The 71,356-nt window shown below is 42.0% G+C and overlaps 4 protein-coding genes across 5 annotated transcripts in view; 2 read left to right on the top strand and 2 right to left on the bottom strand.

The window, feature by feature from the left end:
* ica1 (islet cell autoantigen 1) overlaps nt 1–5,555 on the top strand; it is a 13,958-nt gene extending 8,403 nt beyond the window's left edge. The window contains exons 9-14 of the mRNA XM_018740551.2: nt 120–232; nt 770–819; nt 1,004–1,078; nt 2,130–2,399; nt 3,550–3,639; nt 4,079–5,555. Coding sequence (XP_018596067.2) covers nt 120–232; nt 770–819; nt 1,004–1,078; nt 2,130–2,399; nt 3,550–3,639; nt 4,079–4,200 — 720 coding nt within the window. The 3' untranslated portion in view covers nt 4,201–5,555. The remainder of the gene's footprint in view (nt 1–119; nt 233–769; nt 820–1,003; nt 1,079–2,129; nt 2,400–3,549; nt 3,640–4,078) is intronic.
* Nucleotides 5,556–7,103: 1,548 nt separating this feature from the next.
* glcci1b (glucocorticoid induced 1b) lies at nt 7,104–30,121 on the bottom strand. Of its 2 annotated transcripts, none has more exons than XM_029245993.1 (8): nt 29,340–30,121; nt 20,078–20,229; nt 17,066–17,152; nt 11,711–11,827; nt 10,255–10,401; nt 9,941–10,133; nt 9,295–9,415; nt 7,104–8,985 (listed from the first exon to the last, which is right to left on the bottom strand). In XM_029245993.1, the coding sequence occupies exons 1-8, from the start codon at nt 29,704–29,706 to the stop codon at nt 8,691–8,693; spliced, it is 1,479 nt and encodes a 492-aa protein (XP_029101826.1). In that variant the 5' UTR covers nt 29,707–30,121; the 3' UTR covers nt 7,104–8,690. The 2 variants fall into 2 exon arrangements, with proteins under 2 accessions (XP_029101826.1, XP_029101827.1); XM_029245994.1 differs by having other exon boundaries at nt 11,711–11,824.
* An 8,920-nt stretch (nt 30,122–39,041) lies between these two features.
* Nucleotides 39,042–48,164, bottom strand: mios (missing oocyte, meiosis regulator, homolog (Drosophila)). Its single transcript, XM_018740635.1, has 11 exons — nt 48,144–48,164; nt 46,160–47,520; nt 45,839–45,937; nt 45,230–45,484; nt 42,924–43,093; nt 42,375–42,440; nt 42,099–42,257; nt 41,808–41,960; nt 41,401–41,605; nt 40,925–41,054; nt 39,042–39,880 (listed from the first exon to the last, which is right to left on the bottom strand). The coding sequence occupies exons 2-11, from the start codon at nt 47,460–47,462 to the stop codon at nt 39,790–39,792; spliced, it is 2,631 nt and encodes an 876-aa protein (XP_018596151.1). The 5' UTR covers nt 47,463–47,520; nt 48,144–48,164; the 3' UTR covers nt 39,042–39,789.
* Nucleotides 48,165–52,309: 4,145 nt separating this feature from the next.
* col28a1b (collagen, type XXVIII, alpha 1b) lies at nt 52,310–70,824 on the top strand. Its single transcript, XM_018740616.2, has 34 exons — nt 52,310–52,430; nt 52,751–53,316; nt 54,145–54,165; nt 54,502–54,561; nt 55,390–55,443; nt 55,533–55,577; nt 56,345–56,371; nt 57,068–57,112; nt 57,224–57,268; nt 58,347–58,400; nt 58,946–59,014; nt 59,902–59,970; nt 60,404–60,472; nt 60,590–60,658; nt 61,015–61,083; nt 61,225–61,293; nt 62,163–62,231; nt 63,435–63,506; nt 63,691–63,759; nt 64,223–64,294; nt 64,395–64,463; nt 64,775–64,843; nt 64,943–65,011; nt 65,346–65,414; nt 65,575–65,643; nt 65,803–65,871; nt 66,020–66,088; nt 66,850–66,930; nt 67,228–67,263; nt 67,375–67,411; nt 67,550–68,104; nt 68,521–68,696; nt 69,338–69,452; nt 70,652–70,824. The coding sequence occupies exons 1-34, from the start codon at nt 52,310–52,312 to the stop codon at nt 70,822–70,824; spliced, it is 3,390 nt and encodes a 1,129-aa protein (XP_018596132.2).
* The last annotated feature ends 532 nt before the right edge of the window (nt 70,825–71,356 follow it).

Below are 71,356 nucleotides of genomic sequence, written 5' to 3'. Positions count from 1 at the left end.
TACTTCCTTGTTATTCTTTGAACCACTAATACATACAGGACACAGTTAATATGCTTTTATGTTGAAACTGGAAAGAGAAACAAATGCAGGAATGATAAGTTCATTGCTGTGGTTTTCAGACCTTACAAGACCCCATAAATAAACTTCTGGATCAAGACACAAAGAAAAAGGGTAAGAAGAAAGTAAAGGGGAAGCAGGAAGATGAAACAAAACTAGCAGAGATGAATGATGAGTAAGTTCAGCTGCTTGTCCCTGTGTCTTGACTAGAATGTTCATGAATTTTCAGACTGGAAACTGAGCTAAGTTAGTGAAGTAAGGATAAAACACAAACTGACTAAACTGGACACTTGTCTGCTTGCGTGCCTACTTGCTTGCTTAGTTACTTATCTGGTATCTTACTTTTGTCATTATGGTGATTAACAGTGTTAGAAATGACCTTTTCAAAGACGAATATAGTGTGTTGAAGAAAATGTCTGATCTCCAGATGAAGAATGAAATGGTTCTTTTTTTGGTGCTTTTGTCACCCATGGTATGTTGTGTATTATGGAAATGTGTCATGATAGAGCAAAATGTACAGATAGGTGAAGAGATGGGCAGTTTTAACAGGCTGGGAAAGGAGATTTTGACCTTTCATGTTCCATGAATTGTGGCTCTATCATGTGACTAGCTATTGGTCACTAATTTATTCAGTTTCACATTATGTAAATTTTAATGTATGCATCAAGTGTTCCATATAATAGTGCTGTTGTTACATGCGTCTAACTCACAGGCTTGTTTCAATCGATGATCAGAATCGCAACAGAGATTCGAGTCAGACAGGTAATGGACTTTTTTCTTCAGTTATTATTCTTAAATTAATGTACGGCTTAATCACCTTACAATCCCCTTTGTCAGTTTTTTAACTATGATCCTCTTTTTTGAAGTTTTTTTTTTTTTTTTTTTTTTTTTTTAAAAAAAATCATGTCATCCGATGAATAAGATGGGTAATCTTTCCTCCCCCCAGATGAATCTCCTGCTCAGGACACTATGGATCGTGGCTTCTTTAAGGATGAAAGCCCCAGTGAAAAGCAAAGCGAAGGTACTGTTACAGTATCTTTCCTGTGTTTTCTGTCTCGGGGCACTAAACCTTTCTGTGAGGAAGGGGTGGAGTCGCAACAGCAGAGCGGTTCACGGTTTGGCGTAGCATCAGTAGCTGCTGACAAATAGAGCAAGGACTGCAGAATGCATACTGGCTAAGGGCACTGACTTTTAACCTGAAGGTTAGCTGTTTGAGCCCCTGTAGGTACCCTGTTGCTGCATTGTTGAGAAATGTGTGTAAAGAGAAATTGTACGGTCAATATGCAAAGCTATTCAAATGGGTAAAAAGTGTTGCCTGTGAAACATAAAATAAGTATGAGAAGCATGAGCAATTTGTTAACTTTGTGAATGAAAACGATGTTTGTGCATCTCAAGTGTGTGGAAAGATGTGCAGAGCGCTGTGATCCGCGGTGTTGCGTCAGCCCCACTAGCCCACAAACAAGACCATCTGTCTCCTGGAGAGCCTGGTGTTTTATGTTACCGTCGCATTGTTCAATTTGCACAGACTGCTTCTGGTCCTGTACGGGATGCGTCATGGCAACCGCAGTTGAATTGAACCCCTTGGTTTTGATGTTGCTTTTGTTTCCATTAATTGCTGTGTAATTAAAGAACACGTCTGTCTAATTGTTGTTGGGAGCTGTAATCAGGAGGATAATTTGAGCTTGGGTTACAGGAACTCGGCTAATCACAGAGTCTTCGGAGGCAGAGAGAAACACATATGGAGCTGTTGGTGCCAAAAGAATATGGGGATTAGAATTAAATATGTAATCCCGAAAATTAGAAATGTTCTTCTTATGAACTCGGACATAAAATTCAGTTTTGGTATTTCTCAATGAGATGTATCATAACTTATTCAAGTATTTATATATGTGTGTTTTTGAATGCATGATTTATTGAAAGGAACGCTTGCATTACTTTTCATTAGTAAGCGCTTCACAAAGAATTTGATCTGCACCCCTAAGGCGCTGTACAGTTTTCTATCCACAACTCTGCACTCTGTGGGTTTAAAGAGTTTGGTCACCTTTAAACCAAGGGTTCATTGTTGTTTCCAGGGAACACGGAACTGCTCTCACTCTTCCTGGAGCAGGACAGCGGGGAGAGGGATGAGACAGCACTTCTCAATGAGATCCTGAGCAGCTCCTCTCTAGATGAAAGCGACTTCTCCAAGGAATGGAGAGAGGTGTTCGGGGAGGAAGAGTCTCCATGCAACACTAGTAAAATGGGCCAGGTGGGAGCACCACAGGAGGAGGAGTCCACTTCCTGCTTCCTGCCCTCCCAGCTCCTGGACCAGAACATGAATAGTCTCCAGTCCTCTTTCAACGGTAGGTTCTTTCTGGTATGTAACAGACTAGAACTAAATGCATTTGTTGTGGGGTCCTACAGCAATAGCATTCATATTTTCACTAGATATTATTTTCTCAGACAAGATACACCTCAGATACATTCCATTCCATTCCTATTTTGCAGATGGATTCTAGCTTTCGGGGTCCATTGACCTGGTAATTTTCTCAAAAAGGACTTACATTGTTATGTTTTATGTACCTAACAAGTTACTAAGAATTGTTTACAAATTTCTACATGTGGGTAGTTTTTACTGGACAAATTCAGGTAAAGTTCATTTCTCAAGGGTGGCAACTTGAACCCAAGTCCTTTGATTGCAAAGTGGCTCTAAGTACTCTGCTGCCCTCCCACAAACTCCCAGTCACAGGAGATACATGGATCCATTTAAAATGATAGTGCAGCTGTACTAATTCATATAGTGAGTCATTTCTTCTCATTGTCTTCATAAACATGCACTATCGTTCAGGAAACCAAGAATCATGACAGGAAGTCTAGCCATGTGGGAAAAGAGACGCCACATCCCGTCACACTAGGGAAATGGTATATTTCATGTTCTGCACAAAGTAAACATGGTGATTGCTCGTGTTTGAATGCTGAACCACACTGCCACATCTGGTCAGTTCAGTTTACCCCAGTGAAAGGGACCTCATGCAGATGCTGGTTTTAACTTGGCTCTTAATTACATCTGATTGAGCCGTTTCATAAGTAGTGCTCTTATTTTGACATCATTTCACAGCTGTTAGCTGTTTGCGGGCTGCATAAGAAATGTGTTTTTGACGGCGTGATTGCAAAACAACGAAAAAATATCAGTCTGTTCAAAGTTAATGATCTGTAAGTCATTTCGCTACCTCATAACAGGCTTTGTTATCAGTGTATTTTATCCCAAAGTGCCAGTGTTCTAGAATGGAAAATATTAAAACCTTTCTTCAATTTCAGCTTCTCCCTAATAAAAACTGTAAGTCAAATTTTTTAGGTTGGGAAACAAAAATTGACATTGCATATTAAATATGCAAATAATTATTTCAAGGTATAAGGAACAGGAGTATTTTTGTTTGTGGGAATGCAAATAATGAAATGGTTACATTACTGTATGTATGAAAGTAGACATCTTGATGTTGGTCTCAATTCCAGACTGGGCCTTGAGTATTCCTCAGGCGAGCCCTCAAGGAGCTGAGCAGTCAGCAGAAGCTTGTCCTAGTGCCAATCAACCGTCATCCAAAGGTAAACTTGGCTCTAACAGCGGTCTGGTGGATGGACTTGAGCTCTGAGGACAGTTATCCCCTAAATGTTCCTACTTAATTCTGATAGACTATAATGTGGAAGATGTGGTTCTCATGCTTTCTGAGTCTTGTTGTCTGCTTCACACCTATGGATTGGCTTGTTAGTCATTAGTTATGTCCTCATTGCTTATCACTGTAGAAAGTTCTGGTACATTCGGTGTCAGGTCACTTCTAGCTACAAATAACTCTTCTAACTTCTTCACATGAGCAGACTAGCCTGTGTTTGAGAGGCTTTAAATTTGGTGCACTGATACCACGGAACACTGAGCTTGTTGAGATAGTTGTAGCCATCGCTGATACAGTGCTGTAGAGCCATAGAAAGGTCAAAGGAGCCAAACAGAACTCAAATGATAAGCTTGCCTCTGTTCCAAATTACCCAGCAACCCTGGAGTCATCCAAAGACCTCTCCACCTGGTACAACCTGTTTGCCGACCTGGACCCGCTCTCTAACCCAGATGCCATTGGAAAGACAGACAAGGAGCACGAGCTTCTGAACGCATGACCAGTCTGAAAGTTCCACAGTTGTGCTGCAGAGTTCTGCATTGTGACGTTTCCTACCAACTGAAGGCATCGAATGCAGACGCTTTAAACGCTGTTCGTGTTAAGTACTGCCAGAGAAAGAAAGGTATGGATAAGTCCAAAGGCAATTAAGCAGTTTCCAAATACAGTGTTGCCTTGTTTCACCCAAAGTAATGGTTTACTGTATTTTACAACCATGTGAATGCCATTCATTTACATAAATATGTACACCAGTTGTCACAGGTCACCTTTTCTACTTTAACAGCAATGTCACAGCAATGGTTTTCTTGGCACAACTAAAAGATCAAACCAAGGCTTCATGTTTGTATTTTTATCTATAATTAATATATTTCTGTTGTGCAATATGTACAGTACAAAGGAGACAGTTGCTGTTTTCAGACAGCCTATTAGTAATATTTGAGTCTAGTCAGGGAAGAAATCAGAAAAATCAGAATATTAACCCTTTGTGAAATACCTTAAATCAAAAAGGCAAATGATTTAACACAATGATATAGTTAACAATTTAGAAGATGGATCTTACTCTTTGTTCTGTGCAGCTGCAATAATATTGCTTTTATTACATTTAATGTTTTCCATGGTGTGTGATTTGAAACTAAAGCCACTGCAAACGGTTTCTGTTTGTGTTTATTCTGTCCTGTAGAGTTTAGTTCTACACAGTTTAATTCAAAATTACAAGGGAGATGGTGCCTGATATTTATACCAGTAACGCATATTTGTTTCTGCCTCAGAGTACATGCATGCTAAATGTTTCAATATAATTTCTAATATTTGTAAGACTTGTAAAAAGCTTCAGAATAGTTGTGCCAGATATATCCATAACAGGTGTTTAGATTTTACTGCACAAATTGCCCACTCAGCTCACTCTGATTACAAGTGAACTCATGAATAATCTCCAACTGTTTTTTCTTTCTTTTTAATTTTTAAATTTGACATGCAGCTGTTGAATGTTGATACCGTACTTAAAGGACAGTCAGTACAAAGTATACCACATTTCTAAAAAAAAAAAAAAAAAGACTATATTGAAATTGTATTTGTATGATAAGACTTTTTCCCTGATGCCAGAACATTGTTGGTCTTGATAGTCCAGTATGTCCTAGTGTGAAAAAGCAGATGAAATGAGGAGGTTTATCGGAGCTTAGTTTCTACAAATTCTCAAGTCAGGTCAGGGTGTTCAGTGAATAAATTTTCTGTCTAGTTGATCAACAATCACTAGACTGACAAATGTTATTAATTCAACATACATGTTCCCTACAAAAATTGTTGTGTAGAACAGTAATTGATCTGTAGTTTGTTTATATTAAAACGGTTATAAAAGCATTCAATACTGTGTGTGTGTGTGTGTGTGTGTGTGTGTGTGTGTGTATGTATATATATATATATATATATATATATATATATATATATATATATATATATATATAATTGTTTTTTTTGGGGGGGGATGCCTGATTATTCTGCCTTTGAATTAGATCGTAACTTAAAACAGACACTTTGTAGCACTGTTTAATATTCACTTGATTTTACAAATTACTTTGTTCTTGGTCAGCTGTACCACAATGTTTTAATAGCAGTATAGTAAAGTTCCATTAATTTACGCAAACATTTGCCATGACTGTATTAATGTTATTTGACTGAACTTTAAAACATTCTTTTGGGGTGATTGGTAGTGTGGTGGGGGGCATGGTGACACGGTGGCACAACGGGTTGGAGTCCCGCTTGGGGGTGCCTTATGATGGACTGGTGTCCTGCCCTGGGTATGTCTCCTCCCCCTCCAGCCTTGCGCCATGTGTTGCTGGGTCGGACTCCAGTTTACCATGACCCCACTCGAGACAAGCAGTTTGACTGTGTGTGTGGTAGTGTAGTACAGTACACTTGCTCCTCATACCAACAAAACTGGTACCAGAAGGTTGTTCATTTGTTTTGTCTATAACTCCTAATGCAAGAACTTTTATCGCAAAGTCAAAAATGTTTAACTGTATTTCCTTTATTAATAATCTAGGAAATGTATTGTTGCAGATCCATAACCTAATCCTTCATAAGATGGGGAGCCAGTGTATATGGCCTGTATAAATCTGTATGTATGGCTTTGTGAAGAACTGGCGGTCTAAAACATTACTTATATGACTCTATAGCTTCTTTGTTTTTTTCCCAAAATTGGTATCACTGTTTGGTAAATTTTTTCCATGTTTCTCAGAGACCACATTTACAAGGCATATTAAACTAAATCCCTCCACTTGGTTCATCTTCAGTTAGATAGATATATAAAAGTGGTTCCCAAAATTATTTTCCAGATGCTTGTATTTGCAAGTATAAAAACTGTTGAAAACACTGCTCTTCATGGCCACTGCATCAATATCTTTGCCAGTAAAAGGAAAATATTCTTGTTCTGCTGAATCTTTATTTAAATGAAGACACAAAGCTATACATTAAAATATACAAAACAAAATGAATATGTGGCAACTGTTCAAACACCTCTGTATAAGATGTCTGAACATTACAATGAATGCACAAAATGAAGACAAGCGCCTTTTATTATGCATTTAAAACAAAATTAAGGAAAAATAACTTATGTCAACATTATACAAACTATTTTAACAATGCCGTATCTTGCTACATTCATTTCTTCAAAATACTAGGCTGAGACACTAGCATGTTCTAACCTCAGCTGATGATGGACAGTGATTTAAAAAATTGTGCAAGTTTGTTTGATACTTTCTCAAAAATGGATATTGTGTGTCATAGTCCAATTAAAGTGGTATGAACACATGCCACTGCTCAGACTCTTTACACCTGTCTGTATCTTACAGTAAACCTATTAAGTGTATGAAAGTGGGCAGTTTGAAAAGTTTTTTTTTTTTCCCCCCCCCCCATTTACTTGTCACTTTATGGAAGCCATCTGTCCCTTTCAGCAGTGTGCTTTTTTTTTTTTTTTTAATTCAGCCCAAATGGTGACCTTTTTAAGGATTTCAAACAAATTGCACTTATGTATATATGTGTATTTACTAAAATATATTTTACATATTTAGAGTAACATTTCAGATTACTTTTAAATAGACACCAACTTAGTCAGTGGAGATAAAGTGGGGGCTACAAAAAATTGCATCTGTTTAAGGCCATATCTACCATTTTTACCTCAAAGAATGCACATAAGTCACTAATTCCTCCAGGTCTGGCTGACAGAAGCAGGACATATGTGTGATATTCTGGCTGTCAAAAAAAAAAATTCTATTCAACAGTTTTTCTCAGTAAGTCAGATTGAAATAAAATAATTTGGTCTCTTGCTTACACTTCTATGAAGTTTTCACTGATTATGGCATTGTCATATGACAACTGTGGAAGTTTGGACACCTCTGCTTACAGCCCAAAAGGTTTTCCTTTCAGTTCTAAGCTGAGAATATAATGCAAAGGAATGTTTTTTAGGTACTGTCTGGCACTACACACATTCATTCATATCTTAACAGTCATGGGACAAGCAACACCTGAATAATTCATGCTGTTTGGAAATTTTTTTTTTTTTTTTCTTCTTTAAATCTTTGTTTCGGTCTTTGCTGGAATGACGGAATAGCGACGGCGACCGTCAGCGCTGCTGGTCGGCTGGTTTGCTCTGCTCCAGGCTATAGCCCCCAGAGCAGAAAGCACTGATTCCAGCGGCACGGAATGTCATGAGGAAAAAAGATCAATGTATAAAAATGGAAAGGCAATAGTGACGCTTATTGTCTAATTTTCTTCTCCTCCCAAAAAAGTTGCAGATTGGGATCAATCCACAAATGGATACATTCCAAATCACCTGAGTTTCGACTGGAGTGAAATACCTGAAGCGTGGCCGTAAGCAGCCGTTGTGCAACAGATGAGGCCTTGTGTCTGGTTTCTTTTCCTTCTTTTTTGCATTATATATAGTGTATGCACCTAACCTGGATCGACTGTAAACATAATCCTGAAAACTACATCTGTTTTCCCTTTCTATTACATACATGACAGAAATTCAGTTTACCATTTTGACAGGCATTTTCTTTTCTTTTGATATTGAGCTTATTCATACTGTAGATACTGAAACAATACAGCACATCAAAATGTATCCAATTAAATAATCCAGCTTTAAGTGCATGCCCCCTCCCTTTCTTTTCCCCATTCCAAAGCCCCATCCTTTAACACTTAAGGAAGCGTGAACTTTTACATTTTTCCCCCCAAACACACAAGCATCTGCTTATTACAGTGTAAACGTATGAGAATATTCCTATCCCTGGCCAAGAGACATTGTTTAAGAATATGCTAGAAACACTCAATTTTTGTTCTAGAAAGTCTTGCTACGCCATGCAAAAAATAGGGTTCATCAGAGAAGCTGAGCTCCTCCTAAAGGCAAGGGACCTTGCTGCTAGATAGGAAAGGGACAGAGTGGAGGTGGCTTTGTGGCTGGGGTATATGGGCTGGGGCAGGTGCCAGCTCTGCTAGAGACTAGCTAATGAAAAAGCTCTGAGGCCAAGGGACTGGGTCAAGGGGCTCCCCCTGGAGGCGAGATGAGGGTGTTGCAGAGGCCTCCAGTGGGTCCTCTGTGCTGGTTCTTGTGGAGACCTGAGATAGGGATGGGGCAGGTGGCTCCACAGCCACGGCATACAGTGAAGCATAGCCTCGGCCAGAGGGGGAGGAGCCTGGGAGTTTGACAGGACAGAAGGCGGAGCCAGTAGGGATAAAGTTCACCTTGTTTTTGTCAGGGCACGAGAAGAGCGGGACAGAGCCACCCTGGCGAGACCTGAAGGGGGGAGAGATGTCAACAATGGTAAAACACAAATATATGAAAATGTACAGCTATCCTTAACGCCTTGGAGACATGAGTTTGAAACTGTACAGGAAATACTGAAAAACAGATTTTATATATATTACATTACATTACACACACACACACGTCACTTGAGCTGGTTTGTAGTGTTTGACTTAAGCCGCTTTTCTGCTTGTATACGAGTTACCACGTGCATGCAAAGATTGGACTCAGCCGTGTAAAAAGGCTCCAAAACAAGTAAAAAAAAAAAAAAAAAAAGAGGTTGCTAGATGAGCCACTTACGTCAGTTCCTCAAAAACCTTGACCCTCTCGCAGCCTTCAGGGGGCTCTCGCTTGAACATATAGCTGTTGTTTGGTTTTGGAGAGGATGCAAACTTGGGCAAAGGGGAACTGCTGCCGCTGTCTGCGAAAAGAGCCCAGTAAAAGTGGTATGATCACTTTTGGGATTTTACCTTTCAGCACACACCCATATAGTTAGGATACTACAAATGAACACATTTACTTCCAAAAATTTTAATTTTCAGTTTTTGTTTTTCAGGGGGCTTTCTAGGGTATGTGCCCCCCCCCCCCCCCCCCAACACTTTTGTGACTCAAATGTGACAAAGCCAAATTCCACCCTGACAAAAAACAGCAATGCATTAAAAGCAATAACAGTAATTAGCATTGTCATAACTGCAGCCTTCCAGATTCTGGATCTCATGATATGTCATCCCCATACCTAAAATGGCCTACCCTTTTTTTAAATCTTCACAATGGGAGCACAATTCCCTGATGTAAAGTATTAATGTAGAAGGTGGGTGTAGGTTAGCTCATCGGTCCTGACAACACAGGGCACTGAAGTACCCTGTAGAGAAAGTCAGACTTGCTGACAGGGCCAAAGTGTAACAAGGTGCCAGTGTCCTCAAAGATGGGGTGGGCTGGCACATACCTTTCTCACGGTCATACAGCAAGTCCTCAGCGGAGCCTAGGTGGCCAGGAGGTGAAGGGCAGGGTGAATGGCTAGAGCAACTGCTAGAGCGCCCCAGCACTGATGGTGTCTGGGTATCGACACTTCGTGTACTGCTGCTGCGCTGCTGCTGCGAGGGGTACGGGGCACGCCGACCATCTGGGATCTCCAGAGCCTGGGGGGAGAGGGGTCACATGAGTTTGTGTGCCGAAAAACTGATTACAGTTGAAGAATAAGACTGTTAGAGTACCTAAGAATCTGGACACTGGTGGGTGTGTGTATCTGTCCATACATACCTTCAGTTCCTCTTTTTCCCCACTGTCTTTGATGAATACCCCCTCCAGCTCATGGTTGATGCCATCCATACTGCTGGGGACTCGGAAGATGGAGGACTTTGACACTGAGGTGCTGGATGTCGGCACCGAGACTGACTTTGACGCTGGCTGAGGAACACAGACGCATAAGAAAACTGCTACAATGAGGCTGAACCAAATGATGAAAGAGCTTGGTCTAAATTTAACTATTTACCAACACCAACATGCCTTTAAGAAATCACAAAAATGCATTATGCATGCACTGTATTTCTACTATTCTCTGCACATGCAGTTCTCACTTGTAAAACTGAAAGCAAAATATTTGGCATTTCTAACTAAACTATGTATGCATTGTGCTTTTCCTTATGGCCTCCTACAGAAAGACTGTCATCTTGCTTATCCGCAAACATCCTACAATGACGCCAACACAGGATGTGGAGTCTATGGCAGCACCAGCTAAACACCACAGAAAACAATAGGGTGTGTACAGACATGTTTCCCTGCCTCGCTCTGTCACTTTGGCCTTACATCTTTGCACAGGACATGTAGGAGGAAAAACAGCACGTGGTACATTAGACCTGCACCTATTTGGTAAAAAAGGTCCTCCATTGGAAACTTATATTTCCAAAGTTTTTAATGTATTTTATTTATATTTATGGCAGAAATTTATGTATGGGCAGCACAGTGGTGCAGCAGGTAGAGCTGGTGCCTCACAGCGCTTCAAGGTGCATTTGGACGTGGGTTCGAAGTCTGTGTGGAGGTTGCATGTTCTCCCTGTGTTTTACTCAGCTTCCTTCGAAAGTCCAAAGACTTCTTCTAGGTGTATTTGTGACTAAATTGCCCACTGTGTGTGCATGTGAGAATGTGTGACGTGTAGCCACCTTGGAATGGACTGGCATCCCATCCAAGGTGTACCCTGACTAGCATACTGCACTGTGTTGAGAACCTGCTAAAAATCCACCACGACTCATTCTTAGGATTAGTAATCATGGATGTTTGTGGAACTGGTGACTAAGTTGCCAGTAGTGTATGTATGAGTGAATTAATAAAAGTGTGACTGAGTGTCTGTGTCAATGATCTGCAAGGCTGGCAACGGGCCACTGCAACCCTGCATTCAACATGCAGTTACTGCCAATTAATAAAATTAAGCATGTATTCAATCAAAAATTCTGTCATTAAACAAAATAATATTCTGGAAAATAAATTAGTGGTGGCAGGTAGGTAGCACGGTGGTTAATGGTACTTGTCAAAAATTCCAGTTTAAGTCCCAAGAAGGGACTTTCTATAACAAACCTTAAGCAAGATTCTGGCAAAATATATATCCAGTTGTACAAAATGGGATAAAATTTGACTGCAAAATTACCAAAGTAGTGTGTTAAAACTGTAGAGGGGAAAACAGTGGAACCCATTCCCTTGTGTCTCAAGAATCATGCCCCACCTGGGCTGAGCTGGATACAGTGTGTGTGCCCTGCAGGGGTGAGTGGCGCTCCTTCTCCTTGCCCTGTCGGCCAGAAGCCTTGCTGCGCTGCAGCTGCTGTCGGAGCTTTGCTATCTGCTGAGGAGGTGGAGAGAAGGCACACAGGTTTCAAACCATTGAACAGTATATGCTTCACAGACCACAAGCAGTTCTACACAAGGATTTGTAACCAGTAGCTTATATAAGTCCTGAGAGAGCCTGTTGCACTACCTTGGCGATCAGTACCTAAAAGAGACTTCTTCAGGAAAACATACAAATACGTGAATGACTGAAAAATTGTAAGTCAGTCTAAATAAAATTACTGTCTAAGCAACTAGTTAATAATAAGGCATAGATCTTCCACCACATGAGTGGAAATTGAAAGTGACAAAGTATGCATTTTCTCCACTAGCATCCAAACAAAACAGCAATTTGTGCCAAAAAAATCCCTCAGCACACTCAAAGCCAAACATAGCTTGTTACTCCATATAAACATTACCAACGGCAGCCTTTCGGCAGTGAGTACAGAGATTTTCTTCCCCCTTCTGCATTTTTGTGCAGATGCATAATTAACAGTCCTGAACCACTTTCACAGTTCAGTCAAGTTTCACAGTTTCACAGTTACACACAAACAAGGTTCCTGCACAGTCAGTTTAGTTTTTCTTTGATTGGCAGATATGCTGATATGAGTAAGAAATAACATTTAGATGCAGGAGTTTTGCAGGCTGGTCCAACATATTTGATCACCGCAAAACCTTTAAAGATGACACCCAACCCAAAAACATGCTATACAACATCTGAAGGGAATGAACATCAAGGTTGTACATTACATGAACAGACATTAAATCATCAAAACAGAAAGAAAAACAATCAACTAAGCACAAACTTTGGAGTAAAATCTTAACTGTAACCCCAAAAACACACTGGATGCAGATCACTTCTCTGATGAACACTGTGGGGACACCTTGATACAGATGTATAATCACCCCCCGCAAAAATCAGTACTGTTTCCATTTGCTTGCACTTAGAAGGGCTCTTAGCAGTCCAATCTGCAGTATCACTTTACATACATTATAATATGCTCATTTTTGTAGTTTTGTATGAGGCTACATATATGTTTAACAATTGTTTTTTTCTGTGTCTAACTATACTTGCAATCCAGATGTTTTGCTTCATCACTTCCTTGTCAGAATTTTGGGAAATCATTACTGGCTTTAGGATTGCTTGCAGTTGTGAAAAAGTCAGACTATGCGCTTCAGTGCATGGTGTGTAGCTTCACCTGTACCATAAACAAAGACGTATATCGTATCAGCACTATACAGCTCCCTCTGGCTAAAATACACAGGTGTAGAGTTGCAGAGTTTGTTTGAATTCCTCTGCCTTCAGACTACATGTCAAGATCAATAACTGCAAGTTCTGACATGTTCCATTGATAAAAATGCAGCACAGGATGAGGGTGTTTGATAACAAATGAATATTGCCCATTGGCCAAATCAGAATATTTTAATTTAAACTGACACCCACCTATACGACATTGGCTCTAACTGCAACCCTCCTGTATGACACAGTTAAAATCTTTATAATCAAGCCAGGACAAGAGCACAATATCTAAAATCAAGCTGGTGACTTGAGGCGCAAGATTACATATAACACAGATCTATGTGGATGTTATTCTGCCTTTAGTTGTACCCGGATACGGGCTCCCTTTTCACACAGACTGTTCCGTTTGCATTTTTTTGCTGGAGAAAAAAAAAAAAAAAAAAAAAAAGTGAACACATGAACTACATTGTACATTCGAACAGGCCTGCGAAATACTTCTTAAACTGAATTACCTTGAAAAAAAAAAAAAAAAAAATGCTGTGGAGCATCAGAGAAGCACCGAAAAAAACATACCAAGTATTATAAATTTCTGCACCCACTAAACATTGTTTCATACATTTCTGAGTCAATTGTTAACAAATCATGAATCATGAGGTTAACATATTAATGTTTCACAGTTAAACGGAAATCACAAATTTACATGGTAAATATTGAGACTACAGGAAGTACTGGGTGATTTAAAATTAGCCACATATGTATTATTAATCTCACTGTCAATGTGGCTGGGTGCTACCACTTGCCAGGCAGTTGCAAAGACACTGTGGTAAAAGAGGATGTTGGGGCAGGAAGCCGGCTGATCCACACCTGTTGGCCAGCTTCAGGGAGACGTGCCGGAGTGTGGGCTTCTTAAAGTTAAACCAGGTCACAGCTTCTCACAGACATCATGCAAGTCCTCAAGAGCAGCTAGCACACAAATTACCTGTAGGGTTTTTACTCTTTAGACTGAACTTCCGTTTGTAGTTTCATGGTTCACGTCAATTAAACTTTAAGTGGAATAGAAGTTTCCCATTTATTCATAATTCAGAATAAATGGGAACAAAGTGGACACACCTTCATATTCAAAATGAGAACAGAAGCTGGTGGGACAATTTTTGGTTACATCAGTGGTCTGTATGCTTGATGTGCAAATGCTCAAAGGCGCAGGCCCAGCTTTACTTTTTCTGGGAACAAGTGTACCATACAGTATGAGAAATCAGTTAAATTATTATTATTTTAAAAGGCCACTCAAGAACTCACATTGAGGAACTGAGTTTGTTCCTGCCTAATCTACTCTAGTTTCACCTGGTCCAGGGTGGTCTGACCACCCCTGAAAGCTGTTCCCCAAATTAAAAGGGAGCGGATGTCCTTACCTCCTGATGTTTTCACCCCAAATGAACCTGCCATAACAAGCAGGAGTAAGCAGTTCCTTGGCCATCTATAATTTTGGTCACCAAATTATAAGACAAATTTTAATGGTTTGCAAATTTGGAGTTGGTTCACACAGAAGTGGGCCTGCTTATTATTTTTTAAAAAAAAAAAAAAAAAATCTAATTCACTTACAATTCTACAAAGAAATGCATAGGCTAAAAATTAAATTTACATGGGGGGGTTGCTTATTAGATCATTTTCTGCAAAATTCCCTTTACCCATAATTTAATTCCATTTTCAAAGATTGTTTAGGACTCTGTGACTAAAATGTGCTTCCTCTGTTTTTAAGGTACTTAAAGGTACTGGGGAACATAAAAACACTCATGACCATTATCACATCACATCACCTGAAACCACTTGCACCCTATGGGGTCGCGGGGAGCCGGAGCCTGACCCGGCAACACAGGGCATAAGGCTGGAGGGGGAGGGGACACACCCAGGATGGGATGCCAGTCCGTCACAAGGCACCTCAAGCAGGACTCGAACCCCAGACCCACAAGAAGGCAGGACCTGGTCCAACCCACTGCACCCCCCCCCCCCTCCCCCCTCATGACCATTATGAAAATTTAAAATGCTTGCAAAAAGAATCCTCATTATGGATTAAGCCAAAACTCACAACTTCAGTTAAGTACATGACAGTAAAATTAAGCAAACAAGAAAGAGATCATTTAAAAACCTCATCTCCAAACATCCAATCCGAAGTGAAATTATGCAGTAGTAATGTGGACCATGTTCCCACTGAACACGGTGAGTAACTATGGAAGAAATAGTAACTGAGGCCGTATCTACTTTGAGGACACCATTCTTATCATATTTAAATTTTCCCCATTCAGCCACTCTGAAGTCAGGGATGCACTAAGCAACTGTACTTACAGTGAGAGTGTTTATTGGTATTACATCCCAAATGCGTCACTGTCATTGGAGGGAGCTCAGGCAAACCTATTACAAAGAGGGAGGGACCTGAATGGACTGGCTATCCAGGAATAGGGCAGTAGGTAGGTGTGTGCTGGAGACTTATCTTACAAGAATGGACCTGGCAACTACAACCTTGAAGAGGGTGATAACCCTGTATTTTTTCAGTTAAAATATCCCGCTTTACAATGGGTAAAATTTTAAGCAGCAAAAAAACTGCACCAAGAGAAGGCATGTATTTGAGCAGTTTTACATTTAAAATGTAACAAGGTGCATGTTCAATCACACTCAAACTGGACAATTCATTTTCAGAACTGCCAAGGATCTCTGTGCAATAAGCAAAACAGCGTCCCACGTTCCCCTTCACGGTCAGTGTTTATCAACTACAAGTCCTGCCTGTTGCGCTGGGTGGTGGGCGGTGGTGACGCAGATAATGTAATCACTATTTGCCCTGCTGCCGGAGTGTTAGCTGCATGAAGCCGAAGAGGGCCGATAAAGCCACAGCTTGCTACAGATGCATCCCCACTCAGTCTCTTAAATAAAACAGCAGCCCACAAAGACATCTGCGGTACAGCAGGAAGTTATAAATAGCAAGCAGTGAAAAGTACTAGAGAACTAACAGCCTAGTGAAGCTGACAGCTCCTGAAAATTGTGTGTCCTGGAGTGAAAAATCCAGAACTGCTGCTGTAACCACAGTTCAAATCCACAAACCATACTGGACTCATCTGATGTGGAGTTTGCTAAATTTCCAGAGGTGGGAATGATGTTACAAAGGTGGTGGGTTTTTCTGAAATCACAAGAAAGACATGAGTAACAACCAATAAAGTTCAAGACACAGGTAATGGCCTACAAAGATGATCAAAGGATTACAACCTCGATCACTCCCTACACCCCAGCAAGAGCACTGCATTCCTTCACCTCTGCCAGCTTGGTGGTCCCACTCACAAGGGCTCCGACATCTTAGAATGTCCTCTGCCCTCAAAACTGCTAAATCCCTTTCAAGAAGAGTCCCATCTCATCTTTTTCAGACCCACTTCTCTTCTATCTCCTAATAGCTGCACACATTTGTATCACACCAGCTGTCATGATCATCGTTTTATTTCCTAACTCCATATGATGCAAGCAGTTACATAAATATGTTATAGCAAAGTAGTGGTATCAGACAAACCAGCTGTGCTTTGATACCCGTGTCTGTACTTAAAGCTCTTTATCTATTGTAAAATGCACTTTCGTTTACTTTGTGTTGTACGTCACTGTGGAGAAAAGCATCTGCTGAATGAACCTAAATGTAAAATGTTAATGTTTTCACTGTACACATTTAAAATAAAATAAAATGTCATATTATTCAGTTTTGGCACATTAGTTTAAAATAATGTGAAATATCAATAAATGTAAACCATTATGATGGAATATAACAGGATAATACAAAGATTAGTAATAATAAATTGCCTACACAGGTCAGGTTCCTGGTTCAGAATAACAAAGGAGGAGTTAGTCCCTTGCGGGTATTTTGAGATTAAACAGATCATCAGTCATTCTCAGAAAAACTGAGGAGCAACAACCAGCATGTATTTCCACAGACAACACTGTATTGTTAGGGCTGAAATGATGTGATGCCAGAAATGCGGCTTCTTGTACCTCTTTCAGCTGATCAGCACTACCCCAGGACGCAGAGCGCTGGTGGATACTCCCCTCCCCGACCTCCTCAGTCCAGCCTCCAGGAGTCTGAGGAAGAAGCAAGCTACAGGTCAGTACACGAACACACACCTACAGGACTGCTTCTGCATTCTCGTGTTTTGTAGAGAGCGCAAGCAGAAAAACAAGACAGGAGACAAGACTGGAATTTGCACCAAGGAAAAGATAAGAGGGTAATAAAACTTTACAGAGGGTGTCCCACTGAAATCTCCTTCAAAACTGTTTTTTTTTTCCCACATCATGAAAACTGAAAAATCCACATAAACATCATTGCACAGTGGCTCTCAAATCTTATTGTCTCTGGTGTTTTCATCATAAACGGCAATGGTGGCACTTGAAGAGACGGTTAAATTCAAGGATCAACCAATTTGGTTAAACCCTTAATTAGCAAATCAAGTAGAAAGAAAAGTCATACAGAGCAGCCCACCATGGTTAAGGTTTGGTGATGACATTCATGTCACTAGGATGGCTCATCTAAATAAATTATTCAAAGAAAGTATGTAGCTGTGGACATGGGTTAGAGCTCAGCACAGTTATGTTCTCTGCAATCCAATTTCAAAGTCCAAATCAAACTACTTTCCATTCTCCAGTCAACTTGTGTTTTATTTATAATTTTCAACATTAATATGAACGGCCTAGTATTTATCCAAAAGTCCTTGTCCAGTAAAATTAAACTGTTATACTATTACGTTACCTATTGTGACAACTGCTTACATGAGACATACATATATTTATATACATGTTCAGTGGAAAATAAGCACCAACTACTTGCTGGTTCAGCTGACCACAAAACTGCAACGTATTGTTCAAGTGAACACAGCAACTGAAGAACCCATAAACCAATAAATACTGCCTTTGAACATATGGCTTTCTGGTGCGCTGCCTAAACCATTTTGTGTCTAGCCTGTTCAACAGAAGGACATTTTTCAGATGAGGAGACACCCTAATTCCAAACAATAAGAGAGCAAAGCCAGTGCATTCCACGTACTCCTTATCTGCTCTGTCATAAATTAAACTCTGAGAATCACATATACCTATCGTCTACTGTGTTTCAAGGTTGGATTAAATGTCACAGCATTGACAGAGAAAGCTGTGTCTGTTTCCACTTGACTTAGTTCACTGAGAAAGTAAAACTCAACCTTTCAGAGTAAACAGAGTAATAACCCAGAGGCAAAGGGGGCTTGTCAGTGTAAAGCACAGTAAAAACAGGATGCTTGTGGTTGTGTAAAGCAGTTTTTCCACCTGACTTTGTTGTGCCTCAACACACACATCACTCAAGACTGGTGAGCTAGTGCTAATAAATAGTAGTCTCTTTTTAGACTCCAGAACTAGCACCTTTCAGTAAAACAAATTTTTTGTTATACTAGAACTTCAGCAGTAGACTGCAGCTGATATAGCAAATTATGAAACACCTGTTGCTCCTAAAAACGGGACCCAGTTTAAAAGAAAAAGGCACAGGTGACAATGCCACAGCATAGCTGAATATGGGTAGGGGTGCCCACAAACAAATTCTGCTCCAGTAGAGTATGCCCAACAAATAATTTTCTCAATTTCTCAAACCCATCTACTAGTCAAGCAATGTGGAGTTGAAGCACATAACACAATCCAGATCACTAGCTGCTGTTTTATGTAACTTAAGCTCCTAGGTTCCAGAGGAAGCATACACACAAGAGCTAATAGCAGGCTTCCCTTCATCAGAATCTAACACCGCCTTTTTTTTTTTTTAAAAAAAAAAAAAAAAAAAAAAAAAAAAAAACCAACACATAAACAGACACACAAGACCCTTCACAACCTTTGAGTATGGGTGAAAACAGGACTAACAAACAAAAAAAAAAAAAAGAAAAACAAAGTTTGTACTTCCTTTTTACTTATCTCAAGCCTGTGGAAACGCTCTGGAAAACACAAATGCCCCGAGAACAGCAAACAGCTGTTTTGGAAGGACAAGAGGACCTCCTTTTATGCCCACATTAATTTTCCTTTCATTCGCAACAATGAAGAAACCCTGATAATGTTCATCCACCTTTCAGAAGGTTAAACACCTTCTCTGGTTTAACCCCTGTTCCCATGCAAGTGGGAAAAAAATGTCCTTTCAAATCGCAAGACACTGGGCCCATACAAAACAGCGGAGACCCCCGTTTACATAGGCCTCACTGAGCTATAGCACCGTTCTGTGCAGATCAACACGCTGCAGGCTGCTCACCCACAGCAAAAGCAGCAGATGCAGAGCAGGTGGCAAGGCAAAGTGTGTGTCCTCACCAGGGGGATGGGGAAGCTGCAGGCTAGGGGTTTCCCCATCAATAAACACAGAAAACCAACACACCTGCTGAAAGCAGTTCAGAGGCTGGTTTTTTTTTTTTTTTTTAAAAAAAAAAAAAAAAAAAAGCTTTAATGCCCTATACCATTTGCTACTGTACAACTGCAAATGCGACCTGACCTTGCAACAGCCCCACTCCGTTGACATATTTAAGCTCGACCATAAAAAGATGTGTCATTTAGGCTGACGTAGTGAACTTTTGGTGGTACAGGCGGCCCCGATTTATGATGGTTCGACTAACGATTTTTTTCAACTTTACGATGGTGAGCTGGCGATAGACATTCAGTAGAAACCGTATTTTGAATTTGAATTTTGATTTTTCCCCCCCAGGCAAGCAATATGCGGTGCGACACTCTCTCACAATGCTGGGCAGCAGCTGCGATCTGCATCACCCAGTCTGTCTGTGGATGACTTGTGTCTTAGGTGTATTAAATGCATTTTCGACTTACGATATTTTCGACTTACAATGGGTTTTGCAGAACGTAACCCCTATCATGAGCCGGGGACCACCTGTATATTATGTATACTTTTCAGATGATGCTCAGAAGTCAGTTCAACCTTAAATCAGACAGGAAGCAGTTAAAAACATGACAGGTGAGTTGGGCTGTGGGGGCAGACTCTGGAGAGAGAGATTGTTCTACCTGAGTAGCTTTGTCTTTCATACAGGAGGGGTAGTGCACATGGGGATCACGAGGCCACTGTCCGGTGAGGTAGGGTGCCGTGATGGTGTCCAGCGACGAGGTCCTACGGATCGAACCGGTGCCACGTGCCTGCTGTGACTTGGATCTCTCCACTGTAAGACAACAGCCATATGAAAATGGACATAGTCTTTATGTATTCACACCTTATGCAAGCTGTGGGCTAAATAGAGCAAAAAAAAAGTCTTGATGCCTTTAGAGCTGCATGTGATTTTTTTAAATGACGTTTGGTCTAACAAATCTTATCACGATGAATCAACCACTCAAAAAGCTGGCAAATCAACACTGTCAATTTTTAAACCAAACAACTGGCACAAGAGAAAGGGAAAACCCTACTTTATCCCAGGAACATATGATAGATGCAGACTGATACAACTTTTAATCTGAAGTTTATACAGCAGCACACCTAAAGAGTGATTTTATAATCCTCTTTAACATTTTAAAAACAAACACTACAGGGTCTTTTCAGAGTTCCCAACTATACATGGCACTTTTATAAACTACAGGGTTTTTCTGAAAACATTTACATTTATTCATTCAGCAGACACTTCTCCAACGTGACATACAACTCCAGTTAATTTTTTACAAATGTGGATGATCAAGATGGTGGGAAGGCATCAGTTTAGGAGTTTCAACAGTTTAAAACCACTTCTACACATTATACATCATAGAGTACCTGTATTTCAAAAAAAAAAAATGTAACAAAGCAGTAAGTTTAAACAGAGAAGTAACCCACTTAAAATCTAAATTCAAAAATCTAGTTTTTGTATGACACATTCAAAACAGATAACTTATTATACATTTACATGCATAAAGACTGAACATACTGCCATATACAGTTTACCTTGTTAAGCAGAACATACACATTTAAAAAAATGACTAAAATACAACATTTTTCCATTTAAAAGCTTGAAACCTCTGACGCTGTGCAGAAGCATTAAGTGACAGTGACAGGATTTTTAGAGGTTAAGAACAAGTTTAATGAGGATAAAGCCTCATCTCAGTTGAAATTGTAACTGTTCTGATTAACACTATTAGTAGTCGTCACCATTCATAATATCTGAAACTGCACATAGATTATCAGCTTTCAAAATGATTTCATGAGAAACAGTACAGACCTAGAATAATGGCTTTAAATTATTGTTGTGTACTGCAAAGCTATGAGGCAAAGTAAGTCAACAATAAAAATTCATTGTGCTAATATTACACTCAAAGTAAGAGTCTCAGGCACAGCTGTGCTAAGGGATTCTGTGACCAAATAGTCCTTTGTTTGCTTTTATCACAATCTATCGCCATTCCTCACGTGATATGGTAAGGTTGGGGAAAAAAAAAATACGTTACTGTATTTGCATACATACTGTTCAGCTCAGACAGAAATTCTGACTTTTCCTCTATCTTTTATCTCAGATGCAAAGTTAAAATCTGGGCACAGAGTAGACAGGAAGCATGTGAAATCTAAAGTATAATGGTGATTCTTTGTACTTGAATCTCATTGGAATGGGTTTAATTTCTTATTATAGTAATCTTATTGATATTATTCTTTATGGGTACTACAGAAGTAGAGAATGGGATGAACCAGCATCCTTCGTGTAATAAGTCCATGGCCTTAAGCACTAGGCTGCCTGCTGCTCAAATTTTAAGTACTCTTCCGCTGCCAAAACTTGGAATGCAACATTGTTAAATTAAAAAGGTAAAACTTAAAATCACACACATTTTCTGAACCGCTTGTCCCATACGGGATCGCGGGGAACCGGAGCCTACCCGGCAACACAGGGCGTAAGGCCGGAGTGGGAGGGGACACACCCAGGACGGGACGCCAGTCCGTCGCAAGGCACCCCAAGCGGGACTCGAACCCCAGACTCACTGGAGAGCAGGGCCCAGTCCAATCCACCACGCCACCCTAACTTAAAATCAACATCAAATAAAATATACAAAGACCACACAAAACACATGGAGATGGACTTCTTCCACTGTATCAATATATTAACTGTAAGTACACAATTATTTGCAGGGAGAGCTACAAAGGAAGATATTATCAACTTGTCAGTCACCTGGTCTAGAGAAATCATTGAAATATCATGAGAAACTATCTCAAAGGTGTTGTCAGCCTGTCTTTATTGAAGAATAGTTCTTCTTACTTGAGAGAAGTCTGCAATGAAAAGTAAAAACAGAGGAGTATCAATGAGCCAAGAGACAGATACAGACCTTGACCTTGGTCATAAATAAAATTAATTCTATAGGACTGAACAAGCAACCAAGTTACTGTTAATGAAATGATTATAATATGTGAAAATAGCTGTGTGTGAGGCTATGTATGATGTTTTGGTCAATCATTTTTTAGTCTGCATTTAAGAAATGGAAATAAAGACCTCATGTACCTATCTTCCTTTTGTGTCTTGGCTTCACATACATAGGATTATATACTGCAGTACAAGATGCCCCTTACATAGAATTTGATCTTTGCTATGATTGGTGTTATCCAGAGTGACTAAATATTGAAATTCTACTTTGCAATGGCTTTCCTGGATATATACTCCCATATGTCAGGCTTTGTACACCGATACCTAGAATAATTGCTTCTGGATCTATAAACCTGATAATAATAGGTAGAATTCCTAGTGGTATAAGAGATTCCTGATTCCTGCAGATCATTTCCAGACAACTAATGGACCTAATGCCACATCCTATCCATACAGTCCTGGAAGGACATGGTGGCTCAACAATAAAAGACAACCTAAAGGATAGATGTCTGGGACCAGTGTCTGTTCTGGAAATGTGGGAAAGCTTGGGTTCAGCACGTGCATCAACTCCACCATCTAATCTCAAGGGTGACGCATAATCTTGCCTGGCATGACACATACAATGTGGGTGTACTATACTGAGCGCACAACCATCCTATCACTAGAAAGGCTACCCTTACATTTCCAGAAAAAAGTACACCCACAGTGCACTTTTAAGCATTGTTGTTCTTTCGTTTTACTTAGCTTAGAAAACCTGAAAGGACAAAGAGACCCACACTGTTAAAAATTAAACAAAACATTCTTTTAAGTTTTCCCTGTACTCAATCAATAACACTCATTGAATTTGAGGATATTTTTGCTGCTACACATCTGTATTAAATTGGTTTATCCAAATATGACCAAAGTGCAGTTCCTTTCAGTGAGAAGTAAGCAGCTCACTACAAGTGAGACTAATGTGCTACAGGTTACATTAGCCAATGTATATGCAACTGGGTTACAGGTTTTAGGTAACAGAGTGCATAGAATTTTGCACAACAGAATTTCAAAGACCATTACTTTAGTTTTGATGTTTAACCACAACCATACATTTCTCAGCATGTATTTAGGTTTCATAGATATAAAATATCAGTTTTTTTTTTTTTTTTTTTTTTTTACTTCCTATACTCCAGCATTATAAGAATTGCTGTAAAAAGTAGTTTTCTCCAAATTTGTGTGGGCATAACATTTGCTCCAATTTAAACAAAATTCATTGATGATAGAGAACATCAAAAGAGCTTAAAAAAAAAAAAAAAAAAAAAAAACATATGCTGCTTTGGAGAAAAGCATCTGCTAAATGAATAAGTGTAATATAATGTAAATGTAATCTACCCATCCATCCAATATCAATAATCACTTTCCCAGTGAAGGGCTGTAGCAGTCTGGAGCCTATCCCAAACATATAGAGTGCAAGACAGGCTGTGCACACATACACACACTCATTCATTCATTGACACATTTACACACAATAAATCCAATTTAGAGTTACCAAATCACCTGAAATGCATCTTTAAATTACCAGAGGAAACAGGAAACCCATGTGAACACAAAAAGAACATGCAAACACCACACAGATTGAGCCAGATTCAAACCCATGTCAAGACCCATAGGCTAGGAGAGGTGAGGTAAAAACACTACCTGTTGCAGCACCATGCTGTTCCACATTAAAAAAAAGATGTGATGTGACCTTAAGGTAAAGAGACCCTAGAAAAGATTCCAACAATCTAGCTGCATGCTTTTTCCTGCAATAATTACATGACGTAAAACAATATCCTTTGCAAGCTACGGGTATCCCAGAGGAGCCAGAAATTGCAGGCTATCCTTAAGTCACCAGGGCAGCATTTGGTTATGGCAGTGGTCCACCCCCCTTTATCATTCCCCAATTAAGCAGATGGAAGGAGTCAGTTGGTGTGCCGTACAAACTGCTGCCAAAATCAGCCGGCTGAAAAGCGTGCTTGCCCGGCTGCAGCCAGATATTTTTTTTTTTATTATTATTATTATTATTATTATTATAGTGCCTGCTACGAAGCTGAAACCCAGATCTTCCTTTTCAATCTTTTAATATCTTGCTTTTTTCATTATTTTCTCCCACTATAGCCACCGCTGTTGAGCATGGTGTGGCTGATGCAGTGGATTACAGACATGCTGTGAGAACAGCAGAGGACATCCACATATACAAGTGGGAAGCAAGCAAGGGCTACTAGGAGGAGTCCGAATGTTCTCACCGGTGAGAAGGAGCCATAAGGCCCTGCAGGTTGCTGGTTCTGGTACAAAAACAACAGCTGATAATAGAAATTGCTTTCATTGAATTAAAAAAAATGTTTTTGTGTCACTTTCAATGCATCTTAAACCTTTTGTTTGCAAAACAGCATAAAAGATTATTACACATGTAAATAACTGCAGCTGTTACAAAGGATCTCAGCCATAGTAAAGCTGACAATGTTTCAAAAAAAACTTTTGAATTCCTAAAGTCACATTTCATGAATTCCATATACCAGTAACGTTGAAATGTACACGTTGAATTTATAAAAAGATACAACACATGTATGCAGTGAAAGTAGAAATCTGATATCAATATTTGTTTATACTATATGATACATATAAATTCCTTTTAATCTCTGTATTAAAGAAAATGCTTTTGAAACCTACTTGTATGCATTTAAAACCAATTTGGGAAGGAATGAAAAATGCAGAGCAACAACCTTTATAATAAGAAAAGACATTGGATTTATTCTGCTTTCCTACTCCTCAACAACACAAGTGACTGACGAATAAAATGCAGCACATTAGAGTAATAACTAATAGGGAACATCTGAGCGTGAATAACAAGTGTATGTTTTAAGAGTTTGTGTTTTGTCCCAGAGCCCAGCGAAGGGCAGACCCACACATTGTCTGCAATTGGAGGGCCAGTATTCAGAGCCCTGTCTGTACAGTACACACACCTCTGAATTAAGCTCCGAGGACTGCATTCATTTGCAGATTGCCTGCTTTGTGCCAGAGAGGACTGTTTCAAATGCAAATAACCAGCAGCTTCTGATGTTCAGCTGTAAAGGGAGTCAGGCAAAAACGGTTGAAAGCGAGTCCCCAACTTTGTACCCCAGGTGAAGCTGGATTACTCCTGTGCACCGCCTTCGGTGGCCAGGCGGAACGGCCAGCCGGTTTGAGGTCTGCCTGGCTACATGTTGAAGCCGCACTTCCGTGAGCATTTATCAAGTGCAGTCCAGCACTGACAGTGCTCTAAAAATAGGAAACTCCTTCTCTACCCCAAAACATTTTGGCAGAAATGACCAATTCATCACCAAAAAGGTTGTCAACTTTTCAGTGGTCCCAACACATTCTTGGAACACATGGGGGAAAAAAAATAATAAAAATCTTTTTATATTTTAATGCATTAAATCCACAGGAAAAAGTAATCATAAGATTGTGGTGGAAAACCACAGCTATGAAAAGTACAGAATAAACTCATTTAACCAGTTTTCAACAACAAAACAAGCCACAGTGTCAAATCACATTGAATGTTAAATGCAGAATAGAGAACAGAGGCACTGAAACATGATCAATACATATAGCAACATGTTCCATGGAACATAAGACAAGTTCATTCATGTTTCTGAGAAAGACACTGTACAAAAAAAAAAAAAAAAAATCACCAATGCACATCTAGAGCATTTAACTACTCAAAGCTGCGATTAAAAAAAGGCATTTCAAATATTTATCCTCATGCACCTACCCTCCTGTTAGCACACTGGTTTTAAGCTCACCGCAGTACGCTAATGTTAGTGTCATGACAACATAACATGGCAAGGACGAATAAAACCCTGTTGGATTGACTGTCAAGGATGCAGAATGTTTGTCGGGAATCTGACGGAAGACACCACGAACATGCTGGAAAAGAGCTTAAGCACTACAGCTGAAGTTGCAGAAATTCATTAGCTCTCATTTTTGCAAGGCCAGGAATTAAACTGCTATCTGGTCCAAAACCAAAAAACTAAGTCTGCAGAGCCTGGAAGGAACACAAAACTTGTCACCTCTATTCAGTGACTAGCCATCACAGACTGTCCCATATTAGATTAATAACATTATTTTATTCAAACCTATTCTCAAAAGTCTCACTTTATCCCGATACTCCTTCCAAGACATAAACCAAGATATTATGCTCATGAAAGAAAAAAAAAAAAAAAAAATGGATAGATTTTATGCCTATACTGTCTCACATGTTTCTACCTTAATCTAGTTTGTACTGTGGAATAATGAAAAAGTATTTAGAAAATAATACATTCTAAATCTATGATAAGACACATCTTTACGTATTAGTTGAAAAGCAGATGCGGCTACTCACTAATTAAGCAACAACTGCTCTAGTCAAATGAAGAGGCAGCAAAGGGAATATTGTCTGCATGTAATATGTTATAATTAGTTGTTCTAATCTCTGTGATAATCCCTCTCCTCAGGGGGTACAACTGCAGGTCAGGCTGGGGACTGAGGTCAATTTTTCCACAATGTGGATGAGAATGATGGGTAACTTGGAGGCCAGTACAATTACCTTATAACAATACAAAGCACTGTATACAACAGGTTAAAATATGTGAACTCAGTGAAAACTGATCCATGTGTGACCCATATAAACAGTCACAACCCTATTGTGTCATTTGTAGGCTTTCAATTCAGTTTCCAAAACCCACGCAATGCAAGCATAGAACTGTCACAACCTGCCTAACAGAAAATTATCTGTAAGTGAAGGTGTTGTCTCTGTAACAGTTAAAGATCTAAAGCCAAAAAAATGTGTCTACTTGCACTTTGTTCAGTGTTTCTGGTATGATGTGAGAAAAGCCAATTCCTTTTTCTGACTTGACCGACAAGGACGTTAGACTGACAATAAATATAAGACTAAATTCCAAACTCCAGATCTAAAAAGTGGGGTAGTATTAGCACCCTAGACTTCACATCTGGAAGGTCCAGAACCTCTTTGTTAGTGTGACTGGCCTAGGGATGATGTCATCATTTTAGCACTTAAAGGTCGTGTGCTGGAATGTCACCCCTGTCCCTTGACTTCACGGCTGTCCCGTTGTTTGGAGAACTCTTTCAGCACCCGCTAAATGAGATAAAAGATGCCCAAGCACATGGGGCAATTACAAATATAAATAATTGTGCCTGTGTGTTTTTAAACTGTCATATACTTAAATTGTGACGTATATCTGCCTCTGATGCATGAATAAGTGTAAAGTTTTAAAGCCAAATTTCAACTATTATTGTAGCATAGTCAATTACGGTAAAGACACCTGTGGGATTTCATCTCTTCATTTATCTTATTCAATTTAGTATGTCATCTTTAGAATTCACTTCCTTTAAACCTGAATTATTCCCAATGACCTCAAATACACAAAAATATTAGATCAAAATAACGATGGGAAAATCCAAGAAAATTCACCTGGATGCGAGAGGCTGCCGTTTCAAATACGTTATCACCTTTTTTGTACGTGCCGCATTGCGGCAAAACTTCGGCAAACGCGGCGCCGCTACCTCGCCTCTATGAAAAGTTCTCATTAAAGGCAAAGATCAAATTGATGCCAAAATTTTCTATCACGTCGCGTGTGACCGTACAGGGTTGGAGGTCATCGCTTTCGGGGGCTAAAGAATGCAAGGCATGCTTTTGTCGCGAACGCCAAAGTCACGAGACCCCGCAGAAGCCGCAATGCAGTACACAAAGATGGGGGCTGCCATTTTGAAAGAAGGTATGGGCGGCCGCCATTATGTCCCCGCGATGCAGGAGATGCTCTTGACAGCGGGAATGTTGCAATATGAATCGAGATTCATGGCCTGCGTTCGCAACGATACCCCGAAGGTCATGCTCGTGCAAGAAAAATATATATAGATATAGGGTGCGTGGCCTTCCAGGAATCAATCCTAAATAACGTCACCCCATTGACCAGACTTTTCGCACCATGGTTTCAACGAAGGGACAGAGGACCAATGGACCCCCTTGCCTGCCATCCAACTACCGCCTACATCAAGAACACGAAAATCATAGATGCGCCGATGGTGCTTGCCGATCTTCTACCTGAGCGACGCTGCCGATTACGTGGGGAACGCAACAAACCCGGAACAATCTTTGCGAAGCGCTGCAGCTCCTCGTGTCCCACGCGTTGGAGGTCAACCGAACAGCCATCCGGATTTATGTGCGTCCTCAACCTTACCTTCGCAACTGCCTCAAGTGGGGGGGAAAAAAAACGGCCTGGCGACAGAGCACTCGAATACCAAATTCCTCCTACCTGCGAATGTAGGAAAAAACTTAGACAAGCTCATACAAGCAGGCAGAAGCTCATCATGGTGCCAGTTCTCGGTGCGTCTCTAAGCAAAGTGGTTTTCAAGACCTGTTTGTGTGGAGCTGCGCACCGATGCGCTGCTGCTGCCGCCGCCGGGCGTCCTGACCTCTGACACCTGTGTGCTGTGTCTGCTCGGCCGCAGGAAAAGGGCCACACAGGGCCGGGCCGAGCCTCCGCCATCCCTCCACGCTCTCACATTTAGTGACTGAGCACTTGAGCAGATGTGTGTGTGTGTGTGTGTGTGTGTGTGTGTATGTGTGTCTCATGACGACGACGGGCCGAACATCCAAAAACGTGAGCGTTCGAGCAGAGAAAAGCAGCTGAGCAGGGCCGTGGCAGCTCGGCTCGGCTCAGCTCAGCTCGGCTCAGCTGGTTCGGCGAACTGAGAAAACTGCTGGAATCACTCACACACACATGATCCGCACGGAGGAGTACAGCAACAGTGCGGTGAACTGGAAGTTCTCGCGCACAACTAAGACTAAGTGCATCTGTTCAGACGCGAGTCGAACTACTGACGAACTAACTAACGCTACTAACTACTACTACTACGTGACGAGCGCTCGGCTCATTGGCCGAGGGAGGCTGCGGCTCGCCGCTCCACCGTACCTCTGTGCCCAGGCGAGGTGGCCCCGCGCTCCGGGGAGTCCCTGCTGCTGCTGTCCGGCGACAGCCTCCGTCTGGAGGCCAGTCTGGGCTCGGTGCTTCCCGGCAGCTGAGTGGGGCTCGGCGGACTGGAGCCTTGGGCTGCCGCCGGTGCCGTGTTGCTGCCGACCGAGGAGTTGGGAGAAACAAGAGTCGGGCTGCGCTGGTTCCCCCTCAGCAGCTGGTAGGGCACCGTGGCGCGGATGGGCTGCAGCCGGGTCGCCCCGCCGCCGCCGCCGCAAGCACTACCGCCGCTGGAGTTCGGAGAGCCCGCATTGCTGCGTCGGACCCGTTGCTGCTGCTGCTGGTGAGAGGAGTTCGTCGCGGACATTGAGGAAACTGAGGCAACAACACTTTCCGTTTTATTAAAACTACTGAAGAGAGAAAGAGGAACGTTCCCGTCCGTTACAAACACGCGTCAGCGACAGCGCGAGATAAACATCGAACTTCCTTCGCCGACCGAGCCACTGACTGTCGCGAACGGCACTTTTACGCGGCGGATGGCTAACGAAGCACCTCGAAAAGCACCGTGGCGCTAACACAATGCACGCCAACGTTTCAAACAACCCGTCCCATGTTGAAATGTAACCTGACTAAGACAGCAGCCTGCGGTCTGAAGGGGAAAAGCAAAAATACAACGCAATATTCCAGTTGCTTTTCAAGAGTACTCAGCCTTTTCCGAAGCTTTTCTTCGAATGACAGCTGCAGCGGCACAACCACTCGGTGACACATAAGAGAGAGCTACTAGCTTGCGATGCTCCCGCGTGATTGGTGGTTTCTCTGACGGCCGTGAGTGTACATTGGCCAAACACATTTTACCGACCAATAACTTCATTGAGGTTTGTGGAGGGCGGGCTATGTGTGTTTACTCAAGTATCTATTGGTTTGTGGCTATAAATGACAGGGTATAGTGTAAACCACGCGCACAACGCACGCTGCGTGAGCAGACGGCGGTTACGCCGACTGGAGTGTAATTAGCCTTAAGCAAATGATATTTATACCCCGGTTACTTATTAACATACACAAAATATTATGCACTTATGTCGGCGTTAATTAGAGCTATGGGCGCTCTACGGATGTTACAAATAAGAAGACAACTAAAAGATTTCCGAAACACATTTCATCACTTATTTTCTTCCCGAAGTACGGAAGCGAGACTTACTGTAAAGTGCTCGCGCTGACAAATTTGTACACTAAAAAAAAGAAAGGGCAGCGCTGTCTATTCGCGTGGTCATAATAAATTGGTATTTTGTCTTATGAAATGTAATTTTTCGATGTTTGCTTATTTGTAAAACATACCACACGAGCTTGCTCACTCAGAGAGTGGAAAGATTCAAAGAAAGCGACACAAATGAACAAAACATGTTACTCTGAATTTGTGTGTGTGTGAGAGACCTTTTAACACAAGAAGGTTTTCACCAGTTTAGACCCATCGGTTTGTCCCAGTGCTCATATTGGGTGTGACCCTGTGATGTGGGGCCTGCGGAGTTGAGTCGCACCTGTGTTGCAGTGCAGTGGTACCTGTGGGACAGCAGGGGGCGTAGTGTTTAAGGCTTACAGTCGCCTTACAGTTACAATGTTCCTTATTCCATCTCGCAGCTGCTCTGATAGCCTTCGCCAAGATACTATGCCTTCTCTTAAATTAGTAGAGCTAAGAGCTTATAGTAAGTTCTCGAGTTGAGCGGCATTAACCCGCACTCTACTGTACACCCTTGGGGACAGGCAACAATTGCAGCTTTGTAATTATTTACTTTATCTAATTTCCTCAAATATTGCCCATGATTATGAGAAGGTATCCCATAAATCACAACTACAAAATGCTCACAATGTCTATATTTCACTTTCCACAGTGAAGTCCCATGGTATAGAGCAAACCACAGGATTCTGAAAAGAGGAAGCACTGATGAAACATGGCATATAACGTTAATCCTTTCTCAATATGTTGTGTGTACCATGTTTGTAGGACTAGGATTAAAATTGTGGGGGTGCGCTCAGGAGATTAATGACAGACTACAATATGCATTTCCTCTACCCCAGACCTTTTTATTGCAATACAATATGTCATGTTAAACGTGTTACAGACGATGGATAACTAATGAGAACGGACCTTCGAAGTTAATATAAGTATTAGCACAATTGGAGGAGCCTTATTAAATATCAGGGTGAGGGGGAGCAGCTGTAGGCTGTGTCTGGTGTCAATATCAGCTCCACATACAGTACGTAATTCTTCCGTGTTATGGAAATATACATGTACAGTATACAAAATATTCAAATGTTGATGTGGAATGTATGGTCTTTTGTTGCATTATTTTGTTTTTACCGGTACTTGTTTATTAGTTATCAAACCATACCCTCAGACAGACATATTATTTTAATGCATGTTTAATATTGTGTGTGTTAGCAGAGAAAGTGGATGTGTCACACAAGGGTATTGCTTGAAAATTAAACAGAAAGTTTGAAATGTCTGAGACATGTAAACAAATGTTTCATTTGTTGAACCTTCCAGCACAGCCAGGGACATGTGATCACGAGCACAGTATGTACACCCTGTTACCAAACGTGGAAGAAACAAGGGTAATACAGAATTAACAAATATTGGACAGTTGACTCTTGAAACAAAGTGAGCTGAAACCATGATCCTAGAGGCACTTCATACAGTATAAAAACTTCTATTGTTATATACGATGCTATCTATAAAGCATATTGCAAAATGTATTGTATAATCAATATTATTTATCAGTCTGTTCAGTTGATTACGGATTTAAACATCTCCATTACAGAAATGTTATTAATCTCTCTGTATTTTTCAAGCTGGGCATGGCAGCGCAGCAGGTTTGGCTGGGTCCTGCTCTCTGGTGGGTTTGGGGTTTGAGTCTCGCTTGGGGTGCCTTATGAGGAACTGGCGTCCTGTCTTGGGTGTGCCCCCTCCTCCTCTGGCCTTATGCCCTGTGTTGCTGGGTTAGGCTCTGGCTCGCTGCGACCCTGCTTGGGACAAGCGGCGTCAGATTGTGTGTGTGTGTGTGTGTGTGTGTGTGTGTGTGTGTGTGTATTTTTCAAAGGTTCATAATCTGAAACACAAACACCATTTGCCACTGTGATAATTATACTTACTGTAATCATCACTTTTAAATACTTTCACGCTTCTCGCCTGTTGCAATGTTCCTCATTCTTTCTCAAAGCTGTGTTACACACTCTTGGCTCAATGACCCTGGTATTAAACCACTTCAAGAAGTACGTCCTTGTTCCACTGCAGAAATTTCACAGGATCCTTCCCCCAGGTCAGTCTGATCACACACTGTTGCCACAAATTGACCACTTGATTAAAATCCAAGATAAAAGTCAGAGAAGGCATATTCATGAGGTAAAATAGTGTTTTCCAGTAACAGTAACACAGTGTGGTCTCAGTCTGCTCTAAGTAGAGTGATCATGGCCTCCAGCAAGCTATATCTGAAATGCTCCAGTAAAGCGTATGTATTTTCTTATACAACTGGATAATCTACCTAAAAATAGGCCTTGGAAGTCAAAAAATAGGGCAAAAAGAAAGCAACAGTATGTCCAACTCTTGTATTTGCACAGAACATATGATTTTACAAGGTCTGCACTGCTTTGATTGTTGGGTACGTAAGTTTGTTGTTGTCCCATGGTTACGCGTGGAAGGTGCTCATAATACTCCGTGTTCCCCCACTGCATTTTGGGTCACTAAACAGTGGATAAGACAGCATAATTGTCATGTGAACAGATATTTGTTTCTTCTTGCCCACTGCTTGCACTCACTCACAATTCTTGACATTCAAATTATATAAACACTTAACAGATCTGTGCGCTTAACAGGTCAATTTTATGACCTGAGTGCACTTTTAATATTTTTGTTTTCTGATTTTGTCTAAACGACATTTAAAAACAACTCATCGGTAAGAAATACAGTAAGCATGGGGCAGAATATGTATGTTTGTTTCGTTTCATTCAAATCATCTCATACAGCGATCCATGTAATCCTTTTGTTTTTTCTACTTTGATCCACTTACTAGGATTCAAACTGATTATTATACAATCTGTTATCATACAGCTCCTTTGTTAAGAAGTGTGATTTTAAGCATAATTCCTCCATTCGAACCCTTCGCATTCAGACACAGAGCCAGTCAGAAAGCTCAAACTGAGAATGTTAAGAAGAATAACCTGTCTGCCTTTATTTACATTATTGAGCACCACTTTTTTTTCGGTATTCTGTATTTTTGTGTTACTCTTATAAGGTGCACCGTATAACCAAAAAACTATACAAATAGAAGAAAACACCTCAGACGTAATATTTTGACCATTCCGGACTCCTTATAAATAAGATTGTGATACAGTGGCAAAGCAAAGGCAAACCATTCCACAGATATACTTTTAAAGGAGAGTGAATGTGTAGGAAAACCTTATGGGCAGGGGCTTATATTTACAAAAGAGGAGGACATAAAATGCATGTGGTTTAAATTCGCTGAACACATGGAGAGCGGAGCCATATGCAGAGTATTTTCCTCCTGCTCAGCACACTTCGCTGTGCTCTACTTCTGTGTTTCACTTTCAACAAGCTCACACAATTAAAAGGTCAGGCTCCGTCTGGCTTTGTAAGCGCTACCGAATGAACGAGTATCGCTTGCACGTCAAATCCAGCACTATCCCTGCATAAAGAGCACTGGAAAACACCTTCGCCAGTGATATACAGTGGTAAACAGTCATGAAATATCTTATAATTAATTTTATAAACCATATATCTCATTTTCACTATTCTAACACATGACTGGGGACATAATTAGTTTAGTATATTTGATTGTGATTTTATATATGTATATATATATGCAGTACATATATACATGAATGGAAAAAATGAGCTATCACCTGAAAAATTTAAATATGATTACCCTATAACAGACTGATAGCAAACTTTCCTAGAGTGTTATATAAGGATGAACTGTGATTTATCTAATATATTTAATTGTAGCATATAGTATATCATTATGGCATATCATGCAGTCAATCAGATGTCTTCCTTTATATGACAAAATTAAATAATGGACTTAGAATGGAAACAAAAGCTTTGACAAATAACCTTACAAATGCATATCCTTAAAAAACCCAATCTTAAAAACATAAAGTTGGTACGTAGTAACTTTTTGCACAGTAACCAACTACTTCATAATAACAGTTGAAGAGCTTTTTTTCCTAGGCTGATGGGTCAATGATGAGGATTATCCGCAGTTGGGGGGGTTCTGATAATGTGAATGGATTAGGCCGCAACAGGCCCTCCCAAAGAATTAGTAACACAATCTGAGCGTGGCTGAACACAAACAAAAATGTCTCAAGCTCCCCCGGTTAATTTCCTCGTGCCATATGTACACCCTAACATGATTATTCTGAAGCAAAATAATTACGGCTACATACTGCTTGCAGGTCCGCTGAACATTAATCTGATTATGAGTACGTCTTCCTTCCACAGTTACAGAATTATTAAGAAAGAAAAAAAAAACAGTAAAGCAGTAAAATGACGTTTTGCACGACGGGGCAAGCAGTAGAAAACTACAGTAACTGCGAAGAGTAGACGACAAACAAGTGAACGTACGTTATATTTCACAAAATCTTTGAAGAAATGAGCAGTATACTGTATTACTGTATGTCTAGAACAAGCGAAACATGTAGCGCGGGCTGGAGTAGCTGCTTCGGACACGCTCTCGGACGCTTCAGATCCATGACTAAGTAATTTGGGCTTATTTGAATTAAAGTAGGAGGGGGTGAGCAGGGAATGAACAGCTTATGTGGAAAGACAAATTAAAATCGTTCCCGACTCCTCCCCGACGCTCCCCTCCGCACAATCTCAGACCCTGCGTTGCCGCCGCAGACGGCAGCGTCTCCTAATGTGCGTCACATACTGATGCGCGCGGGCGGCTGCGAAGCACGGCCGGGTCTGGCTCGCGAACAAACCAGAAGGCCCCTCGCCTCGCTCGAATCAATAGCGCTCCACCATCTGATTTTTTTTTCCCCCCTTGTCCTTCTTTCTCTTTTTTCATCAGAAGGGACAATTTGGAGGGTCTTTTTCCAGGCCGAGCAGCTGCCGCTCGTGGGGACCCCGCAGCCGTGGAAAGGGGACGCTCAGGCTGTAAACGCCCCCCCCCCCCCCCCGTCCTCTCAGCCGTCTGCTTCCCATCAGGACAGGCCAGGCCGAGCTCGGTCCCGGGACCCGCTCCGTACGCTGGCCTTTGTTCCAGCTGAGCTCTTAATTAATTCAGATTTAACCGAGCCTTTCAAATTAAATTCTGACTGCGATTCCGTCAAATCTTAACGGTTCGCCAAATCCGTATGAAATATTCAGTGAAGGGTCCGTCTGCAATGATTGTATACATATACATAAAAGTAGTCGATAATGTATTCCTTAGTAAAACGTGTCAAAGTGAAGTAAATATTTCGGTAATTAATGGTTGCTAGTACATTTCAAGCAAACAGCTGAAAGATTAGTAATGCTGGACTCTGCACAAACTGCTTCAATACAAGAGTTAACAAATAGAACACATTTTACTTGCACAAGTACAAATATACCTCGAAAAATATGTAAGGACCTGTTGCTGTACAGTCTTGAATAGAGGTTATTTAAATATCGGTATTTTCCAGCTATTCGGTGAACCACATGTGATTTATATGTAAGTTAATATTTCCATCTTACATATTTCATTACATAAATCCATAGTATATTTAACAGAGATGTAAATATTCTAATACTGTACACTGAAGTGCAAACTATAGACTATATCTGCCAATTAAACATACATGTTTCACACTCCAAAGAGTCTTTCAGAGAGTCTGGTCGGTCTAGTTAACATTTATGATTTAATCAATATCAGAATACAGCTCTGGAACGGACACATTAACATTCGCTTACATTTACTGTATTCATGTAGCAGAAACTTTTCTCCAAAGGGACATACAAAAGTGTCTTTCACAAGAGCAAAGTGCTTTTGATACAGGTTGACAATTATCGATACGCAAATTTCGGACATGATTTTCAAAGCAGAGTCTGTCTGATGTCACTTTTTGCTGACATATGTTACTCGAGTAGCCACTTATTGAAGTGAGAGTCAGATGGGAAATACAATTATGAGCATAAAAGATGATGTGACACAAACTGGTGGGACTCTGAGGAGATCGGGAAGGAAGTGGGTCTGAAAGTGTTGCGTTTTGAGACACTTCTTGAATACTGTGAAGAACTGGATTCAGCAGTATTGTGGGAAAGGGGGAACTCATTCTACCACACTGGGACCGAGCTTCAGAACCAATGGATTTTCAGTTCAGAAGCACAATGACTCTAGTGCGATCAGGTCCTGAACATATTCATTGATTATGTTGTAGACTATCAGTGTATTCAAACTAATACAGGTAGCTACAGGAAGAAAAGGAGACACAAGGAGGGGAGATTCATGGGAACACAACGTGAATATTTTGCTAAATCACATAGAATTTGCTGGCAGACAGTGGGCCATATTGAAAACCTTCTGTAAAATATGTTTTTAGCACCGTCTCAAATTTCTCCAACATGTCACTAAAAAAAAGGCACAATTGCAGATAAGGCGTGGAATTAAGTCCCAGGTGAAATCTAATCCATTCATCGCATGAGCTTTGGGAAGAGCTACAAGGAGGTTTATTGGTGTAACACGTGAGGTTGTTTCTCGAGTTTGCACCGCAAAGTCAGCTTGCCAGGTGAAGTCACGAACACATTAGTTTCGCACACAAGACCACTGACCTCAAGCGTCGTCTCCTCATCACAGACACCTAAAATAATACTTGCGCTGCCTGGATGCTGCTGCAAGCGGTGGAGAGCAAAGGTTTTCAGTGCTGTACCTACATTCTAAAAAAGTAAAAAACACACGTTTTTTGATGTTTTCCGGGGCGCACCATGGAGATATAAAGGTAAGAGAAGCCTTCATTTGATCCACCCTCTGTTCAACCCCACAGGGAAATTAGTGTGGAGATCAGAGACAGCAGCTTGTGGTGGTGATAAGGAGAGTTTTTGTGGCTTTATCTATGAAGCGAGGCAACAATCTCCCCACCGTGTCGCCTACTGCTTCGTTGCATTAAGCACATATAATGAAGGTATTTACGAAAGCTTGTGATGAAGTTTAATATGTTGCTGAAAACTTTTAACTTTTCATTTCACAACCCGTGAATTCGACATACAGTAACGAAACCAATATGCGCAGCTTTTATTTGCCTCCAAGTTCACATCGCATGTCAACTTTTTATTTGAAACTGAGTATGTTTGTAATTTAATTTGTGCAAGTTTCGTGTTGACATGGCTAACAGCTCCTGCCAACCTTCTGCTAAGGGTTAGTTACACACAGAAATTGCTGTTCCGCTTTGTGGCCTTGCACTGAATCCCTTTGATTCTTCAATAAAGGAACATGGGTATAAGCGGGGGGGGCACGGCGGTGCAGCGGGTTTGGCCAGGTCCCGCTCTCTGGTGGGTCTGGGGTTCGAGTGCCACTTAGGGTGCCTTGCAACGGACTGGCGTCCCATTCTGGGTATGTCCCCTCCCCCTCCAGCCCTGTGTTGCCGGTTTAGGCTCTGGCTCGCCGCGACCCTGCTCAGGACAAGTGGTTTCAGACAGAGAGAGAGAGAGAGTGTGTGTGTGTGTGTGTGTGTGTGTATAAGCAGGTAGAGAGGGACTTGGGGGACTGTCAGGCTCTGCACCTTTGGCACTGACAGCAGAACACCAAACTGCATGGACAAGAAAGGCCCCCAATTTGTACATCAGTAGTCTGTGGCTCTCTGCTTTGGTCCCCTCTAGCTTGCGAATGTCATAAAATGGAAACGCACCATACCGGGCCACCTGTGCCTGAAGCTGAGGCCTCGGACTGAAACAGCACATTAAAGTGATGTTTTCCGAGAAATTTCCTTCAGTTTTAAGCTGTCTTGTGTGCAAAGAACCAGTGGAGTTAACACGAGCAAAGCATACTTCACAAACATTCATCTTCTCGACATCCTTGGTGATTGAAATAATTGTTTGAAAACATAATTTTACAAACTATTAAGTTATTGCACAGAGCTGATTCTGATAGTGTCAGTGTATCACAAAATGAGAGAAGTGTTCTGTTCACACTTCAGATAAGTGGTCTGTGTGCATCCAGTACAACACGTGGCATTTTTGCAATAGACAGTGTGTATGTATTCAAAGATCCTCTAACACACACACAGCAATTTCTGGCCATTACTAATTCCTATAGTGCCCAGTTTATTATCCCACATATTGTACATGACGAAGCTCTTTTACACTATTAACCAAGCTCTGAGTTACTTTCCAGCATGTGCCAGTTGGGTAGGAGTGGATTTTAAAAATAAAAATAAAAAAAAACCCACTAGAACCAAAAATAATACCAAGACATTTAAAAAGGTATTAGTGAGTCCATAACTGTCTTCACTCTGGGGGAAAGAAAAAAAAAAAACTCCCAGGTTGTGAGTTTAGTAAAAAGAAAAATATGTTAGTTTAAATGTGTGTTTTTTTTTTAATACAGCAAATATAAACTTTGAAAAGCACAAATACCTTATCTTTGCAAATGTGACCTGGAAAGATGGTAATAACATCTGAATAATTCATGAATGCATGATTTATACATTTGGCCAAAAAGCAAAAGCATTAACAGAGCTGTGAAATCTGTCAATAAACACAGGAAAATAAGCAAACAAGTAAGCTGTACATTCATAAAAACAAATTTACTCTTCCTATTGTAAGTTAATTTTCAGAAAATTTTGCAGGTTTGTCATACTTGACATACATAACACTTTACTGCACATATTTCAGAAAGTGAATTACCTACATCTCTGTTCTGAAACCTCCAAAAACTAACCATTTACCAATTACCACATCAAGTCTGTGTTCACCTCAAGTGAAAACACATGATTTTACAACAGCACATTAGGAATTTACTTCAGAGGTAGTCATGGAAACGACGTTGGTATTTTACACCCTCTATTCTCACTTCCATCCAACTCCCTAGAGCACACGCATCCGGTCACAAAAAAGTACTGCCTTCATTAATTAGTCTTCGGTCACTCTTGTTCCATAGGCACGTCCTCCTGCTGCACAGTTCTTCACACATTTTCAGATGTATTTCCAAAACTTGGGATTGAACACTTCAGTCATTTTTCAGAGCTCGAGGTCATCAAACCCAGTTTGTCTCTATGCTATATTAGTGGTGCAAGTGAGATGTCTTTCCACTCAGAGGCTCCTGACGGCAGGTGTGTGCCATGCCAAAAGGCAAGGAGGGGTATGTTTTCCCCCACCCCCCCAATGGAGCCAAGAAGTAGATAGTCAAAGGTCCACATTACCCTGCCCCCACTGCTCCCAGTGGGTAGAACAGTCCGGACAGTGTTGGTCTAGGCTGGATGATGTTTAGGTGGTGTCGGAGGGCACCAGGTTCCCGGTGGTGTCCAGTTGCATGCACTTACAGGTGCAGGCCGACACCGGACACTCTGTGTGATCTCTGAGCAAAGCATGGGGAGAGGCGCTCTTACCATTCTGCAGTTCACACAAAGATCTGCAATACTGCTTAAACGTGCTATGTAAATACACTTGGCCCTCATATAACAGAACTCCACGCAACAAAAAACTACACCAAGAGTTTATTAAATATCTTTTCAAACAATGGGCTTATTATTCAGTATAAAAGCATTTTGCCCATTACATGGTCATATGTCCCCCACAACAGGGATTTTACACTGCATAACAGCTCGTATCAGAAATTTCAGGAACAGAGATACACACTATGCATCTAGACCAAAGAAGTTTTTGTCCCTCAGTGGTGTCAATCTGGTTATTTTCTCACTAATACTAGTGTATTAACCTTTATATTAGCCTGAAAACAATGACTATTAGTGTACAAGTAGGGACAGATGGTAGCGTAGTGGTTAGGGCTACTGGCTTTGGACCCAAAAGGGTCGCAGGTATGAATCCCACCTCCAGCTGTAGTACCCTTGAGCAAGTTGCTTACCCTGAATTGCTCCAGGAAAATTACCCCACAGTAAAAATGGGTAAATAATTCTACATAAAAATAATTCTTGATTTTTCAATCAGGAGCTATTTTTTCCCCGGTAAGAAATAATAATAATTTTCCTTCAACCAGGAATTCACCTAAGCGTGTTATTTCACAGTAACAAAGTAACTTTCTTATGAGATGAATGGGCGTATGCTGATTTAATGTTTTTCCACAACCTAACAGTCCACTTGTCTGAGTAGTGGCACAATCCCTCTATATAGGGGTTTTAGCCTGGGCATGAAGCACATTGATCAGAGGGCACACAACACACAAAATCACACATTTTAGAGATTCTCAAGTCACCAATTAACCTGAATATAACATCTCTGGAGTGTGACACATATACCAAATGAATATTTGGACAACATGCTAACTTCACACAGACACATCTGGACCCTTATTTCAAACCTGTGGCATTTTTGCTGAATGGCTGCCTCTCAGTATAACCCAGATAAGTCAATACTGTAAATGGAAATGAAATGTGGTTCTCACCTGAACCAACTGAGCATGTGACCTGCATGTCCTCCATGACGACAGTTGTGGCACCATGTGAACCAGTTATTAAACTGTGCTAGCTTCTTGTCCTTGCTGAGGTCCACCTTTTCATCAGATTTGCCCGTGCCTAATAAACACAAAGAGAAATAGCATCAGAGTTTGAGATTCGATGGTCAAACACAATATCGGTTTGAATTTTTACTCCACTTCTATGCCGCCCAACATTCACGTAAACAGACCAAGTCAGAAATGATGTTTGTTAGCAGTCCAGTAAAATAAAAGCATATCATGTGTATAAAAACAAAGACAACTGGATGTGATCTATCATAGCGATCGACTGAGAGTCAGCACTAGTCTATAGTAACATACATTTGAACAAGAACGATTCTGTGAGCAGTGTGGGGCACTGGGTCTCAGCTGAAACCACACAAAGTGGTTAATGTGTAGTTGGTATTCTCAACAAATTAAAGTACCTGGGCAGCTGGACACCGGTGTCCCCATGTTCATGAGGCAGAGGGCACAGCGGGGCAGTGGCTTGCGACACCCGGGGCAGCTGGTGACCTTGGACTTGGTGGGTGAGCCGCTCACTCCATACTGGCTGAAACTGCGGCCTTGATGGGGCATGGCGGAGCAGCTGTAGGAGATGGACTTCCCGCAGAAGTTACAGCTCACAAACACCTGAGAGAAGGGCATCTGGTCACCTTCATAGCTTTTACACTGAACATTCATTTGACACATTCTGAGTATGCTCATGTGTGTATAAACATTGTGCCGTATGTAAAGAGGCTGCACACACGTTTACCAAATCAAGCCTGTTTTTAAAAAATGGCTTCTTTGACCAATAAACCACAGAAGGTTTGAAAAATACTTGACTTCTTGCCTGTGCAAGGGGTTTTGAACTTGGGTCCAGTTTGCTCCGGTGGATGTCAAATTCAGCCCTTTTGTGCCAGAACCTCCAGGCATCCAGTAAGTTTCTGTAGTTCTCAATCCAGCACTGAACCCGGGGGTCCTTCACCACCTCCCCAGGAGAGCCCTGGGAGCAACAATCAACATTAACCCCACGCAGATACAAATCTTGCAATATCAGTGTCCTTATTAAACAACTTTTTAGAACTACAAGTGCAGTTCTCTGATACAAGGGTAAGACAAAGCTTCAGATAATGCTTTGAACCTTGAGCATGCAGAAGCTGGCAGTCTGAACGTCCCCTGTCCGGTCCACATAGCTCTCCATCAGATCCACTCCGTCCTTTGTGAGTCCTGTCAGCAGGATGCCCTCCAGGTTGCCAGCTTCCTTCATCTCATTGGTCAGTTTGTCAATGTACCGTGACAGCTAAGGAGAAGAACAGACCAATCAGAATCTCCAGCTACCGGAAAAAAAAAAGAAAAACACACCGTAGAGGAAATATACACATTTAGAGATCTGCACTGCACAGGTATAGGACCTCACCTGAGTGTCGCTGAGGAACATACAGGCAAAAGCCACCCTGTCCCTGACCGCCACCCTGCTCTCGTACTGCAGAAGAAATGGATAGAGGACATGGAGCATTCTGGGCAGTGTGTGGCTCCAGCATCACGTCTTCCTCAGTGAAATTCTTTTCTCAACACACAGCCTAATATACTACAGTGTGATATACACACAGCACCTCAAAACCCTAAATTTCCCCTCAGGAGCTCCAAGCCAAAAGATAGGAATAACCTGTAGAAATTCTGCATTTCCTTCCTTGAGGAAAACACCTTCCTGATTAAACAGATGATTTTTTATATATATATAAAATATATATATATAATTATTGACATGGCTTGGCAAATTTGTATTTAGGCAACAGCTCAAATAATGTTTAATGTTTGCCAGCTGCACCTCACCCAACTCACTGCACAAGAAATACTTTGAATAATGAGAAACAAAGAACACTGCCTCTAGAATGCCAACCCACAGCACACCAAAGGCACGAGGCATCCCAACTGGCAAGGCTGTAAGACCTTTGAAGCCACGTACCAGTACACCATCGTATGCCCCTGGCTCGCTGGTGAGGAAGGCAAAGGAGGCACGCAGGTAGGGGCTGCGCAGCTGCAGACGAAGGGAGCTGCACATTTCCCTCCACAGAGAGCTCTTCTCATCTGTGTGGCCCGACAGCGCCATGGCGACCACATTCAGGTTCAGGTCTCCTGGTGGAGGGGAGCAGCATTGTTTACAAACACAACTACATGCCAGCAGTGTTCTTTGGCTGACTTTCCACATGAAGCATTACATTTCCTTATAACTTCATTTAAGGCAACAAAGGAGGATCTTAATTACTGTGGAATGTTGGCTTCGTGACAACTACGTGGCAACTAATCATAACAATTCAAAATTTATGATTAAGACTCTGGTTACAGCCTACAAAACTATTAATAGATCTGCTCCTCGATGTCTACAAGGCTAGGCCACTTTTTTCCAAAATGGAGCAGCTGTAGGAGACTGTTACGCACCTCCACCTCTACCCACTTGGTGACCCCACACACAACATGTCCAAAATCAAAAACATAAAGGTTTTTGGTTCTGGCCCCCCATGTGGTGAAATGACCTCCCTCTGTCACTCAACTACTGAATCCCTTTCACCATTCAAGGAAGGTCTCAAAACTCACCTCTTTAAGACTCCTCCCTGATAAACATGCAACAATTTAAAATATACCCTTTATTGCAGCCGTTTCTGTAATGAACACTGGTTCATTCTGTGGTATGTGACAAATTAACTGTACTCAAGAATCACGTCTCTGCATCCAAATGTCTCTGAAATGAACTTTTTGTATTGTTCTCAGAGATGTACGCTGTATTGGAGAAAAGCATCTGCTAAATGTATAAATGCAAATGTATGTAGCTGGCTGGTTTTTACAGTATCAGTTTTGCTTAAGTACCTTGATCAAGGGAGGGATCTACAGCAGCGACAAGGATTCAAACCTTGGTCAATTACACGGCCGGTGCTCAAAGCACTACACTATGTGGTGCCCCAATAAACAAAACTGCTATGTAAGCCATGTAAACACGTAAGTCATAAAACAAACTTTTAGGAAGTTTCTGTTTAAAACAAGTAGACTCATGATTGCAGTGTCTTGTGATCAGTGCCCTTGGCAGAGAGCATAACAATGGGAATTAATTTTGAGAAGGGAGCCAGGCTGTGCGCTGACAGCTCTGTTTATGCACCTTCTATCTAATTACTACCAGCACCATTCATTGCCAGGCAACAACTCATCTGGAACGTGGGAGCTACCATAGGAGCAAGGAGTGGCACAGCATTAGTGAAATAAGGAATGCTCCAAGAACTACACTAAACAACTGGTTTCGAGTGTTACAAATGGACTGGAAAGCCCCAGGGACCTCTGGGTCTGACACTTACACTTACAATGGTATAGAAATCCCCATGTGAATCTGAAATTTGATTTTGATTTGGCTCAAACTGTACAATTGTGGTTCCAAAAGAATACAAATGACAGACTTGAGAGCTGATGTCATAAGCTGGAATGGGATATAAAAGCAGAGGCATTTACTTAAATATGAACTGTTTAGATGTGCCACTCCTATGAAACAAAGGGGGAACAAAAAATCCACTAGTGGCAACCAGTGACAAGGACTGTCAAACAGAGACAGATCTGTGGCCAAACACCGTTCAGAGTTAAATACAAACTAAGTCAAATTAAGCAAAAAATAAACTGAAGCATTTTCACTGTGTAACTGGCCACCGGTTGAAACCTCAGGTGGGACCCTGAAATTATGGAGATATCCAATTAAATTAATTATTAATAATTTACAGCACTTTAGATTGAAGAAAGCCTTTAAGACATTTAATGGATTTGCACCCAAAACCTAAAGGCCTGATCACTCCTTACCCCAGCGAGACCATAGCACTCTTCCTCCCCCTGCCCACTTGGTGGTCCCACTTAGAAGGGGTAAAACAGGAAAGTTTGTAGGTTCTCAGTTTTGGCTCTGATGTGATAGAATGAACTCCCTGTTTCACTCAAAACCACTGAACCCCATTTAGAAAGGGTCTTCAAACTAATCTCTTTAAGATCTACTTCTCTCCTGATCACCTAATAACTCCATAAATTTGCATCACACCATCTGATATGATACTATCCATAATTCCTATCTGATTTTCAGTCTTACAGGTAGCTCCTTCAGCAATGTGCGGGCACAAAAAAACAGCAATATCAGACATGCTGACAAGCTTCTCATCTCTGGTGAAATGCACTCAGTTATCTATTCAGAGTTGGTTTGGAGCAAAATACAGAAGCAGAGGTTGTTACTATAACTACTGTGGTTTCTACCTTTCTCAGAGGAGGCCCCTTTGTTGAGGATCTGAATGGCACGACGGATGTCCAGGTTAAACAGAGCCACAGCAGCAGCTCGCTCCCATTCGCCCTCCTGTTCCAAGGACCTGAGGAAGGGCTCTACATCCACGTCGGGTCCACGTCCGATCCATCCGCAAAGCCGCAGTGCCAGGCTTCGCTCCTCGCTGTGGTACCGCACTACGTCTCCCTGTCGGTCTGAGTCGCTCCAGCTTCGTCGGCTCTCCGTCGTGCCTGGGGTGAAACAGATTCATATTCAACCAGTCAGATTCAGCAAAGAAACATTCTCAAGAGATATTTAAATTAGATATTTATTCATTTAGATGACTTTTTTCCAAAGCAACTTAAATTTTAGGTTTGTATACTAAGCTACTTAAAATTATTTACCCTTGAAAACAGCTGAGTAATTTTTTCTATATTAATTTGAGGCAAGCATGCTGATCAAGGACACTACAGCAGCATGTGGGATTCAAACCTGGGTGCTTGCACAGCAACAACTCTTATCACTACACTACCTGCTGCCCCCAAAAATATGTGACACGTCAAGTTTAACCAGTAGGTTTTTCAGGAAAAAAAGAAGTCACTCACCAGAGCTGGATTTCACAATGTTCTTGATGCCTGAATAAACTACTGTCTGCTTGTTTCCCTGCTGTTTCTGCTCCTGGTCCTCAGTGTACTGCTTCATAAGTGATTCTTACATAGGAATTTTAACATGGGTGTAGGGACACGTGCGATGCAGCACGGACGTGCATGAAGCTCTGAACACAGTAAAACATCACCAAACTTACCAGCAAAACCAACTAAAAACACACACACACACACACACATTTCTTCTCAAACAGAAAGCAAATGGAAACTCTTCAATCTTTTTGACCAAAGTCAAATACGGACATTGAAAAGGAAGGATATAGTGGAGAGTGTACCAAAGAGACTTAAGTTGGGGATCATCTCCCCCTGCCAGTACATAGTTCCGCCACACTTGCACTGTGTCATGGCCATAACGTGACTGGGCTCGTGCCCTCATCTTTGTTGCTATGTCACTCTCGACAGCTGCCTCACTCCCAGTGCGCTCCTCTGCACAATCATAGAGGTGGCGCCCACAGGCCCACATCAGTGAGCTAGTAGAGCTCCAGGCCAGGGAGATGCGCTCAAACACTGTGAAATCTGTCATGGCCCGGTTGGGAGACACCACCACCATGCGATTCTGTGCTGATGGATGCCAGGCAAAGCTGCTGATGAAGCTCTCACAGGGCTGTACACTGCGCTCGATGATGGTGGGCTCTGTCTCATCACCAATGGGCGTGGGTGCATGCTGCATGTCATACAGGCGCACCACATTGCTGTCGCGTGTTAGCGTGGCCAGGAGGCCAGCACGCGTCGGGCACCACGCCACCTTGGTGAGCGGCTTTGGCTGCTCGCTCAGAGTCAGCACGGGTTTCTCGAACTTACGCAGGTCCCAGATGGCCACCTGGCCCTCAAAGAAAGAGGCCACGCGATCATGGAAGAAGGGGTCCACTGTCACACCCTGGATAGCTTTGGTGTTGACAAACATCTTTTGGCTTGTGTTGCGCAGATCAAAAATGGCCAGGTTGCGGTGCATGCCGGCCAGCAGCAGCTTCTGGTCACGGGGGAGCCAGCAGAGAGACAGGCAGGCATCGTTCTGACCGAGCTCATACAGAGGTTTTGTAACCACCGTGCCGACGTCTGCATCCCCAGATGGAAGGCGGATCTTCTCAGGGGGCACAGTGGCCTCGGGAGCGTATTTGCTACTGATGTCCCAGATTAGGACGGAGAAGTCAGCTCGGTGCTTGTCCAGACCAGCGGCCAACCAGTTGCTGTCCGCTGGGTTCCAGGAGAGAGTGTTGCACTGGCGTGCATGTTTGGGAACAAACTCTTTCCCCATCAGCTCTTTGCACTTGGAGTTGTGGCTCTGGCCCAGGCTAGTAAGGACAACGCGGCCATTGGCCTGGCCCACAGCCAACAGGCACTCGGGTTCGTGCTTTGGGTACCAGGCCACACATTTCATGTAGGGCGTGTCTGAGTTGATGGCCAGCAAGGTGGCAGCAGTCTCCTCCGACAGCTGGATCACCCCAGCTTTGGCCTCAGTACTGCCCAGGGACTCGATCCGATACAGACTGAGCTCCGAATCACAGATCACGTAACGGTCCACGTGATGCGGAGACCAGAGGATGTCCGGCTTTGAGCCGCTCATTTTTGATAGGGAAGAACTATCCAGCTGGAATCCACACACACGGCCTATGTTCGGACACCTGAGAGAAGAAAAAACACTTTGCTTTTCGACTACTTTTAACACACCATTTAACCAAAATTTCATGCTCCATTCTGAAAAAAATGCATGTAGACAGGTACATCAACCACTATCCATCTGATAAACAACAGAAGCATGAGTCAGTACATCTGATCTGAGACAACAAACTACGGAGTACCTCAAAAACATCTAAAGTCTGTGAGAAGTACAATTTGACAAATCAGTTTACATAATCATGCACTTTTTTTTTTGTTACATAAACACGCAAAAAGTTTAATGACTAGAAACACACATGGCTCTCAGTTTCAGTGACAGACAGCAATACTTCCCAATCCTAAACTACCAGTCAGAGTTCTAAAATACATATTTTCAGCGTTGTTTGTAAGGACAGACTAAAACAAGTAGTAAAACTGATAATTTGCTCGAAAAAAGGGGGATAGGTCACTAGATAATTTTAGTACTAGTTTAAGTTACTACTCCGTTCATACGACTGAACTACACTGCAGGAGGCTATATTTCTCCTAGCTGCAGAATTGCATAAGACAGATAAATATCGAAATTAACTGAAAGTTGGAAATATTTTTTCTAATTTACAGAGGAAAACTGCAATTACTGAACACTCACGGCTTTCTGTTGACATGCCGAGCACTGTGCAACCACGAAATGGTTCCCCGGAAAACAAAAGCTCTAGTGCTTGAGTTCCGAGCCGTTAGAACTGCGCCCTCTATTGTTGTGGAGGACCTCACGCGACTTCCTCCAGTGAGGGGATTGCCAGAAAACTAGACTAGATCGTTTAAAGAACCCATAACCAAGTGAACAGTTTAAAGACAAAGTGGAGCCGTTACAAAGAATGGGGGTGTAAGAACACTGAGAGGTCCACGGAGAAAAATCAGAAGTACGTTTATGTAGTTCCAACTCAGAAAGAGAAGAGATGAGCCTCGGAAAGGCAGTGGAAGTTCAGAGGACTGCTAGCGCAGCTCATGTTGGAAGCACCAGTAGCGATGTCCCATTCAAAGATGTTGAAAGAATGACTGAGCATGCATTATATACATCTTTGTAAGGTGTATAATAGCTGAACGTATGGGCCTTTCAATCACTGTCAACAGGAAAATGAACAGGTAGTGCTATTGAAGGTGTCTACACTAGTCCACACTGCTGCAGAATCAGAATCCGGTTTATTTGGCCGAGTATGTGCACACATACAAGGAATTTTACTTCGGTTCCACACACACACACACACTGTCTGAAATCGCTTGTCGCGAGTGGGGTTGCAGCGAACCAGAGCCTAACCCGGCAACACAGGGCGTAAGGCTGGAGGGGGAGGAGACACACCCAGGACGGGGCACCAGTCCATTGCAAGGCACCCGAAGTGAGACTCGAACGCCAGACCCACCAGAGAGCAGGACCCGACAAAGCCCGCCGCTCCACCGCGCCCCCCTATATCGTTTCCCAATGGCTCATATTGTAGAGCAGACAAAAAAAAAAAAACCACATAGCAGAGCACAGAGAATTCCAGCAATCTCACAGCTCAGATGTATTTTCACTGGTTGGTTGGTTTAACTATCATTGTTTGCTCTACGTTTACATTTACACTTATTTCATTTAGGAGATGCTTTTCTCCAAAGCCATTTACATCTCAGAGAAAAATACAAAGAGTGAATTACATCAACATAAGGAGAAATTTGGATGCAGCTATGTGATTCTAGAGTACAATCAATTTGCTCCATGAACCAGTATATATTACACCATTGAAAATGCACACACACACACACACACACACACACACACACACACACACACACACACACACACACACACACACACACACACACACACACACAGAGTCTGAAACCGCTTGTCCCAAGTGGGGTCGCTGGGAGCCGGAGCCTAACCCGGCAACACAGGGCGCAAGGCTGGAGGGGGAGGGGACACACCCAGGCCAGGATGCCAGTCCATCACAAGACGCCCCAAGCGGGGCTCAAACCCCAGACCCACTGGAGAGGAGGACCCAGTCAAACCCACCACACCCCCCCCCCCGTTACAAATGTGATTTTTGATTCTTTTAGTCCTGCTAATACACTTTTACACCATATCCAATACATGCGCTCGACTGTTTATGGATTACACTGATTTGGTGTGTGATATTGTACTGAGGAGATACAGAGGACCTCACTGTTGTCTTTGAACAACAAACCAGAATCAAGGCTTTGACTGGTTGCTGATGTCTTGCCATAGAAATTGGGATACAGTCTTCAGCTGGGGTATTTCTTCCATCCAGCCTGTTTAAGCCGTCCATGAGAACTGTTTTAAGAGGAGCGAATATGAAAAATGCAGTGTTTGCTCAACACATTATAGCCATGGCTACATTTGCCAACTGGCCGGCAGAGTGCCTGGAATTCTTTTGGCCACAGACAGGATGTCTGCTTGCTGACCGCAAGGAAATTGGTATCGAACCACCTCCACAAACCCCATCCTTTTCACGATGACGATGCAGTTCCCGTTGCCGTGGTGGATGTGGCGGGCATGTGCTCCTTCAGCGAGAACCTCACTGGTCATTCCATTGACTGACGCCTTAAGTGTCGAGTTCAGCGGAGGTGTCAGGAGGTGAACCTCCTCATCTTTGTCTCCCTCTGCAGTGTTCGCCTCCAGCCTTTGCTTTGTTCATACAGCCAGTCTGCAGACTCCACAGGACACCACACAGGAGCGGAGCCACAGCTCATCACAGCATTTCAGCTTTTTCTTACTAAGGAATGTAAAAAGCAGCAGGGGCAGGATGCGTTCAGAATGACTCCCGTCCTCCTGTTGCTCAACAGAGAGTTTCTAAAAAAATTCCATTGAAATATGATTTCATGCATAATCACTTTGTATTTGTTAATTTACTTCATGAAAACAGCACGTGCTTATAATTTATCTATTAATTTCTGGATGCTTCTGGATCAGTTAAATCTGGATCAGTTCAACCACTACACTGATTTTTCTTTTTTTTACAATATATACAACTTATGCACAGTGCATTATTTTTCAAATGCAATTGTACAGCTCGCTATTTAATAACGTGATCTTAGTTGACAGATTATTGCTCAGCATTTTCACTGCAGTTTTCTTCTTTAGCCCTTTAACCTTAAAGCACATTTCCACTTTGTTACCCACAACACCATCTTTATGATCCTATCCTTACATGTTTGTTTCACATGAGAACGTTGTGAAAAGGCCTATGCTGTTATGTAACTTTAAAAGTCAATGGAAAGTTTGATAAAGTTTATTTTTAGCTCAGTGAGGAGTCTCATAACCTGGGTACGGCTTCTGCACTGCATTAGAAAACAAATATTGCCTGTGTTTGTGCGATCTGTTTGTTTGATATAAAGGGAATTCATTGAAATAAAAGAATTGTATGTTTCAAAACCTTTTTATTTTTTCTCATATTTGCCAATGCATTTAATGCAGACCAAGGCATTACCATCCTAATCCATCTGCTTTTTTCGCCTGAATTCATTTTGAAAATAACTTTCTCCACTGTTCAGCTGAGAACACTACTATAGTAAGACTAATGATCAGTTAAATCTGATTAACAGTGGATGTAAGTCATCCACTTTTTCTTTACCAATTGATATCACACAGCAGTAGATTAAAAACAAATTTTATGCCATACCTGTGTATGTTTTCTTATATTTCAAAAATATAATAAGCATAAAATAAAATGACTGATGCAATAAAAAGCAGTAGGGGAGATTTGTTTTCATACTTCGTATTTACGGCTGACTGGTCCATTGACTGTGGCTCGGCTCAGTATGATCTGAACTGTGGACATACACAAAAAGACTCTCTGGACTCATTGATATTCAGAGGTGTCCAGCCCACCATCTGAGAGCGCAGTGGGGCTGAAATGCGGTTTTTCCCCGGCTTCTGGTTATCGACACAAAAGAGAAGGCTGGTTTGTAATGTGACTCACACCAGATGAGAGGACTAATGAAAAGAGTCTGTAAATGATAAGTGAGGTAAGATTCAATAAAGAAGCATTTGTTAAAGTCGCCTGTAAAGTAGACTGCTAATGGTGACTCTTTATCAACTGATTCAGAACAGTGGTGGCTCTGAAGGTAATATTTAGGAGATGTCTTATGTGTCCTTCATGTACTCCCACCACGTATTAGTTAGTAAAACTGCAGTTTGCCTTAGGAAAGTCATAGCCAGTGTTTCACCCGGAATTATGTGTGTCTGCAAGAACTATGGATTTTAAAACAGTGCAGCATGTTCGCTGCTACTCTTCTTGAAATAGAATTCTATTAATTGAATTATGCATTTTTCCAATTTATTCTTAAGCTGATATTTACAATAAAAACTGGTCTATTAAATGGATGCATTTTCAATACATTTAATCACATGTAAATATGAATCATTGGAACCTTACTAGTGTAGATATAGTATTGTAAGAAGTGAATTCAAGTTCTTTATTTAGCCTTGCTTTAAGGTTGTTGAAAGTTATTTGAAAGTTTTTGTGAAGAAAGGTCTTTAAAAGGAAAGATACTGTTAAAAACAAAAGTGTGGATTTGTTTTAATTACATTCTGTGGACCAGTAGAAGATAAAAAAGCAATGTTCGGCTGAACCATGTGCATGATTTTGTGTGTCGCCTGAAAAACATTTGGGCTGTTACATGTGTAAAATACTGCCAGCAGACACCTTTCAACCAGCTCGCCCCCCCCCAACACTGTGGTAAGAGTTCCTGTGAAAAACCTTAAATCTGTAACTTTTCTCTTCTTCCATCTGAGGGGAGAAAAGCGGGCACAAGGGCAACATGGGGAGATGGGCAGTTTTGTGTCTTCTGCTGTTGGTCCTTTCGGACTTCGCCAGGTGCCAGAAAAAGAGACGGAAGGGATTGAAGTCAAGCAACCTTGCCTTAAGAGATGAAGGACAAGGCAAGAGTTTTTACCCTTCTGCCTCTGCCACTTTCATGGCAATGTAACCCTAGCACCGCACCGATTCTGACTCTTTCTGTTTCTCTACCTAGAGCCATTAAAAATCTTTCTAGGGACTAAGATAAGGACTAATCATATTCTTGCAATCTAATGCTTTGATTTCTTATTCTCATAACATTAATTTTTAGTTTCGTTGTAAAAACAGAAGAAGCCCCTATTAAGAGTTTACTATTCCTCACATCACTTCGTTCCTGATAGCTTTTCTGCCAGTTCGGGCACCAACTTTGAAACTTTCCCCTGTGTGTTCTGATGCTGCCCAGGCATGATATGCTCCATGGATATTGCGTTCATCTTGGACAGTTCGGAAAGTGCCAAGACGTTCCTGTTCGAGAAGCAGAAGGCCTTTGTGCGCAGCTTCAGCGAGCGCGTCATGCCCATGCAGCTGGTTGGGTGGCACCTCAAGATCCGGCTGGCGGCTCTGCAGTTCAGCAGCTCCGTCAGCATCGACCACAACTTCTTGGACTGGCAGGATGTGGACGTGTTCCAGAGCCGTGTCAGTGCCATGGTGTACATCGGTCAGGGCACCTACTCCTTCTATGCCCTTACCAACGCCACACAGCTCTTCACGCAGGAGACAAGCCCCGAAAATGTCCGGGTGGCCATCCTCATGACAGACGGCGTGGACCACCCAAGGAGCCCCAATGCCATCGGAGCTGCCGCAGAGGCCAAGAGCCACAACATCAAGGTGTTCGCCATCGGACTGTCGGACTTGGCGCGGGAGGCCCAGAACAGCGCCAAGCTGCGGTCCATCGCCAGCAGCCCATCGCAGAAGTATGTCCACAGCCTGACGGACCCCCTTCTTGAGGACAAACTGCTCAGAGAGCTGGTGCGTGTGCATGGGTTCTTATCGCACTCAAAATCACACCGCATCATTTGTGTTCAGTCAAATAACCTCAAACTATGGAGTCGTTAGCTTTGTTTCAGGTGTAGAAATGTTCAATTGACCTGTAAGCCCTATTTTTGATTAAGGCTGCTTTTCAAGATTCACCAACCTCACTAGGTTATTGCTGGGCTCAAGGCAGGTCATGCTGGTTAGAACTCCACTTTTCACAGATTGATGTTTTTCTGTCGAGAGACTTCAAATTTTATGTTTACACACTCAGCTACTTACATCGATCTACACCTTTCTATAGCTGAGTACGTTTAACTGAAGCAATTCGAGATAAGTCCCTGTAGCTCAACGGTGCTACAGCTGGAGATCAAATTTGAACCTGTGCCCTCTGTGAGGTGACACTACTAGCCTCTGAGATACCCACTGCAATCCAAGTGCACGTTGATTGGAAATGCCAAAGGTATATAGTAATGTTTACCATGCTTGCACGTGTGCTCAGTAGAAGCCCTTGATGTATGTGTTGAGTTACGCAAGAAGAAATATCTTCTAAAAATTTCATAAGAATAAAGCATTGAGGAAATATAAGAAACAGACCAGCCAATAAGGGTTGTCTTTGTGGCACACATACGTATGAGTTAGCAGATGGGCTGTGATTGTATGTTCCGTTATAGAGCCGCGCAACAGGAAAGGGACTCCGAGTAACAATGTGAGTGTTCATGTCAGATCATCTCTGGGAAGGGCTCCATGTCTCCCTGTGGCCGAGCATCAATTTGTTCACAGTCTGTTATAATCCCTCACATTCTCTCTTTCTTCACCTTACAGATTTCCATTGGCAGTGAAGAAGTAAGTATTAGGACTTGGTCATTAGGGGTAATTTAAAGGTTACCGTAGAGCGTTAATAGAAGTGAATCATTCAACCAAAGTTTCTGGGTCTTGCTGGGTCGTGAGGAGGTTGGCTGCTGTTAAAGCGATAAAGCGTTCTGCGTCACTTTACCATGCAGAATAGCAAGAGAACTGACAGTCAAATTTGAATTCAAATAATTGTCACTCAGTAAGAATCAATGACATTAAATAAAAATGATTTTACATAAATGATACCCCTTCAATTAGTCATGCTGCTCAGCCAATATTCAGAGTCAGTATTGAAATAATGTAAATCCTTGTAATATATTTCTTCAGTGTCCCCAGCCAGTACCATGTCTGTGTGAGAAAGGGGCCAGAGGTCCTCCAGGAAACCCAGTGAGTACAGAGCGCAATGACGTATCTTTTCCTTCAGCATAACTTGCTACTAATAATATTTGCTCTACAGCAGCAGCGACGCGAGAACCTCAGCACTGCTCACAAAAGAACAGACAATGAAAATGAACCTTCACAGCTGTGCAGAGGACACTGAGCCACACATACAATGATCACGCTTTGGTCTAAACACTGATACGTGTCAAACTCCTGCAGATCTCTTAGAAAAGGGGAGAAGAGGTTGGCAAGAAGGGTCCTGTTGTACAGATGGAATCATTTTCAAACGTACATGTTCACAAGCCGTGACTTTCACACTGATTACATGCTTTACGTATATAAATGTATATGTATAAATATCTCTTTCCACGTTTAGCTGAATTGCAACAGCAAAAACGATTCACTATTTCTCTTGGGAAGGTTGATCTTTCGCCAAACTATTTTCACTGAATATTAAATTTGCAAACAGGGCTGTCTAATATAATATAATATAATATAATATAATACAATATAATATAATATAATACAAACATTTGTGTAATGTACTTAGGGGGTGCAGTGGCGCAGTGGGTTGGACCGGGTCCTGCTCTCTGGGGGGTCTGGGGTTCAAGTCCCACTTGGGGTGCCTTGCGACGGACTGGCGTCCCATCCTGGGTGTGTCCCCTCCCCCTCCGGCCTTACGCCCTGTGTTGCTGGGTAGGCTCCGGTTCCCTGTGACCCCGTATGGGACAGGTGGTTCAGAAAATGTGTGTGTGTGTGTGTGTGTGTGTGTGTGTAATGTACTTCGTTGTCTGCTTAAAACCAAAATACCAATTTTTCCTTTTTTTCACCCAGGGTAAAAAGGGGGAACCAGGCTATGACGGTACCCCTGGTCAGAAGGGAGCAAAGGTGTGTGCTCTTTGCTGTGACTGTGACTGGTATAGTGCCGTGATTTCGCTGCGTTTTAAACTCTTGTATTTGCTATCATTTTTTTTTAGGGAGAACCAGGCGTTAGCGGCCGTCCAGGAATCGACGGTACTGAGGTACCTCCTGTTGTCTACCTTTTGTTTCTGAATCATCACAGTTATTTTATCAGTGTGTGAGTGACAGAGAGAGTGTGTTCCACTGATGTATGGATGAGTGACCCAGTGTAAGCAGTGTATCTAGCAGTGTAAGTCACCACGGTGAATAAGGTGTGTGGACTGATTGTGGACTGATAACACTACATAGTATCCATTGGAAGTCACTATGGAGAAAAGTGTCTGCTAAGTAAATAAATGTAAATGTAAATGTAAATTTTGCCAGATGATTATATTGTTCCTGTATGAATGTGTGTGACGGGCTGTGTCTGTCTGTGTGAATAATGAAAGTGTTTCAGTGGAAAAAAGATTCTCATATTTGAAAAATATTGAGATAACTGATTTGTGTGACAATTTTAAAGAAATTCGGAATGTCTGGACACCCTTTTGGAAGTTATTAAAAAGTGCTGTATGGTCATACCTGTGATACATTGTAACCTTTTGACCTTGAGTCCTCACACTATGCATGTGGACAAATTCGGAATTTCTCAGCATACTCTTTCCATATGTATGTAGCTCTGACCCTGTGCTGTTCCCAAAAGCTATAAGAAATGGTACTGACACATAGAGCAGTGACAATACTAGTGAGGAATTGTATGCAATGACCCTTTTGATAATGATTTATAAATGTAAATGAAAAAAAATAATGTGATGAATTATGTCGAATTATGTCCCCATCTCATACATTTTGCTATATGAACCGCTGACGTTCAGCTCTGTCTGCTCTACAGGGAAGGCCGGGTTTCAAAGGGGAAGTGGTAAGATTCACATTATTTCTTCAGCAGAATAATGCATGTTTCATTCAAAGCTTTTTCTTTTTATTATATTCCGCTGTATAATAAAAAGACTCTAGACTAACATATTCTAGAGTCTACATTTAGCTGATGTTTTTCTCCAAAGCAACTTACCTCGTTAAGGTATTTACCTGCTTATACAGCTGGGTAATTTTACTGGAGCCATTGAGGGTAAGTACTAAACTCAAGGGTACTACAGCTGGAGGTGAGAATGAAACCTATGACCCTGAGGTCTAAAGGCAGCAGCCAGCTCTAACCACTATGCTATGGTAAGAGCTTCATGACAATTTACTCGTTTAGCGGACACTTTTCTCAAAAGCAAATTGCAGTATTAAGGTTACAATTATTTACACAGATGGGTAATTTTACTGGAGCAATTCAGGGTAAATACCTTGCTCAAGGGTACTACAGTTTAGAGGGATCAAACCTGCAACCTATGGATCCAAAGGCACTAGTGTTGACCACTACACTACCAGCCATCCCGTTTAGGTTGTTCAGTGGTAGATCTTGTAGTATGTAACTGGTTTTTGAGCTCATGAATGGCTTCAGCAAATAGAGAGGGTTCCAGTCCCACGCTCCTCTCTTGATGTCCGCTGAATGTCTTCGGATGTACTGGACAGATGGTGTGTGATGAAACAACAAGCCTGTCCTGTGTTTCAGGGCGAGAGGGGAGAGTGTGGAGCCCCAGGGGAAAAGGGAGAAAGAGTAAGTTCAGCGAGAAACACGTCGCCTTACACACACACCTCATCTCCCACGAACACCACGTTCATGAGCTCTGTGAGGATTAACGGCACAATGCGCAATGTCCATCTGTAGGGCCAGGAGGGACCCCCGGGACCACGAGGGCCCAGAGGAGAGCCAGTAAGACCAAGACCAACAATCTAAATTACCCCCCCTTTTTCTTGCTCATGTGTAGCACCTGCAATTTTTCCGTATTTCAGAATTTCCACGTGTTCAGTCAAACTTCAGGTATCACACAGGAGGTCCTCGCTGCAGTCCAGATGATATGTTCATTACACAGGGGTGTTATGTGTGAGGTTTTCTGAAGTGTGCTCCTTTAATGACGCCGCTGCAGTCGTCAGGCCGACATGGCGAGGTGTGCGTGGACTGCAGGACGCTTCCCTAGTGCTGCACTCATGGAATGTGAATTAAGGATTATTTTTAATCCAGGTGCTAATGTGCAAATCCAAAGCTGTGAACCGAAGCTTGCAGTGTATTTTTCTTTTGGGGATGCGTACTTTGTCCTGCAGGATTAGTCGCGGGACGCCGCCGGCCCCTCCAGCAGTTGGCACGGCCCCATGTGTCCTCCCGCTCTGTGACCGGCTCTGTGACCGGCGGGCTTCGCACCCCTCTGAGTTGACATGCAGGCTCTCCTTCGTGCAGATTAGTTAGAAGACGGAGGTATTAGGTGATGTTTTGTCTGCTCCGGGAGAGCAGTAACAGCCAGGCTACTTTTTAATGTGCTTAGTAAGTCATTTGGTTTGTTCAACAGCAGGAAGAACAAAAAGTGCTTTAAGGCTTTGTCCCAGTGACGAGGCTCTAGCGGACGATCAGTGAAGGGTATTTCTCTTTCAAATGACACATGAGATAAAAGATTAGTACCGTGCTGCGGAAGGTGAAAAATGGAGGAGCGGGTCATTGCTTATTAAGGGGTGCTTAGACAATATTGCACGTTTATAACCTGCACATTTTTCTTACTTGTACGGCTAGACAGGTAGGAATAAGAAATAGAGGAGATACTGCCAGATACATATCACAGTTATCCACCTCAGGTATACTGCAGCCTAAATGTGTATTTAATTCATACTTGCCGGAAATTGATACTGCTGTTGTTTTGTGTGCAGTCTCGGTACACGAGGTCATTTCCATGAAGTGGATGAAGTCCAAGGAGACACTGTGTCTCACTGTGTTTTTTACCATTTTATGGGTTTCATCGTAGGGTCTAACAGGACCTTCTGGAGATCAAGGTCCAGAAGGCCAAGGGGGACCCAAGGTGAGAGCACCAGAGACATACTGCTCAGGTGCTGCCTGGTCGCCTCGGACGCATCGCGTTAACCTCGTATGTGCTGGAACAGCTGTGTGTGCTGGCTTGATACCGAGCGGCTGATCTACTCTTCACTCAGTTCAGCGTACTAACACCTTAAACGTTTTCTTACTGACTGAACAGAGAAGTTAGTGAGGCTATCTGACATATCAAGGAGCAGGGATGTAAATGGAAATGTCTCTTGTACTGATTTTCATAAAGCATAACCAGGGATCAATATGCTAAAACTGTTCATCTTGTGCCGCTGGTATTAATACATTTTCAGATTATCTTAACTGTAGTATTTAAGATATGATGGTTTCAGAAACGGATTTCTTCCTGTGTGGTTAGAGACATAATGCACTGTCAGTGACGAGGACAAAATCTCAGCGTCATATGCAGTTAGCAGCACTTAACAGGAGTAACAGAGTAAATCAAAGACTGTAAATGGATCATTAAATGGTTTTGAGAAAAATCAGGTCTCTGCATGCACTCATTTCCTTCCCTTAATTCAGGGAGAACGCGGACCCATCGGTGCACCTGGACCACCAGGTGACACCGGCACTGGATTTCCCGGCCCGAAGGTAAACTCTTTTACATTAATAGAATTGATCCAGGGGACTCATTTGTTCAAACTATTATAAATTTCTTTAGCTGACACTTCTCTCCAAAACAATTTAGTTTTACTGGAGCAAAGCACTGTAAATACCTTGCTCAAGGATACTGTAGCAGAAGTGAGATTTGAATGTAGGACCTTTGAGTGCAAGGCAGCAGCACTTACCACTAAACTGCCCAGTATGGTAGCAGTCATGTTATACCTAGCATGCTACCTGCCATAATTTACCTGATTATACACACTGTATAGTTTCTACATTCTGTGATAAATTGAGTATCTCCATTTGCTGTAAAAGATGAGGTTTCAAGGCACAAATGTAGGAAAGGTTCAACTGAGAAAAAATGGGGAGTCACAAGCTATGTCTTCAATGACATTCATTTGTCTTTATTAATTTCCCTAATGTGTCATCACTTTGTTAAAATGAAGATGAATCGCTGTTTTTCTTATTTTAATGATTTGATTAATTATACAGTTTTATTTTAATTCCTCTTTCAAGAAGCAAACCGCGTTCTTCGTTAAAGGTAACGTATGATTCTCTCTCGGTGTGCCTTCAGATGGCCCACAGAGAGGGAGGCCGGCGTGATACAGGCCGGTGTGTCAAGAGCAATTTCTTTTGTTGTCTTTCGTTGCTGTTTCAAGTTCCAACGACCTCCAAAAACAAAAGATCGGTGTTGTCGCCCGCTTCGTTCTGGGGATTTCTGGGGCGTGACTGAAAATGTGCTCCGGTAACGCCAGATAATGTACAGAGCCCTTCAGAGCAAACACCCGTCTCGAGGGTACAAACGGTCTGCTGTGCCCGTTGCAGGGTTGCCATTCCCAGCTGCTTGCGCTCACCCCAAACACTGTGCCTTTCAGGGAGAGAAGGGGAACCAGGGAAGAGCTGGACCACCTGGTCCTGTAGGCATCGGGGAGCCAGGTCTTCCAGTAAGTCAGCGTGTTACTCTGTTTTCTATTTGGGAGTCACCACTAAGTGGCAGTGTGGACTCATGGGCCACTCATCAGCAAGGGCCACACTTTTGTTGGGTACTAACTCATGCTGCCTTTTATCAGGGAATATAATATAACTCAAAACTATTAATCTTCTACATACAGTTCAGTCTCACTATTATAAACTATCTGCCTGTAAAAAATGTACATAAAGTATATACTTGAGCATGCATTTGAGAAAAGAGCGAGAGAAAGCATTTACCTTTTTAAAAAGATTTTCACTGTCACTTTTGTGTTTGTTGTCTGATGTGTGGAGAAGTAGTCATTGCTTTTGTTTTACATAGCAAACTACAAATATAAGGTTCTATTTTATGGAAAATATTGATAATGACTTTGAGCGTGTTTCTTTGTGTGTGTGTTTTACATATAGGGTCCCCCAGGCCCTCAGGGGCCACAGGGAAGTCAAGGTCTCCCAGGAGAGGGTCTATCGGGTCCCAAGGCAGGTCACGTTCTGACTGACAAGTCACCAGTGCCTTGGAATTAAGACTTATAATCAGTGTAGAAACACAAGTGAACACAAAGTGGCTGCTTCATGTTGAGATGATCCTGTGTTTAGGGCGATCGAGGGTACGAAGGGCCAAAGGGTGTCCGTGGTTTCCCAGGTCTGGGCATCAAGGGGGAGAAGGTAATTCAAGAGTACAAGACATGCAAGCAGGGCAGCTTTTTTTCCACCTGGATTGCATCATCGCTTTAACATGTTGTAATATACAAATGCAGGTTTTATTCAAATTTTTTTTTCAAGTTTCATCTTCTGTAGTTATAAGAACAAAATGGAATTGTTCTTGGACTTTAGTTGCTAAATATGTGTTTTTCAAAGTGTCTGGCTTGGCTTCAATAACATTGTGCAGGACTATACTATATGATGTAGGAATACACTTATTGGCATATTGTTGGCCCATCCTGACCTGACATGGTCACGGGAGACATGCAGTAATTTTTCGAATAACTACTGATGTCCTCATGTGCTCTGACTTTCACTAGGGAGATCCTGGACCTCCAGGGCTACCTGGGCCTGTGGAAATTATAGGAGGGGGTATTCAAGGAGAGAAGGTCAGAATAAATCAGAGTGTGTCATTTACCGTCTCTCTCTTCCTTATTTAATTCTGCTTTATGGTGCACTTCCTTTCACTTAGTCCAATGTAAATGTGCCAAAGTGTGGAACTTCTTTTCCCTTTTCCCCTTACACTGCAGGGGGACCAAGGGCCAGTGGGTCCCCCTGGCCCCAGAGGACCTCCAGGCTTGGGGTTCATGGGACCAAAGGTAAGATCCTGCAATTAAAGGAACTTTGTTATTTGGTCAAAACGTGGATTATGTATCACAGTAAACAAATGGAAATGATCCCATATCCTGCTGAGCATGATAAGACCAAACGTTGTTAGATGTAAGGGTATGGTATGTCCACCTTTACTATAGTACAAATTCAAAGGCCTTTACCTAAAAGAAACATTACTCAGATTTTTGAGAAAGTTTCCAGTTTGCAAGAAAGCGGCATCACGTTTGAAACAAACACACCAAGAAATCCACGAACAGCACTGAAGATAATGATATTTAAATAAAACTCTCCATGTCAGTTTTTACAGTACCTCAGAAGTCCATTTTCTCCTTGTGCATCCAGTCAAATTTTCCCCTTTATCTCTCCAAGCTTCGCAACCTGTTACCATCACATTTTGCTTCATACATGTCCAGATGTCTCCCTTAATATCTCTCTTCCTGCATCATATCATTAAACGTTTCACTGCACATCCTTTAAAAACAGGTGTGCACACGGTGAACTGCGCTTTTAAGAAGAATGTAAGAAAAATTTAACAGCTACATTTTCACCCTGTTATGAAAGTAAAAAGTTGCAGAGCTTCATTCAAGTGACAGCAGTCTGGTATCTTACAGTGTTTTTCTCCATTGATTTTTTTGTGTTTTGATGATGTCTGCACTGGGTGGCTTTCTGTCTTTGACTGTCTGCTTACCTTATTGGTCTATCGTTGAAAAGTCAGTGGGTCAACTTTGTGTCTCTAGCGAATGCGCAGTTAAAGCTCCTTGCTGTGTTTTTTGTGCTACACATCTACAGTTATGATATACAGCGCTTAGTGTCATCTGATCATCTGATCCCAAGGGATGCGCTGTTTTCTCCGCAGGGAAACCAGGGCTTCCCAGGGGAGCCAGGATCCCCTGGAGAGAGAGGGGTTGGAGAGCCTGGTCCCAAAGTGAGTAGACAGTTGAAATTCCTTACGGTGGAATATCTGAGTCCTTCACGAAGGGTTTTAAAGTGTGTATATGAGGACGCTCTGACACTGGTACACAGCCTAGTCATGAAGGAAAGGGTGGTGCATCTCAGGTAGACCATTGCTCCTTCGAGGAAGAGTCGATCTCTACGAAACAGGTTGTTGTTTCCATTCAGCTTCACTGAAATAACGGGCAACGACTTCACCTCAACACACAATGTCTGCAACCGCTCGTCCCAAGTGGGGGTCGCGGTGAACTTGAGTCTAACCCAGCAACACATGGTGTAAGGCTGGAAGGGGAGGGACACACCCCGGACAGGACGCCAGTCCATCACAAGGAACCCAAAACCCAATAGAGAGCAGGACCCGGCCAAACCTGTTGCGCCACCACGCCTCCCTCACTTTACCTCAACACATTCAGCTATTTACCAGCATCACACACAGCAGGTTTTTTCCTGTTATATCCCAACATTCTTCCTACACTGGATCCTTGTGTTGTAAATTCTCAAAGATGCAAACATTTGCTTATTTGTCTTAATGCAATTTTACCACCGACATTTGATAAAATTCCCGTCTGTTGAGGAACAAGAGTGACCTGTGTTTCTGCACCCATCTGGTATTTGGCAGTAAAATGCACACAGACAAAACAGAAGTGTTGGACAGACTTGATTCAGCTCAATGTTTATAGCTCATTTCTTCTCCTTCATAGTATCAGTGATCAGAAACAAGATGAGGAATTTCTGGAGATATTTCAGTTCTGAGTAATTTCAAATGTGTTGAAATATTAATGTAGCTTGAAGCTAGTAAAAATGATAAAAATAAGTGCTTTAGTGGACTAGCATGTTCTCTGCCTCACGCCCTACCCGTTAATGATGGATGGATGGATGGATGGATGGATGGATGGATGGATGGATGGAAGTTTTACAGAGAATTTTATATTAATTAAAGCTTTATCTGAGGTGTCTACAGAATCTAACTCATGAATAATTTGAGGGACATCTATATTATGTAGCTTTTATTGATTGTCACTTTGGTAATAGTGACTTTGGAGTTACAAACAAATCAAGTTATGAACAGACTTCTGTTATCTGTTTTCATAAGTTGAGAGGTCAGCGTATATAAATTAAAATGTTAATAATTCAACACCCAATTTCTGCTTTAAAATGACACGGGTGAGTGTTGCAGGGGGACCCTGGACCACAGGGACCACCTGGAAGTCCGGGCATCCCAGGAGAAGATGGAACTGTTGGCCCCAAGGTAAACGACCACCCCTACATTCAAATCTATGTGTACAGTCATATATATTATATGTGACAGAATCTTAATGAACTTTTGCTTTAGATTGTTATGCTTATTGAATGAAGATATATTCATATGAGGGTAATAAAGCAAACAATGTAAGTGTTTAGTCTTTCTTTGTCTTTTCTTTGTGCTTAACTAGGGTGACATAGGGCTACCAGGACCCAGGGGTCCAGATGGTGCCCCAGGGAAAGGTGTCCCAGGAGAAAAGGTACAACTCATTACACAACTGTGCTGTATATCAAGTGAAGGCATTGCAGTATCTTGTACAGAGCAAGACCTGAACATCAGCCCAGAGGGATAGTGGTTCTAATTCCATTAGAGAAACAACATTGTGTTTTCATCTGAACAGCTGTATATAGTAAATGGGCAAAAATTTATAAAATATAATCTGAGTAAACTGCATTAGGGAGAAATGGCCAGTAAATGAAATAATCAGCCACCCCCTGCCTTCATACCCAAATGATGTTTTTTCAGTTCAATAAGATATTTTATATAAATTCAGTCTTTACTTGCTTTTGCAGATGCCACAGATGCTATGAAGAATAAATACTGATTTTAATTTTGTGTTGTAGTTTACCTTTACCTTAACCACCCTTAAATTACAGCCATTTAATCTAGTTCCATCGTAGAGGAAAAGAAGATCAGTGTTCTGTTGTGTCTGGGCTTCTCAGGGTGATCGAGGAGACAGGGGTCTCAGAGGACTGCCAGGTCCAGTAGGAGCCATGGGATCAGCTGGGCCAAAGGTACAGCAAAAAAGGACTTTTATATGACAAACAGAGGTTTGATAATTTAAGTATGCACATTCTTATTTGCATGAGCTTATAACAAAGTGATTGTTTACAGGGAGAACCAGGAAGCACTGGACGCGTTGGCCTTCCTGGGCCGCCTGGCCGAGGTATTCCAGGTCCCAAGGTAAGATAATGAGTGAAAGGCATCTTATTATATTATATGATGACTGGTGGCTTTTCAAGTACAATACCAGCTTCAGTCTGTTCTCAAAATATAAACTGTGGGATAAACAGTGAGCACCAGCACCAAAATGTAACATAAGCCTTCAGTCCAGTCATGTGCTGGGTTTTCCTTTTTGTTGTACTATAAAATAAGCCATATCTTTCCATACCTTATACAGATATCATCCTTTACGTCTCCAAAGAACAGATGTATGCCGCGTTAGCCCTGTACACGTGGTATGTTACTTGAACAACTGACCGTTCTCTATACAGGGAGACCCTGGCCCAGTTGGGCCGCCTGGACCAATAGGAGAGCCAGGAATTGGGATCCCTGGACCCAAGGTACAATGGGCTGGGTGATCTCAGCAAGGTCAAACTTGTTCACACACAGGTGATATTGCATAGGATGTGACTAACCTTTAACTATTTGGCTCATTTTAGGGTGAGAGAGGATTGCCAGGATCACCCGGACCATCTGGACTGAAAGGAGATGGTTATGCGGGGCCTCCGGTACGATACCTCAATTGGCTATGTGTGGTGGGGTGTGTGTGTATGTGATAGGTATGAAGCTCAACCTTTGACAAGAAATATACTGATATATGAATCAGACCCAAACAGAGGCGGGCTTGACAAGAGTATGTTTAAGACAGTTAATTACTATGAACAGCCATTTTTCCATTGTTATGTGTTCATCTGCCATACCTGTGGTGTCTTGTGGAGGGTAAGCATTTTATCTGAAAAGCAAGGTACTGACCCATCTTGAACCAATGTAGCCCACTGAAATTCTGTCTTGATCATTATTATTATTATTATTATTATTATTATTATTATTATTATTATTAAGGGATCACCAGGGTTGCCAGGACCACCCGGAGAGATCGGACCTGAGGGTAAAGGACTTGCTGGATCAAAGGTAGGTAAAAGGAAAATAAATGACCCAAAGACATTTATCACTGCCCCAGACCATCAGGATTATTAATGAAAGGGCAATACTATATTTTTAATGACTGTAGGTCACATCACATTGTGATGATCAAAGGAGAAACCAACAAAAGTCTCCATTCTGTATTTAGGGAGACCGGGGAGGTCCAGGCCTTCCAGGACCACCGGGACCACCAGGAATTGGGCAGATGGGTCCTAAGGTGCCATGAAAGGGCTTCAGCCACAATACTGCTGCTTCTAGGAAGCCTTATTTCCCCCATCTGCATGCGACTTACTTTCATCGCCTGACTGTGAACAAATCCCATCACCTTTAACTAAACAGGAGCAAAATGATTACGATTATTTCTTTGTCTGTGCAGGGTTTAAGGGGTCAGCTTGGCCCCCCTGGTTTACCGGGTGCGCCTGGAGAAGGTATACAAGGACCAAAGGTATTGTGTTTCTCCTGGTTTCCAACAAAAAAAGGGAACTGGTAGACAAAGAAATTACACCATAAAATTATATTAGCAATAGACACAGTGACTGTGATTTACCAGTAAAACTCAACCAGCAAGATGGGGATGGTGCTTGTGTTTGCAGGGGGAGTCTGGATTTCAGGGCCTGCTTGGACCAAGGGGACCCCCAGGGGAGGGTCTCCCTGGGGAAAAGGTAATAGGCACCAAAATCACTGTCTAATTAGTGTAAACAAAGACACATGTACGATTCACATTGTGCTGAAAGGCCAACTAAACAGTTTTTAGTTAGCGTTTTAAAACATGCAGAAATCAACAAAAAAAATATCTACAAAATATGCTGGATATACTATCATCTCTCTTAAATTTCATTTCAGTATCTGAGTACATTTTTGTCAGAGTACTTTATTATGAAGTAATAACAATTGTTTCATCATTCGAGATTCTGTGACTTATTGTTCTATGAAATAGTCATTTACTTTGTGTATAATAATAGGAAAAAACGGAATTTTAGTTTGTATATGTTAAGCTGATATATTATAGACTATATGTGAATATATTATAGAAATACGTTATCGATACAGTCTCGCGTTTTGTTAGATGTTTGTGTTGGAAAATATACAATGTACAGATAAATTTAAAAAAAGATAAATATATTGCCTGGTATTTTAAGTTGGAATACGATGATTCTGTTGAATAAGGGAAGTGTTTGGTTTTTATTATTAAAAAATGTGTTCATTGGTTCTTTGCCAATTGCCACCCGTCCAGTTTGGGTCGTGGTGGTTCAGAGCCTATTCCAGCAACACAGGGTGCAAGGCACTGTATGCTATGGACAGGATGCCAGTCCATCACAGCTATATGATACAAGATAAAAAAGAGTCCTCTTACTTGAAAATAATTTGCAAAACATCTACAAGACTTATGTGTGATGCTGTGGTAATTTTTGTTGCACTGCAGGGAGACAGAGGACTTCCTGGGGACAGGGGTCGAAAGGGAGAAAAGGGGGAGCTGGGAGAGCCAGGAAACGCAGGACCTCAGGTATTGCATTTTCACTGTTAGTTACATCTCCATGATTTGCAGGTGTCCTGCATGAGGGTGATCTGTGATGTCTTCTCTTCCTGGCAAAATGAAGCTTTCTCTTTTAAGTTTTGATGGCCCTGAGATCCGAAGGCAGTGACAGCGCTTGTTACTGAACTGTAGCTCCATGATCTGACAGTAGAATAAGCAGTTGATTCCTCACACTCGTTCAACTGGAAGTCAAATATTGTTCTAAACAAGTCTCATAGCACAGTTTAGAATTACAAATTAAGGGTTTTTGTTCAACTCTAATTACAGGGCCGATCTGGACAAAAAGGAGAACCTGGTTTAACGGTTAGTATGATCTTATATTATTGTTAATTGCCATACAGTCTAAATACAAATTTTAAATTTTTTTTTTAATTAATTTTTTTCACTACAGTATCTGTTTCTTTTTTCACACAGAGAGAAGACATTATCAAAATAGTCAGAGCGATTTGTGGTATGATTTCGGTATTTCTGGATTTGAGCATTATGTCTTGCACAGTTGCCTTGTAATCCCTAGTGAGACAGTGACGTGCGGCTGAAACACATCTTGACACTCTGACCCAGAGAAATGTGACCCGCTCACTCTTTTCAGGATGTGGTGTGAAATGTCGGGAGAGTCCCCTCGATCTGGTCTTCATCATTGACAGTTCCGAGAGCGTTGGCCCTGGCAACTTCAACTCCATAAAGGACTTCATGAATACTATGATCGACCGTGTGTCGGTGAGCCGTGAGGCCACGCGTGTCGGGGTGGTCCTCTACAGTCACGTCACCGTGCTGATGATGGGCTTGCAGCAGCAGGCCAACCAGGATGAGGTGAAAGCTGCAGTGCGAAGGATGCCCTACTTGGGCGAAGGGACCTTCACTGGCAGTGCCATCAGGCGAGCCAACCAGGTGTTCCAGGCTGCTCGGCCCGGCGCCCACAAGGTGGGCATCCTCATCACCGACGGCCAGGCAGACAAGAGGGATCCCATCAGGCTCGAGTCTGCTGTCCGGGAGGCCCACGCATCCAACATCGAGATGTTTGTCATCGGCGTGGTGAATGACAGCGGTCCCTTATATGTGGACTTCAAGAATGAAGTCAACACCATCGCCTCCGACCCTGACGAAGAGCATGCCTTCCTGATCGATGATTTCACTGCGCTCCCCAGTACGTTCTTTTGAACAGAGAATTCAACATGAGAGTTCACTTGCTGCACACTAGTATTTTTTTTTCATGAGCTGTTTGGTTTACATGTTTAAGTGGGAAAATAAGACACCGCTTTTTCTCAGTTCTTCTGCAGCAATTTCCAGAGATGTTGTACACTTGGGTTGGTCTGCTTTGCTTTGTTTCTCCAGCTGATCGTATTCAAGTAGTGCCCAAGTTGCCTACTTTTGACTTGCACTCTAGGTTCTTCACCCGGACTGAAGCCATATCCACCCTCCACGCTCCACTGTAACTGTAACAAATGTCACATAACTGCAGCAAAGCTTGATTTTCTTCTCTCTTTCCGTTCGCTCACTGCCTTTCCTTTTTCGCAAACAAAGGTCAGTGGGTGCTGATCCTATGCTTTCTGAATCTTCCAGCCCTGGAACGCAAACTGCTGAGCCGTATCTGCGAGGGTGAAGACACATCTCATATCCCTGGTATAATCCCTGAAGACCTCTTCCCGCCTGGTAGCATCACCGAGCCATTTGTGGACTCAGCAGAGAAGACCCCGACACCAGCACTCAATGGGGACATCGAGAGAACATTCGAAGAGGTGAAAGCTCAATCGTTCATGTTTACTTATTTAGTTGAAACTTTGCCACTTTGACTTACGATGTTAAGCTACCTGCAATTATTTACCCATTTGTACAGCTGAGTAATTTTACTGGTGCAATTTAGAATAAGTACCTTGCTCAAGGGTACTGAGGCTGGAGGTGGAATTGAAATCTGCTGCCTTCTGGGTCCAAAGGCAGCAGCATTAATCACTGTGCTACCAGCAGCTCCCACATTTGCTGCTCTTCTAACAATGGATTTTACTTTTTTCTTTGCTAACTCACCATTTATTTTCATTGGTTTACATTTTATACAGTTTCACCAACTAAAACCTTAAAATGTTATGGTAAAATATACTGTATGTTTGTATCATAACACCGAAATTCATGGACTGGTCTTTGGGACGCAGATCAGGTCTGTCCTTGAACTGCACGATGATATCTAAAGCAGTTCTCTAGGTGTGGTCTTTATCCGTGTCTTGTAAAACAGCCATGTGTGCAGCTGAGAAATATTTAAACAGCACAAAGGCACCGGAGGTGAAAATAGTTACAGTTTGTTTGTGTTTCATGAGAAAAGACAATGCGATACAGTCAAATGCTGTCACTCTTTCAGTTTTTGCTAACTTTACAATTTGTATTTCAGCCAGAACCTCCAGCTGAGCCACTAGAGCCGACTCTTCAAGAGAGTCTCGATCTGGGCAGCAATAACAGACTCAACAGCAATAACAATAAGCACCTCAACAACAATAAGAACCACCGCAACAACAACAACAACTACGACAACAACAACAACCATTATGACAATAACAATAACCAAAATCACTACAACAATAACCATTACGATAACAACAACAACAACCACTACAACAACCACCTCAGTAATCACCATGACAACAACAACAACAACCATGGCAATAACAAAAATTACAACAGAAACAACAACAATAACCAGAACAACAACCAGCAGCGCAAAAACAACAAAAACAATAATCACCGCAACAAAAACAAGAGTCCCAGGACCAACAGCCAAACAGATGGGTTCTCCTCATCATCTAATGGAGGGAAGGGTGATGGTGTTAGTCCCCAGGAGCCTCCAAAAAGGCCTTCCCCAGAGACAAGGGCACCCACTTCTCCACCGCAGTCTCATCTGGTGCAGGATGTGTTTGTACCTGGTAATCAGAACCTCCACCCGTCGTTGCAGACAGAAACACACACACACACACACACACACACACACACAGTCTGAAACCACTCATCCCAAGTGAGGTCACGCAAACCAGAGCCAAACCCAGCAACACAGGGTGCAAGGCTGGCGGGGGAGGGGACACACCCAGGACGGGACACCAGTCCATCACAGGGCACCCCAAGCAGGACTTGAACCCCAGACCCACCAGAGAGCAGGACTGTGGTCCAACCCACTGCACTACTGCACCCCCCGAAACAGAAATAACTGCTGATAATTATAACAAATTCTCTAAAACTCCAGAATGGTGCCATAAGTGTCCCCCAACTTTGGTCTGGAGTTTGTATAACTTCTAGAACCTTAGAGTTAGGAGTAACATGAGCCTAAATGTGCTGTTCCCGATGATGGGCGGCAGTATAGAGCTGTATGGACTGTCAGTATGGACAATCACAACAGGCACTATGGACTCTGGCATTTTACCTCACTCTGAATGGGTTCCGTAGGTCATCCTGCAAACACAACTGCTGAAGACTGACTTATTTTACATAACGTTAACATCGATATACCTTCTGTTCTGACACACAAGTTCTTTTATACGGTTGCTACTTCTCCTTAATTTTAATTCACTGTTTTATTTATGCTATGCGAAAAACAGATGTTTTGTCCAAAAATAGATCTTCGTTAAGTATTTTAAAAAAACTGTTTTGTTACAATACCAACTCCTTTACAGTTTAATGAGCATAGATTTAATATTATGTTCTTTTGTTTTTGCAGATAAAGGTTGCAGACAGCCTCTGGACCCGGGCCCTTGTCGGCAGTACGTGGTGAGATGGTACTATGATGCCATTGCCAACGCGTGTGCCCAGTTCTGGTTTGGAGGCTGTAAAGGGAACCAGAACCGGTTTGACACGGAGGACAGCTGCAGAAAAGCTTGCGTCACAGTTTAACGAAAGCTTGTGTTTGTGTTCATGTATGTGCGTGCGTGTGTGTGTGTGTGTGTGTGTGTGTGTGTGTGTGTGTGTGTGTTGGGAAGGAATCATTCACAAAACCACTGCTTCTAAGCCAATGACAGCAGCAAGCTCACCGGAAAAAAAGTTTATTTAACCTAGTTTTCTTCTTTTTCTATCAAATATATAATTTAAAAGTGTTTTTACATAAAATAAATAATAAAGAGTGTAACGCGTAGGGGAATATATATCAACGAGGGACCAAATAAAATGGCAAACCAGATAACTCTTTATTTGGCTTTACACATTTCAACGGCAAATATATTTTAAAAACAGTCAAACTAATAATGTTCATGGGCTGAGATTTCTGAAGAGCTTTCAGCAGCATTTTTCTCAGAAGTTTCATGTGTGTCCTCTTAGGAAGCTCTAATGTATATTTGTGTGTCCCATACACTTAACATCGAATCTCCAGATCACTTAAATGTGCTTGGCCTTCAGCTATATCTATGGGCCATATAAACTGTTTGCAAGG

The sequence above is a fragment of the Scleropages formosus genome, chromosome 18 (assembly GCF_900964775.1).
Source record: "Scleropages formosus chromosome 18, fSclFor1.1, whole genome shotgun sequence".
NCBI lineage: Eukaryota > Metazoa > Chordata > Actinopteri > Osteoglossiformes > Osteoglossidae > Scleropages > Scleropages formosus.
The sequence above is the reverse complement of the archived record's forward strand: the minus strand, read 5'-3'. Positions and strand labels throughout refer to the sequence as shown.

Excerpts from the sequence above, each read along its gene's own strand:
- glcci1b (XM_029245993.1), bottom strand. The coding sequence starts at position 29,706 with ATGTCCGCGACGAACTCCTCTCACCAGCAGCAGCAGCAACGGGTCCGA. Across the intron at positions 20,230-29,339 it reads CACCTCGCCTGGGCACAGAG|TGGAGAGATCCAAGTCACAG; the intron begins GTACGGTGGAGC and ends GTTGTCTTACAG. Across the intron at positions 8,986-9,294 it reads AAGGTTTTTGAGGAACTGAC|GTCTCGCCAGGGTGGCTCTG; the intron begins GTAAGTGGCTCA and ends TCCCCCCTTCAG.
- mios (XM_018740635.1), bottom strand. The coding sequence starts at position 47,462 with ATGAGCGGCTCAAAGCCGGACATCCTCTGGTCTCCGCATCACGTGGAC. Across the intron at positions 41,606-41,807 it reads GTTCAAAACCCCTTGCACAG|GTGTTTGTGAGCTGTAACTT; the intron begins GCAAGAAGTCAA and ends CCCTTCTCTCAG. Across the intron at positions 41,055-41,400 it reads ACCGGTGTCCAGCTGCCCAG|GCACGGGCAAATCTGATGAA; the intron begins GTACTTTAATTT and ends TGTGTTTATTAG.
- col28a1b (XM_018740616.2), top strand. The coding sequence starts at position 52,310 with ATGGGGAGATGGGCAGTTTTGTGTCTTCTGCTGTTGGTCCTTTCGGAC. Across the intron at positions 61,294-62,162 it reads TGGGGTTCATGGGACCAAAG|GGAAACCAGGGCTTCCCAGG; the intron begins GTAAGATCCTGC and ends TTTTCTCCGCAG. Across the intron at positions 66,089-66,849 it reads AGGGTCTCCCTGGGGAAAAG|GGAGACAGAGGACTTCCTGG; the intron begins GTAATAGGCACC and ends GTTGCACTGCAG.